This window comes from Chanodichthys erythropterus, chromosome 18 (assembly GCF_024489055.1).
Source record: "Chanodichthys erythropterus isolate Z2021 chromosome 18, ASM2448905v1, whole genome shotgun sequence".
Taxonomy (NCBI): domain Eukaryota; kingdom Metazoa; phylum Chordata; class Actinopteri; order Cypriniformes; family Xenocyprididae; genus Chanodichthys; species Chanodichthys erythropterus.
In genome coordinates, this window is record NC_090238.1 from 38,761,227 (window position 1) to 38,833,315 (window position 72,089).

The 72,089-nt window shown below is 39.2% G+C and overlaps 1 protein-coding gene and 1 long non-coding RNA gene across 2 annotated transcripts in view; one reads left to right on the plus strand and one right to left on the minus strand.

The window, feature by feature from the left end:
• The window catches only part of bmf1 (BCL2 modifying factor 1), a 40,184-nt gene extending 24,110 nt beyond the window's left edge, over positions 1 to 16,074 (plus strand). Inside the window, exon 5 of the mRNA XM_067367561.1 lies at positions 16,009 to 16,074. Within this exon, the coding sequence (XP_067223662.1) occupies positions 16,009 to 16,033 (25 nt within the window). The 3' untranslated portion in view covers positions 16,034 to 16,074. The remainder of the gene's footprint in view (positions 1 to 16,008) is intronic.
• A 35,673-nt stretch (positions 16,075 to 51,747) lies between these two features.
• Positions 51,748 to 53,478, minus strand: LOC137007155 (uncharacterized). Its single transcript, XR_010892568.1, has 3 exons — positions 53,417 to 53,478; positions 53,246 to 53,325; positions 51,748 to 52,422 (listed from the first exon to the last, which is right to left on the minus strand). It is a non-coding gene; the product is annotated as an uncharacterized lncRNA (long non-coding RNA).
• Positions 53,479 to 72,089: the final 18,611 nt, after the last annotated feature.

The following is a 72,089-nucleotide window of genomic DNA, read 5'->3' on the forward strand; positions in this document are numbered from 1 at the left end:
ATGACTTGGACATGTTTGTTATGCATCTTGTGAGCTTCACTCAATCTTTTCATGAAATGAATTCTGCTTCTGAGGGTCTAAAACCTTGTTCAATCTCTCCAATATCCTAAAGATCATTGCGTTCAATCGGAATCCCGTCATAACTGGAGGTCTTGAAGACAGTCGCAGTTTGTGTTCATGAAACTAACCTTGTGAAGTGCTTTATCTCTGTTTCTCTCTTTTTACATGCACTGGAAAGTACTTTGTGTTTGATTGAATCTCAAGAGTTCTCGTATCCCAGTGTTATAGTATCTCTAACATGTCGCTCTTCTCAAGATCTTGAGATGTCAGGAATTTTTTTTTTTTGTCTTCAATGTTTTTGATTCAGACGGTGCCCGTATTAGTCTGAAATCAACAACCCATGATGAAGCCAACAGTGTCTTTAACTGTATTTCACTCCATCTTTGTTTTGTTCTTGTCGTTTTGTAAGTTGATATTGACTGGGGCTCATTGGTTTTGGTTTCTAAAATGGATTTTCTTTCTGAAATTGGTGAAGGCAGATGTTTTTGTCAACTGTGATCGAGCGCTTTTTCAATCTCAAAACATTCCTTGTCATCTGCAGTTCCAGATTTTGCCACACAATCATGGTTGGCATATTCTGCCTGGGCCTTCGTATGTCCAACAGCTGATGATTTACATTGAAATGAACCCATTCAGAAAGCCATTTATTGTAAGTAACGTACGGATCCATCTAGTCTCGAGGCTCACACACTCACTGTACACCGAGAAATGAGACCCAGCGAAGATGTAGCATGTGTGTAAACATTGGGACTGTACTCTGCACTCCTCACGTTGGTTTTGTTTCTGTTTTTGATACAGTATGGAAGTTCTAGTTTTTGTTATATAGTGCAATATGCTGTACATAAGAGCTTTGCTCTACAAAATACTTTTCTGAAGTTTTTTTGGTTGTTTCATTGGTACACTTTTATCAATAAAATCATATTAAAGTCTCAGTTTTTGAATCATTATTATTAACTAACTAAACTAGCAACACTACTACTAACTTGGTCAAGCGCAGCTTCTAAGTATCAATGTATGTAGCGCTTTTTAGTGTATTTAATCTACATTTATTATGTAAAATGTGAGATCCCCCTTGTTTAATCAACAATAACAACAGTGTTTCATCTTCAGTTTGGCAGGAGATTTCATGTGTTTGTGCTTCTGTACGTCTATTATTGTAGTTAAACCAGTGTAATATGTTGTAGTTTGTTGAACTAGAGCGAGTCAAGCACCCTGAGGCTGTTTATTGGCGTCACGTCGTGCAGAAGCGTAATGAACTGTACGGTATTGGAGCTGCTGGAGACGCGAAACTATCCAGGCGTTTGGCAGCGCCGCTGCCCGCTGTTTGTCTCTCCCAGAGCGAGGTCATTAATGCAGCCGCTCTGCCATGCTGCTGCCCACACTAATGAGCGCCTGTCACACACGATCACGTGACCCGAGCCCTGGCGTCACACGGCTGTCATTAAAGTCCGTTCTGAGCCTCGTGCCCATTTATAGTGCAAACAGGAAGGTTCTGACTGAATTAATGTCAGTTTTCAGAAAGGTCACATTACTTTAGTCGATGCACAGCTGCAGGAGGGACTCGTTTGATGTTCATGTCAGTCGATTTGTCCTAGACGATGATTAAGATTAAAACACTGATGACCTTATGAAAGTGGTAGAGGTGATAGAGGTCAAAACCATTGTTTTATCATGCACTGGTCAGTTTTGAGGTTTTACTTTCGTAACATGTCTGAGGTCTATTAGTGAAATCTGTTGACTTTATCAATCTGTGTTTCATTATATGCCAACAGTGACCGTTCAAACATGGTGAAAAGCACTTCTTGTGTTCTTTTCCTCAAGTTTGCATGTCTGTAACTCAAGAAGTGTTAAAGATATCTTAATATCCGTTTAGATTCTGGTTCTGAACAAACTTTTCTTTTGGTATCTTCATTTTAAAGGCCCTCGATGGTTCAATCCCAGAGATATGGAGATCTTAATGCGGCTCCATGAGTAAATTGTACACATTTTTTCAGTGATTAAAAATAAAATGTGGGTCACTTTGTATAAAGATGATATTGAAGGAATATCTGAAGAACAAATAATGTCGAAACTAGTTGCATATAACATACCTCTCTGAGTGCCATAAATAAATTAATTCTAAAAATATTCAAGATATCTTAATATCCTTCTAGATTTTGATTCTTAATAAACTTTTCTTTTGAAATCTCCATTATTAAGGCCCTATATAGTTCAGTCCCAGAGATATTGGGATCTCAATGTGACTCCATGTTCAGATTGTTGAATTTTACCCATTTTCAATGGTCAAGAACCAAATGTAAGTAACTTTTTAATAGTTTTTGTGTTTAAAGATGAACGTCTGAAGAAAAAATAACACTGAAACTAGAATGTATCTTGTTTTCCTCTATCAAAACAATTGAACACAACACCTCTCTGAGTGCCAAAAACAAACCTTTTTCCCAAGTTTACATGTCTTTAATTCAAGAAGTGTTAAATATATCTTTATGTCATTTTAGATTCTTGTTCTCATGAAACTTTTCTTTTGTAATCTTCATTTTATGGTTCAATCTCAGATTTAGGGATGTCATTGTGGTAACGTGTCGTCATGATACTGTGTATTTGAACTCTTGGTAGCTTCAGAATCTTCAGAATAAAATCCCATCGTTCAAATATCCCTAAAACTGATTCAAAGATAGATTCTTATAAAGACAAATTAATGTGCCTCAACTAAACCATTTTCAGTGGATTTTTGGTGCTCAGAGAGTTTTGTTTTATGCAATTCTTCTAGAGGGAAACAAGATATATTTCTAGTTTCAAGATTATTTATTCTTCAGATATTCCTCTTTAAATGCAATCAGTATCTTCTGTGTGCAAAGTGACCCACATTTGGTTTTTGACCACTGAAAATGGGTAAAATTCAACAATCTGAACATGGAGCTGCTTTGAGATCCCCATATCTCTGGGACTGAACTATATAGGGCCTTGAAAATGAAAATTCCTAAAGAAAAGTTTATTAATAATGAGAATCTAGAAGGATATTAAGATATCTTTAATATTTTTAGTTACAGGCATGACAACTTTGGAAAAGGAGTATTTATGGCACTCAGACAGGCATGTTGAAAACACAAGATACATTTCTAGTTTCGACATTATTTGTTCTTCAGATATTCCACATTAAAATAAAATAAGTAAAATATACAAACTGACCCATATTTGTTTTTTGACCACTGAAAATATGCACAATTTACTCATGGAGCCGCATTAAGATCTCCATATCTCTGGGATTGAACCATCGAGGGCCTTTAAAATGAAGATACCAGAAGAAAAGTTTGTTCAGAACCAGAATCTAAACGGATATTAAGATATCTTTAACACTTCTTGAGTTACAGACATGCAAACTTGAGGAAAAGAACACAAGAAGTGCTTTTCACCATGTTTGAACGGTCACTGTTGGCATATAATGAAACACAGATTGATAAAGTCAACAGATTTCACTAATAGATCTTCCAATCTCTGTGTGAAAATAAAATAATGATGCTGCCATCTTTATAAAGTCATTTTACACTCCTCTAATTTGGTGAAAATGGTCATTTTGATCCTCATCTACAAAACAGTGATTACTCAGTAAATATTAATCTGTGATGTTTAATATTTGGGCTTTCATCACTATTTATTTGTCTTTCTACAGAAAAACTATTAACAAAATCAAAAATTTGAGCTGGGGAACTTTCTGAAATTTGTCAGGCTTTACAGGGTTAAGAATAGATATGCATTTTCCAGACATGCACGCATCAGGAGCACCATTGCAGTGAAGCTGGAGCAGATATGAAGTCGTCTGGAGTGCGTTTGTTACAGGAGAGAGACTCGGGCGGGGGGGATTGTGGGATTGAACGCCTCCGGCAGCGGCTCTGCTTGGCTCAGCACTTTTCAGTGAGGATGGAGTCTTGGCAGCGCTGCCTCACAAACAATGGCCTCTGTGTTCTCGAGCTGTTCGCTCAGAAAGAGACACCCATTAGCCCCAGCGTCTATCTCTGAGGTCAGGCACGGGGTCACCGACAAGTGCCGATCTTGTTTACGTCTGAGGAGCCAATCAACACACACGAGCTTGCCTCCACGGTTAACCCTTTACTGCCACCATGATACTTTTCTTTTCCATCTACATGTTCTTTAAACCTTATTTTGTGCTTCAGTTATTTTGAAGCGGAGAGGATTTTCTTTTTCCCATAAATTCTAATTACTGTTGTTGAATCTGAACTAAAACTTACTGGCTTTGCTCACACAGGCTAGAACCCTAACTTCTCTCAAAAAAAAAAAAAAAAGAAAAGAAAAAAAACTTTGGATTTTTCTTTTTTTTGGGACTTTGTTACACTTGTGGTGTTACCTGGTCGAAAAAGACCAGGCTACAAAAAAAAATGCTTTAAAATCTCTGATTATGTTAATATCTGATTTCAATCTTTTTGTCAACTTGTTTTCTTTCAATTAGCACAAGTTTTTCTGGCTTTTTTTAATCTGGCTGATCATAGGGCTCATTTATGAGTTTATGCGTCTTTTTTTCTCTCAAAAACTGAGCTCAGATCAATGAGGCCTATGACCAATCAGATCCACAAAGAAACACAAAACCTGTGATAATTGAAAGAAAACAAGTTGATAATAAGATTAAATCCAGTATTTGATGATAATATAGCATAACGAGTGAAAATAAGACAAGTTATAGCAGTTTATGAAAATGATTTATGAACAGTATTTTATCTAAAATATATATTTTATGAAACATGTTGAACTCTTAAACTGCTATAAAATCAAAGCCAAAAATCTAAATAAGTTGTGTTCCAAATTTGAGGTTGATATCTCAAAAAATGAGCTTTCAGTAAGATTTTGTTACCAAATTTTCCTCATTAGATTCCAGCAAAACTCCATTGGTGCACACGGCACTTGGATTTGTGATTTACAGTAGGGTTTTTCTCTCTCATATATTACACATGCACACACAATATTTTTATTACACACATACAAACCACACTCTGACATCCATACAATTATAGCTGCATAATTTATCTAATTGGCTCTATAATATGCAGAATCAGAAAACAGAAATAAAGTGAGTATTTGCCTTATAGACCAAACCTGAGAAAATGGCACCATCTGGTAAAAGATATTAAAAATTAAAATTTTGAAGCCTTGCCAACAGAATAAAAGTATATTAACCAAGACTGCATCATTTTATAGTTAAATGGCCCTGTGATTAGAAATTGCAGTTTTAATGGTTTTCAATGGGGACATTTTTGGTCCTGAGAGGAACTATTTTGTGTTACTAGTGCAGAATAGATTTATTAAAGGAAATGAGGGTGAAATAATACAATTCTAATAGTAATACACACTTGTGCCAAAATTTATGCAGTTGGCATTAACACAGGCAAAATTAGCACACAAAAAAAAAAAAAAAAAAACTAAAAAAAAGACAAAAATATCTGTAAGGACATAAAACGGTTAAGAGACTGAATGGCAATAATGTTTGTCATGATTGATGTATAATTAATAAATGCTCACCATAATAAAGTATCTGTTGGCAGAGCAAAAGCACTTCAATGCTGACAAACCACAGATCAGACTCACGGCAATAACAGCCAACACACACACACACACACACACACACACACACACTGGGAGGCAATTGCTTATTTATTGTCTTTAAAACATGCACTCGTTTAGTCAGAACCTCAAACAGCAGTTTGTGATTGACTGTAGCAAAATGCTGTTTTATCACATCTTGCATAACTTTTCATCACATGCTTGATCTCACAATGTAGTATCTGAATATTTGATGTGTTTTTGACTGCTAATGTGATATTTGTTCTCTTATTTGGGTGAAGTTTCAGTATAAGAAACTTGTGGAGTGTTATATTGAATTGAATTGAACTAAATTAGAGATGCACTGGTACAAAATTTCTCTACCGATATCCGATTATTCAGAGTGAAATCTGCCGATACTGATAACTATACAGATAGTTTGGGGGTTCTGCCTTTTATACCTTCTTTTAAATTAATGACAATTTCATTAGTAAGCAATAATGTACTCGAGGCTAGTGCTATATATCGTGAATAAGTCACGGCTGAAGGGTGTTGTTAGGCATGACGCGAAGCGGAGTGACCCCTTCAGCAGTGACTTATTCACGATACAGCACTAGCCTTGAGTACATTATTGCTTTTATAAAACGGTTACCACACAATACAAATATTAAAAACAAAAATATGCATCAATGCAACTTTCATAAAGTAAAATCACTAAAAGCATTTCTTCCGCCAGGAAAAATAGTCCCTGACTGTGAACAGCAACAGAAGTTACATTATTACACCATTAGATGGCGCCAAAGACTGTCTTTATGAGTGAGTCAGTCAGTAGCGAAGACTTTTACATTGAAATAGTTGTGAACACGGAACAAGACACAACTGACAAATGCTTTGACTAGCGCTGTCAGTCACGGGAAAACCCCTTAAATGTTAAAAGGACAAGTTATCGCAGTGGACATATTTTTTATAATGAACACAGTACTGACCTGATTACTCAAATTAATAGTAACACAAACTAAACTCTGAAGATTAAATTAATATTTCTTAACTTTCTGTATGTTATTAATTCATATAATTACTATTAATATTGAACATCAAACTGGTTTCTTAGCATTCTCTTTACACAAAGCCCAAATTCAGTGCATTTTCTGCCCTCTTTTGATTGACAGGATATATCAGCCCTGATTATTGGCCGATATCCGATGGTGTGAAAATTTGCTTTGATCAGCCGATACCGATTATTGGCCGATATATCGGTGCATCTCTATATCATGATCATTACTGGGAGTGCCCTTGTCTGCCAACCCGGACTCTTGTTTTCACCCCTTGGACTTCATTTCCCATAACCCACTTCCTGGACTCATTATCCCGTTCATTGCACCCAGCTGTTTTGTGTTTCATCATTAGTGTCTGCCTATTTATACCCGGTTTGTTTTCTGCTTTGGTTATGGTGTTTTCATGTATGATTTTCCTGGTCTCTGTTTTGGTTTTTGGTTTTTGTGTTTCTTGTTTCTACTTTATGGATTTTAACCCTTGCCTGTCTGTGGATTACGTTCTGGATTTCCCCATTAAATGCTGCACATGGATCTGACCAGTTTGTCTCTGTACAATCCGTGACACTCTAGTGACACAAGCTAGTCGGTGCAAGCTAGTGACAGAAATGCACTTATAGCAGATGTCTATGTGGCAAAACACACATGATAAACATTAAAATACGTCATTTGAGTATAACCCCTCTTAAAGAAAACTTTAAATATGTTAATATGAGAGTAATGTGATAGAATCACCACCTTGTCTGAGCAAAGTTTATATCCAATTTTTAACTCCTGCCACTTTTACATACAGACAGAAACCAGAAAGATGAGGACTTTCATTGTAAGAGTCACTGTAAATGCTATTCTCACTTTTATTATTTTCTGTGGAAATCAGCATCATATCACAGATTGTTTTTGTTTTAATAGCACAGCTGATATAGTGCAGAACCGTAGTTTTGTTTTGCCCTGGAGACACATGAGAGAAAAAGACGAAGCATGGCAGAGTAACAGGAAACCTCTTCATTAACTCTAGTCCACTGTGTGTGTGTGTGTGTGTGTGTGTGTGTGTGTGTGTGTGTGTCTCAGAAGCTCTGAGAGAAGATACTCATATAAACAGTCTCTGTGCGTGCTAATGAAGCCGGTAGCATGTGTCTGTTGTGATGGTGTTTGAGGTGTTGTATCCAAAACAAAGCGTTCAGCACAGATTTCTGACTCACTCTGTTTGTTTGTGTGGCTCATTTATTCGAAACGATCTGAAAGTAGCCGAGAGCTCCAGACGTGCTGCCATGAGCCCAAACCCTCCAGATTACAGCGTCTGTATCAGCGACCGGTTCAACTGGTTCTGTGAACGTTCAAAACAGATTAACTGAGAGCGATTGACATTTACAATGATGCATTTATACTGCGTTCAAGGTGTATATCAGTTCATGCATTCTCTGGAAATCAAACCCATGACTTTGGCATTGTTTAAACGATTTGAAAACGGGTCAGAAACATGCTAATGCTATAGTCTACAGACTCGTTCTGCAGTGAGCACTACAGAGGGACGCTTTGAATCAGTGCGTGAATAAACAGGTAAACATGTCGGTTGAACACTAGCGCTGGGTTGAACATACTCGATTCGAACCGATCTTGAACCGAGGTCTGTTTTTAGTTGATGTGTGAACAAAATTTCACTAAACATCATTTAGCTCCTCCCATCAAATAAGATTTGTGCTTTTGAAAATTCAAACAATAATTGTGGTTTTGACGCTCTTCGCGTAAATGAACCCATCATCTCTTCCTCTTGACTACTAGTGACAGCACCAAATAAACGTGAATGAACATCAGAAGGAATGTTGAAAGATACAGAACAACTTACTGAAGTGAATCGTGTCTCATGCAATCAATCAATCAGTGTTTTAACTGCGGAAAGACATCAATAAAACAGCTGGAGAACAATATGTCACAAAACATTTATAGCCATTTAATGACCAAAAATAGTCATAGTTAAAATACTCTAGAGATGAGCATTTTGATAAATATATGCACAATATTACATATTATTTAGTTTTACATAACATAGTGATGTCTTTATTATTTAATGTGTGAATAAATGTGTTGTGAATGTTTTAATGTTTATATTTCACCAACAAATTAGAGCAGAATTATTAAAAATTGCTATAAAAACTGCTTTTTATTATTTTAAGTGTTAAATTTGATTAATTAATTGATTATGAAATAAACTTTATTTTCTGTTTCAGTATTCACCTCATTCATTTCGGTTTTGGTAAATTTCGGTGCATCACAATAGAGGCCCAAACCTGAAGGAATTATAAATAAATAGGAAAATAATAAGTAAAGGAATATATGACTTGATAAAATAAATATAATTTTTTTTAAATGTATTTTAATCATGAATTTATTTTAAAAAATAAATAATGTATAAATCGATGAATATGGAAAAAAAAAAAAATATATATATATATATATATATACATATAAAAACACATAAATGCATAAATAAGTCAATGAAAAAGAAATAAAATAAATAAAGTAAAAAAAAAAGCATAAAAATGCATTTAAAAAAATACAGGAAATAAATAAAGGGCAAAATAATACAAAAATAAATTCATGATTACATTTAATGAAAAAATTAATTATATATGTTTTATCAAGTCATTTATTCCATTTATTAATTTATCTAAGTATTTATTCTTTTATTAATTTTTCATTTTTCCAGGTTTGGGTCTCCATACATCACTGCCCATCAGACTTTATTTGCACATCTGTTTTGTAGCAACACACACACACACACACACACACACACACACACACACACACACACACACACACACACACACACACACACACACACACACACACACACACACACACACACACACACACACACACACACACACACACATACACCAAATCACTGCAGCCTGAGCAACACAATGAAACAGACACAGGAATCAGTGGACAATGCTTTGTTTTGAATATTAGACTGCTTCTTGTGTATGAACACGTGCACGTCTGACACCGATGATCGTGATTATGGGGTTTCATAAGTTAAACAGCTCATAACTCATTTCATAGGTGTAGTATCAGGTCGGTTTGAGTCACGTATGGAGCGCTGCAGCGGTCAGAGGGAGTCGGTGGAGTGTTTACTGAGTCACTCCCTCTCACAGCTGTGACACACACACACACACACACACACACAGAGCCATTATGAACCCACTGACCTCCTCTGCACTGGTACCATTAGAGACGTCTGATTTCACTCTGATGCTCTCAGACGTGATCAGATCTTCTGCATTTCTCCTGTGTGTGTGTGTGTGTGTGTGTGTGTGTGTGTGTGTGTGTGTGTGTGTGTGTGTGTGTGTGTGTGTGTGTGTGTGTGTGTGTGTGTGTGTGAGCTGCAGAAGCGTTTGAATGCTGGAGTTTCTCCAGTGTTGGCAGGAGCGCGAGAGCTGCAGTCAAATGAATCTCTCCAGCAGTAATTAGAGTGAGTTTTGCTGGCGTGTGTCTCAGGATTGGACAGATGAAGGAGACGTGCCCGCAGGCCAGAGCCCGGCTGCTTTAGCCAGTGTGTGTGTGTGTGTGTGTGTGTGTGTGTGTGTGTGTGTGTGTGTGTGTGTGTAAAAGCCCGTGGAGGGAAAATACGTGTGTCTGAGATTTAGTCACCAGTACAACACTGATAAGAGAAAGAGGGAAAAACACAGAGTTAAAGAACTGCATCTCACACGAGAACACTGATAAATTATTTTCTTACTCTGGATTTTACTCTGTGTAAACATTCGTAAAACATTTACTCGAGGAGCAAAATGACTGAAGATATTATCCTGTGTGTGTGTGTGTGTGTGTGTGTGTGTGTGTAACAGCAGCAGAAATGTTCAAGAATATGTTTCAGGATCAGTTGTTTCAAACATGTAGTTTAGCTCCTAATCTATTGCTTTAGACCGTCAGCCCTGTTTCCCAGCTAGTTAACAAATGAAACTTTTTGTTTTCTTTCCTGTCCTCCCCCCATCTCTCTCTCCTTTCGTTTGGCCGTGGTCCAAAGCTCCACAAACAATTGCCTGAGCGGCTGCAGTCCTGATGGCCATAAACAAAACTGTCGAGCCGTTCGTCTCCACCTCCTGCAGGTCATGACAGCTGTGGAGCAACACAACCGCTGGCAGCAGCCGCACCTCCACCTGTGAGTGTGTGTGCGTGTGAGAGAGATTACTGCGATATGACCCACTTCTCATCCACCCATCAGATTCGACTCGCTCCATGAACACAGTATAAACTAGTGCTGCTCGATTATACCAGAAATCATAATCATGATTATTGTGGCCAATATTGAGATCAAGATTATTTTTTACTGAGAACACAATTACTCTTTGACTTTGGAAACGTCATACATTTGATGAACTTTTAAAAGAACTTTTTAAATGTTTTGATTATTGTCAACTTGAAATATAATTCAACTGAAAATAGTATAATATATATATATAGTAATAATAATAATACAATAATAAATTAATTGATTATTAAATAAATCAGTATTCACCTAAATGAAAGCATGGATATCTTTCTTTCTTTCTTTATATATATATTATATATATTTAAGTTTTTTGGTTTATTTTGTTTTGTTTTTTTGGTATATTTCAGTGCATCATGATGGAGGTCTAAACCTGCAGAAATTAAAAATAAATAAATGTAATAATAGAAAAATAATTAAAAGGAATATATGACTTGATGAAATTAATTTTAATCTTGAATTTATTTAAAAAATAAATCAATGTATAAATCGATGAATATAAGAATAAATACTTATAAAAAGTAAATAAATGCATAAATAAATAAATGAAAAAGAAATTAAATAAGTAAAGAATGAATTTAAAAAATACAGAAAATAATAAATAAAGGGTAAAATACAAAAAAAATCAAATTAAGTCATTTACATTCATTAATTCATCTATGCATTTATTCTTTTATTCATTTTTAATTTCTGCAGGGTTGGACCTCCATACACCACTACCCATCAGACTTTATTTGCACATCTGTTTTGTAGCAACACACACACACACACTGAGCAGCCTGAGCTACACAATGAAACAGACATAGAAATCATAACTGAAAATAAATGAATATAAAACAACAGTGAAGATGTAAAAAGTCTGATGCAGTGAGTGAAAACTAGCAGAACTGGCATCACACTGAGATCTTTTATTCCTGTGGTAATTTGAGCAGGTTTATAATGCATCTGTAACTGGAGCAGATGAGAGTTGAAGAGTTCAGCATGAGCTCCTCCGGCTGATTTTGTCACATTCACACAGCAGGCCTTCTCATGTGATAGTCGCTATGGTGACTGTGTGATTGACAGGTTGGCACATCTCTCAACTCACTATTGGATGTTTTTCTGGCTATTTTTGCACATGCATGCTGTGCTGTGCTGTGATGTCATACTGTAATCCAATCAAAATAAGAAGCAAAACATGCAGGATAACATGATTAAACCTCTTCAAAACATTCACCTTGTTTGAGCAACCCAACAAGCCACCAATAGAGTGAGTTTGGGGTGCAGATGAAAGAGTAGGAGTTTGAAAACCTGTTTGGAAACAACCATTAGTTGTGCAGTTCTGTTTTAGTTGTTCTGTGCACATAGATGATAGATCACAGCAGCTGGTCTCTCTGTGTTCAGAGCTGTCGGTGTGAAGCTGATGTAGTGATAAAGAAGATAAAGCTCTGGCTTGTGTTCACCTCACTGAACAGTAGATGTGGTCGCGTTGAACCCTTGGCCTTCCCGCGTGCTGCCGTTGAGGTCGTCTACTGCGAACACTGGTGGCTTTCCTCCGAACTGCTCATCAGGGTTCAGATCGAGGTCTGAAAGACTCGACTGAAGTGAAAACACTTACTGAGAAACACACTAGAAACCGCACATGACCTGCAGAGTTCAACATGACCTCTATATGAAGTATAACAATCAGTTAAGGGTTTTAAATTAAACCCGATTCCAAAAAAGTTGGGATACTGTACAAATTGTGAATAAAAACAGAATGCAATGATGTGGAAGTTTCAAATTTCAATATTTTATTCAGAATACAACATAGATGACATATCAAATGTTTAAACTGAGAAAATGTGTCATTTTAAGGGAAAAATAAGTTGATTTTAAATTTCATGGCATCAACACATCTCAAAAAAGTTGGGACAAGGCCATGTTTACCACTGTGTGGCACTGATGTGGTCTGGCATTGTCATGTTGGAAAATGCAAGGTCTTCCCTGAAAGAGACGACGTCTGGATAGGAGCATATGTTGTTCTAGAACTTGGATATACCTTTCAGCATTGATGGTGCCTTTCCAGATGTGTAAGCTGCCCATGCCACACGCACTCATGCAACCCCATACCATCAGAGATGCAGCTTCTGAACTGAGCGCTGATAACAACTTGGGTTGTCCTTGTCCTCTTTAGGACATGGCGTCCCAGTTTTCCAAAAAGAACTTCAAATTTTGATTCGTCTGACCACAGAACAGTTTTCCTCTTTGCCACAGTCCATTTTAAATGAGCCTTGGCCCAGAGAAAACGCCTGCGCTTCTGGATCATGTTTAGATATGGCTTCTTTTTTGACCTATAGAGTTTTTTATATATGTACACTGATCAGGCATAACATTATGACCTTCCTAATATTGTGTTGGTCCTTCTTTTGCTGCCAAAACAGCCCTGACCTGTTGAGGCATGGACTCCTCTCGTTTGTTGGATCGGACCACACAGGCCAGCCATCAATGAGCCTTGGTCGCCCCTTGACCCTGTCTCCGGTTCACCACTGTTCCTTCCTTGGAGCACTTTTGATAGATACTGACCACTGCAGACCGGGAACACCCCACAAGAGCTGCAGATTTGGAGATGCTCTGACCCAATCATCTAGATATCACAGTTTGGTCTTTGTCAAACTCACTCAAATCCTTACACCCATTTTTCCTGCTTCTAACACATCGACTTTGAGGACAAAATGTTCACTTGCTGCCTAATATATCCACCCACTAACAGGTGCCGTGATGAAGAGATGATCAGTGTTATTCAGTGGTGTTAGTCCAATTTTCAGTTAGGCCTACAGAAATGTAATAAAGTAATCAAATGTAAAATAACACTGCATTGTGTTCACTGTATAAATTAAACATACCCGAATTCCAGAAAAGTTGGGATGTTTTTTGTTTTGTTTTTTTGAATAAAATGAAAACTAAAAGACTTTCAAATCACATGAGCCAATATTTAATTCACAATTGAACATAACAAACGTTTAAAGCAGAACTAAGTAACTTTTTTTACCTTCATAAATAGTTTTCTAAGTCCTTACAATGGTTAATTGACTTGTGGTGTGTTTGAGGCGAGCACTAACCCCCTCTGGCACGTCTACGCCAGAAAACAGCACTTGCAAGTTGAGCTGCGCTGACCCGACACAATCTCGCTTCATGTTCACGTTCACACGAGAGTGACAAAATTCTTTACGGTAATTCAAAAACAATGTATATATTATGACTTTATAAGAGAATTTCGAAAATTACCCACCTCCATTGAGATTTCTTGTACTGTATTTGCAAAACTACTGCGCTGGTGAGCGTTGTAGTCGTTGTAGTCCAGAGCTGTGCTTGGAGTATTTACGACAGTGTGATTCACTGAAGGAACCTGTAGGGGGAGCTTCGCAAATCTTACTGAGTTCCCCTTTAAACAGAGAAATTTTACACTTTTATCCACTAAATGAGCTCATTTCAAATTTGATACCTGCTACCGGTGTCAAAAAAGTTGGCACGGGGGCAACAAATGACTGAAAAAGCAAGACATTTTGATTCAGCTGGGAGAACATCTAGCAACTAATTAAGTTAATTGATATCAGGTCTGTAACATGATTAGCTATAAAAGGAATGTCTTAGAGAGGCAGAGTCTCTCAGAAGTAAAGATGGGCAGAGCTGTGAAAGAGCTCATGGCCGTGTTCTTCGGGCCCTCAGACGACACTGCATCACTCATCGGCATGATTGTGTCAATGACATTACTAAATGGGCCCAGGAAAACTTCCAGAAACCACTGTCGGTAAACACAATCCGCCGTGCCATCTGCAGATGCCAACTAAACCACTGTCAGTAAACACAATCCGCCGTGCCATCTGCAGATGCCAACTAAACCACTGTCAGTAAACACAATCCGCTGTGCCATCTGCAGATGCCAACTAAACCACTGTCGGTAAACACAATCCGCCGTGCCATCTGCAGATGCCAACTAAACCACTGTCAGTAAACACAATCCGCTGTGCCATCTGCAGATGCCAACTAAACCACTGTCAGTAAACACAATCCGCTGTGCCATCTGCAGATGCCAACTAAAGCTCTGTCATGCAGAAAGGAAGCCATATGTGAACAGTTCAGAAGCGCCGTCGCGTCCTGTGGGCCAAGGCTCATTTAAAATGGACTGCTTCAAAGTGGGTCAGACGAATCCAAATTTGACATTCTTGTTGGAAATTACTGATGCCGTGTCCTCCGGGCTAAAGAGGAGGGAGACCTTCCAGCGTGTTATCAGCATTCAGTTCAAAAGCCAGCATCTCTGATGGTATGGGGGTGCATAAGTGCATACGGTATGGGCGGCTTGCATGTTTTGGAAGGCACTATGAATGCTGAAAGGTATATAAAGGTATACAAATGCTCCCCTCCAGACGATTTCAGGGAGGGTCTTGTGTATTTCAGCAGGATGATGCAAAAACACATACTGCAGCTGTTACAACAGCATGGCTTCGTCGTAGAAGAGTCTGGGTGCAGTCCAGATCTTTCACCTATAGAGAAAAATAGGTCAAAGACGACCACAAACTCTTGGAAACCTATATCAGGCAAGAATGGGACCAAATTCCAACACCAAAGCTCCAGAAACTCATAACCTCGATGCCCAGACATCTTCAGACTGTTTTTAAAAGAAGAGGAGATGTTACACCATGGTAAACATGCCCCCGTCCCAACTATTCTGAGACCTGTAGCAGTCGTCACATTTGAAATAAGCTCATTTTGTGCATAAAATTGTAATTTCTCAGTTTAAACATTTGTTATGTTATTTATGTTCTATTTTGAATAAAATATTGGCTCATGTGATTTGAAAGTTTTTTAGTTTTCATTTTATTCAAATGTAAAAAAACGTCCCAACTTTTCCGGAATTCAGGTTGTAGATTAATCCTTATTAAAGTTACACAAGTTATTCAGTCAAGAGCAGTGAGTGATTTTCTCTTTATCATTTGTTGTTTGATTAACATTAATGACACAGACGGCAGCAGGAATATTAGGCTGCTGTCACTTTAAGAGCTAATGCACGGATCTAATATACTGAAATGTATGTGTTTTCTTTCTTTTTTCTTTTTTTAGGGCCGCTACAAGGGGCTTTATATAGAAGACATTCATGTAAACCGATCCCTCCTATGGTGAGTTTTCTCTTTCAATTCAAGTCATGGTGGAGCAACAGTTTGAACAGCATCTTGCTGAGAAAGTTAGTTAAACACTTTATAGTAACTTGAATAACTTGAACTCATTTAATGACTCAGACGTCTCAAATACTGATGTGTTTCCACCAACACAAGAACATGTTCAGTATGTAACCAGGCTGTATATTTGCAATGTAATGGCCAAGAATCAACATTTTCATTTAAGTATGCTAGGCCTAAAGTATAACTGTTACCGAGCAAGGTCAAATGTGACAGAGTTTGGTCTGATTACTCGCTGCTACAACTGTAAAAGTGTATTTATAGTTGATTGTAGGTTTGTATTTCACCATAATATCCCATTGTTAAGCTGTATAGTGACAGAAGTGCAATGCACATGTTCAGTAGAGCCTTTATTTTCATGCATTGTGTTGTTCGGCACTCTCTGCAATTGAATGAGCGCCCAATATTTTTACCTTTTACCTTTTTTTAACTTATTAAACTCAAATGAAGTATTTATTTTAATGCACAAAAGCCAAAACACACATTTCTTTTTAGCTGAGCTGTCATATTTTTCTCTTAAAAACATTAGCGTCTTGTTGTGAGCGAAGAGCTGGAGTTGCAAGCACTGCAAACGCTTATCCAAAACAAGAGATAAGACTCGTTGTAAATAATCGTATTTCGCCGGCAGGAAAGCCAGACGTAAGGCTATTGTTTTGGCAACCGCTGACCTGTCATAATTCTCAGGCTTTGACGGGATTAGCAGAGCTGCGATAAGCTCGTCCATGCCGTCGCTGTTTCAAACAATAACTTATATTATCTGTCCTGCAGCGCTGGCATCTTCTCTCCAGGCCTGGACGAGTCAGATGGCAGAGATTAGCTCTCGTTGACCTGTGGAACAAAGACTTTGGCTCTTAGTTCATGATTTAAGAGATGACGTACATCAGTGTTTCTTCTGATGATCAGCCCATCGTCATGCATGGAAAGTTAAGAAGTGAAATACTAATAACTGTTTTCTATGTGAATATATAGTAAAATGTAATTTATATCCTGTGATCAAAGCTGAATTTTCAGCATCATTACTCCAGTCTTCAGTGTCACATGATCCTTCAGAAATCATTCTAATATGATGATTTGATGCTCAAGAAACATTTATGTTTATTATCAGTGTTGTGCTGCTTCATAATTTTGAGGAAATCATCATTCATTTTATTTTTCAGGATTTTTTGATTAATAGAAAGTTCAAAAGAAAAGAATTTATTTGAAATAGAATCTTTTGTAACATTATAAATGTTGTTACTGTCCCTTTTGATCAATTTAATGTCCTTGCTAAATAAAAATATTGATTTCTTACTTTAAAAGAAATCTTACTGGCGCATTTACACCTTAATAGGATTTATTGATTATAGTGTTAATTATTATTATCTATTGAAATGTATTAATTATAATATTAATTATTATTACTGTAAAAAAAGATGCATTTACACCTTAATAAGGTTTATCAATTATTAAAATTCATTAATTATAATATTAATTATTATTACCATGAAGAAGGTACATTTACACCTTAATAAGGTTTAATAATTATTATTACAATTTATTAATGATATTATTAATTTTTATTACCATGAAAAAGATGCATTCACACCTTAATAAGGTTTAATAATTATTATTACAATTTATTAATTATAATATTAATTATTATTACCATGAAAAAGTTTAATTTACACCTTAATAAGGTTTATTAAATATTATTATAATGTATTAATATTATTATTAATATTTTAACAGATGCTTTTATCCAAAACGACTTACAAATGAAGACGAATCACGAGCAATTAAAGTCTGCAATATTCATAGTAAACGAGATGTGCGCTGATTGTTAAAGTTTAGACCATAATTTTTAAGCACAAAACACAAAACTTTATAAATAATGACAAAGGCACTTTTTGTAGTGGGTTTTATTCTAGTTTTAAACAACGATTAGTTAGAGAAAGTGTGTGTTCTCTTCATACTCTATAAATGGATGTTAGAAATGCATTGAAAGTAGTGTCAGTGAAACCTGCCCAAAGATTGCAATCAAATTATCTGTCAATATAAATCAAAGAACTTGGAGTGAATAATGTCTCTGGATGCACACAGCAAATCTCTCCTGTCTTCAAGCTGTTTTTGACTTTCACTCAGACTAGCTGCTAATGTGCCTTTTTTTTTAGTGAAATAGAAAAACCAACAATCTAAACAAACTCTGTGGTGGTGGAACAGAGCGTCAGTGTTCTCTGAGCCTCGAGAACAAAAGCGAGTGATGGTGATGTTCCTGACGCCGGGGGGTAAAATCAGCATGAATGCAGTTGGCTGGTGTCCAGAGGTTTGGGTTAATCATTAGTGTCCACGAACACTAAACGTCTCTCATGTGTGACTGACACGGTCCCACAGCCTCTGCTGACTTTCTCTTTACGGGACGGCTTTCATTTAGCTTGCGTTAGGCTGCTTAGACTTTATTTTGTAGTTTTTTCTTCGGACGAGGCTAATTACTCCAGCGCAGATCACAAACAGCAGTGGAGAAACGTGATCTGGTTGGACGCCACATGGGACAAATTTATTTGTTTGTCCAGCAGTTCTCTCAGCGATACTCGCCTGAGGGATTGTGTAAATCGAGATGTTTCGTCAAGCGTGTGGACGTGTGTATTTGTTAATAATTCCACACGGGTACGGCACTTTGCGTAGCGTGATGCCAAATCAATCATTTTAACTGTTACTGAGTAAATAATCTGTGTATATGATAAAAACAAGATGGAGATGTTGTGCTGATCGTCACTGCAGAAGAAATCCAGGTCAGTTAGTTTAAAAAACACATTATCCCTGTGGAAACGTGACATTTCTCCTCATAAATCTCAGCAGACTCTCGGTTATGCTTCAAGAATCAACTTTGTCTCTTAAAATAAACAAACAAACCCAAATGTGTCACATCCAGTGACGTGAAATGAATGTGGAGCGGCTCTTATCATCCATTTGATCTCATTTAATTTACCTGCAGTTCTCAACTTTGTCTCCTAAAATTCCAGAAGAGAAATAAAGAGTATATAAAATCATGCTCTCTGCACCAAAAAACTCAGAATTGCATCACTTGAACCATGTGATGTAAATGCGGCCTTTAAGATCTCTTCTGAAACTCTAGTGAAAACATCTGAGAAGCAGGTCAAATCAACATTTGATCTCAGAGAAGGCTATTAAAGAGAGATATTACTGATGTGAGATATTAAAAAGATAAAATTGATGATCTTTCCTTCCTATGGGAAGTGTTTTTGCTCAGAAAATGACAGTTTAGCATCAGACACTGTGATTGTGGTCTCTGTGCTTGAGGAAGAAGTCATTTCTCAAGGGTTTGGACTTGTCCAAGGACCGGCTCAGGTTCTCGCGGCGTGTTTGGCCGTAAGTGTGAGAGTGCGGGCCGTGACCTCGCGCTGAACCGCCTGCAGTCTGGGGTTTTACGATCTACACATCATAGTCGTTCACCCCAAACCAAACTAGGTTGGCAGAGTGGCGTCAGGTGGTTAACAGCACAGGATGAACTGCACAGATCCGCCCGTGAACTCTTGAACTCAGAAAAACACACGCCGCTCACTTTCTCTCTGTCTTCAGCATGTCAGAGCATCTGGGGTTTGTGTCAACCTATACAAGTACAAGATTATGAGCGTCTAATGAATTTTCATTAAGTCTGGAAATAAAGTAAACTAACTGAAAATATATATATAGAATGTGTGTGTGAAGTTTCAGCTCAAAATCCCCCACAGATCATTTATTATAGCTTGTTAAATTTGCCCCTATTTGGATGTGAGCAAAAACACGGCGTTTTTGTGTGTGTCCCTTTAAATGCAAATGAGCTCCACTTTCCAGAAGAGGGCGGAGCTTTAACAGCTCAACAACAACAAAGCTGGAGAATCTCACGCAGCCAAAATGAGGAAAGTGTTCAGCCTTACATTGTTCAAACCGGAGTCGACACTGATGGAGAGACTCAGGAAGAAGTTACAACTTTTAGACGTTTCTGAATGGTTAGTGGATAAATTGATGTAGTTGCTGTGGAGTTGATTCAACTCATCCACTAGCATGTGCCGTCATGTTCATCTTTTGTGTTGAATTGACCCTCGTTTGTGAAGCAGTCCGGCGTAAAATGACGGCATGACAACAACACTCGACTACAACAACTCTTCCTCTTCTCTAAAGCAGCACAACATGGCCCCGCCCCCTTTGTTGAGTGTTCTCGGGGGCGGGGTTTATGTACGTTTTAATTAACGTTTGTGATGTCACCAACCCAGGAAGAAGCTTGTTGTAGTCCCTACCAGCCATTTGTTGTAGTCCTTAAACAACGAATTCTGTAAAAGAAAATCTCTCTCTTTGCATTGAACTTTGAGTGTCGTAACTTTGCAGATGTTGTTTATGATCAAACAGCAACATTACACACTAACTAAAGTTAAAAAAAATCATAATCAAGGACCCCTTTAATGTTGTTTAGACACATGCATGCAGAGGTCAAAGGTCATCTAGTGGTGTACACAGTATTTTTTAAATAATAAAACTCTGTGTTGTCAAAGTTGATACTGTGGCTTTATATATGATCAGAAACTTGCATGTGTCATTATATTATTTACATTTTACCAAAATCAAGCTCAAATACAGTTTTTGACCAGCAAATTTTGGAGAATTTTGGACATAGGCTATGTTTTTGTCAGTCCTTAGAATGGCTGCTTCTGAGTCAGTAATATATATATAGTGTGTCTTGAATAAAGAAAACACTGTACTTATTCAAACACCAGTTCTTTATTTACCATTGCATTGCAAACAAGCAGAAACGTTCTTCATTCACTTCAGTAGAGGCGGGTGGAGTTACAAGGTTTGACTGACAGTTTGAGGAGCCAATGGATTTGCAAGGTTTAGTCACAAACTCTTTTTAATACTTTTCATTGGTTAAATATTGCAAAATCTAAAATCAGATGTAAAGGGTGACCAATTGTAATGATTTATGAAAAAAAAAAAAAATATGGAGAAATATGAAATATGGAGATGCAAAGTTTCTGCCTGGAAGTGATGATATATATAAACGTATATTATGTTTTAAACATAAACAAATGTGAAACAATAACACTCTTACAGTGATTATTGATTCTGTCATAGATTCGGCCTGTTTCATTGCTCAAACACAAAGGTACAACAGCGAATCTAAAACCCCAGAATTAAGGCCAGATAGACTCCCTGAACCCACACATATAAAAGGAGCAATAATAGCTTGGAATAAATGAAAACAGAAAAAAATCAGTCCACGGTTCAGAGGTGGCAGCTGTGTGTCTCTCTCAGCACGAATCTTTTCCAGAGTCGAGCCTGAAACACATGCAAGAGCCAGAGAGAGAAAACACTAGAAAAACAATCAAAGGCTGAACAGTGAAAGCCTGAATTCGGCTGTCAGCCAAGAGAAACATCTCCACCGCGGAGAGACGGAGAGAGAGAGAGACAGTCAGTGCTGTTTGGAAGGTCAATCATCACTAGTACTAGTGCTCGTAGTGTTTAGTGTTTGAACAAACCCCTGACATTAGGGTTCAATCCTACATACAAAATGTGGTCAAGTGCAGCATCACATGCGAACCTGACATGCATTGATGAGTCACTGTGATGGTAACGCAGGACTCAAGGGGGCGCTGGAGTTTCCTTCTAATGTCTGTGAGCTGGATGAGTTTCAGGTAATACTGATAATACAATAACACGTGCTTTATATATTGTATGCTCCGTCTCTGCTCTCAGCTGTAAAACTTTTCTTCTTGTGTTTGGATATTGCAAGTCACTACCTTTCAAACTCTTATGTATCCTATTGAAACTTCATATGACATAATTGTTCATGAAATATAACAAACGAAACAAAACATTTGGATAACTCAAACTGTCCCGCCATCCATCTTTAAAATGAATCGCGAGGATTCGCCACCCTGGGTCACGTGACCATAAATAATAAAATAGCTTCTTTGAAGTGACTAACGGACGTGTGGAAGAGCATCTTCGTGAAGGGATTGAGGTGTTCACTTTCGTTTCGATTGCCCCAACAAATGGCGTCCCCTTCAGGTTTGCCCAAAGTTAAATGGGGATAACAGGAGGAAGAGGAATTCATGGAACAGATGATGCATTCTGGGTAATTAAGTGTATATATTCTGCTTCATTACATTCAAATTTGAATTGAAATTCTGCACCCTGGCTGCTAATTTAAATCAAATACAGGAAGTGAGTTTAAAAGGCATATCCTGTTTTTCAATGACGTGGCCATTTCTAAACATAAAACGAGCAGGTTGTAGTTTTGCTGAAACGTCCCTCTGACCCGGCCGCGGGTCACAGATGCACAGATGAAATGTGCTGAGTTTGATCTGCTGCAGTATGTGAGCGTCGTGAGGCGTGTGAGATGTTTTGGGAGTCATGAATGTCAGAGATGAACATGAGCAGATGGACGGAGTATATAAATACACACGCACTCGTTTGTAGGTCTTCAGCAGAATTAGGAAGTTGTTTTTGTGGTCGTGATGATGTACAATAACACCTACCACATGTGCTGTTCTGTCTAAAGAGAAATGCAATGGATTATTCTGGATCTAAAATCTGATTGGATGAGACATTTGAAGTCAACAACTGAAATCACTAGTTTCAAGCTAAACATCAGTGTCTCAGTTGTAGTGTTGCCTTGGTGGAAACAATGTTTATGTTTATTGAGCACAACAGTACCCGCCCACTTTTTCAGCAGCCTTGCTTTCGGAGTAATTTCCCATTCATTTTTCCCTCAGGGATTTAAAAAAAAAAAAAGTCTGTTAAAGCTACAAGGAGAATCACAACATTAGTACAAAATTAGATTTGAAAAAAGGATTTAAAAATTGGACAAAAATACAAGACTGTGAACTTAATGGATTCAATAAGGAAAATAACTACACTGCAAATGACATCAAATAATAACACAACTACTGAATTAAAGAAAATTAGGCATGTCTACTGTATCAGGTGGGTAGTTTGGGGCGTGGCTACTGTAGCAGGCGAAGAGTTTGGGGTGGGGCTACTGTAGCAGGCGGAGAGTTTGGGGTTTGGCTACTGTAGCAGGCGAAGAGTTTGGGGTGTGGCTACTGTAGCAGGCGGAGAGTTTGGGGTGTGGCTACTGTAGCAGGCGAAGAGTTTGGGGTGTGGCTACTGTAGCAGGCGGAGAGTTTGGGGTGTGGCTACTGTAGCAGGCGAAGAGTTTGGGGTGTGGCTACTGTAGAAGGTGGAGAGTTTGGGGCGTGGCTACTGTAGAAGGTGGAGAGTTTGGGGCGTGGCTACTGTAGCAGGCGAAGAGTTTGGGGTTTGGCTACTGTAGCAGGCGGAGAGTTTGGGGTGGGGCTACTGTAGCAGGCGAAGAGTTTGGGGTGGGGCTACTGTAGCAGGCGAAGAGTTTGGGGTGGGGCTACTGTAGCAGGCGAAGAGTTTGGGGTGTGGCTACTGTAGCAGGCGGAGAGTTTGGGGTGGGGCTACTGTAGCAGGCGAAGAGTTTGGGGTGGGGCTACTGTAGCAGGCGAAGAGTTTGGGGTGGGGCTACTGTAGCAGGCGAAGAGTTTGGGGTGTGGCTACTGTAGCAGGCGGAGAGTTTGGGGTGGGGCTACTGTAGCAGGCGAAGAGTTTGGGGTGTGGCTACTGTAGCAGGCGGAGAGTTTGGGGTGGGGCTACTGTAGCAGGCGAAGAGTTTGGGGTGGGGCTACTGTAGCAGGCGAAGAGTTTGGGGTTTGGCTACTGTAGCAGGCGGAGAGTTTGGGGTGTGGCTACTGTAGCAGGCTGAGAGTTTGGGGTGTGGCTACTGTAGCAGGCGTAGAGTTTGGGGTGTGGCTACTGTAGCAGGCGTAGAGTTTGGGGTGGGGCTACTGTAGCAGGCGAAGAGTTTGGGGTGGGGCTACTGTAGCAGGCGAAGAGTTTGGGGTGGGGCTACTGTAGCAGGCGAAGAGTTTGGGGTGGGGCTACTGTAGCAGGCGGAGAGTTTGGGGTGGGGCTACTGTAGCAGGCGAAGAGTTTGGGGTGGGGCTACTGTAGCAGGCGGAGAGTTTGGGGTGGGGCTACTGTAGCAGGCGGAGAGTTTGGGGTGGGGCTACTGTAGCAGGCGAAGAGTTTGGGGTGGGGCTACTGTAGCAGGCGGAGAGTTTGGGGTGGGGCTACTGTAGCAGGCGAAGAGTTTGGGGTGGGGCTACTGTAGCAGGCGAAGAGTTTGGGGTGGGGCTACTGTAGCAGGCGAAGAGTTTGGGGTGGGGCTACTGTAGCAGGCGGAGAGTTTGGGGTGGGGCTACTGTAGCAGGCGAAGAGTTTGGGGTGGGGCTACTGTAGCAGGCGAAGAGTTTGGGGTGGGGCTACTGTAGCAGGCGGAGAGTTTGGGGTGGGGCTACTGTAGCAGGCGAAGAGTTTGGGGTGGGGCTACTGTAGCAGGCGAAGAGTTTGGGGTGGGGCTACTGTAGCAGGCGGAGAGTTTGGGGTGGGGCTACTGTAGCAGGCGAAGAGTTTGGGGTGGGGCTACTGTAGCAGGCGAAGAGTTTGGGGTGTGGCTACTGTAGCAGGCGAAGAGTTTGGGGTGGGGCTACTGTAGCAGGCGGAGAGTTTGGGGTGGGGCTACTGTAGCAGGCGGAGAGTTTGGGGTGTGGCTAAATAATAATACAAGACTGTGAACAAAAATACAAGACTGTGAACTTAATGGATTCAATAAGGAAAATAACTACACTGCAAATGACATCAAATAATAACACAACTATTGAATTAAAGAAAATTAGGCATGTCTACTGTATCAGGTGGGTAGTTTGGGGCGTGGCTACTGTAGCAGGCGAAGAGTTTGGGGTGGGGCTACTGTAGCAGGCGAAGAGTTTGGGGTGTGGCTACTGTAGCAGGCGGAGAGTTTGGGGTGTGGCTACTGTAGAAGGTGGAGAGTTTGGGGTGTGGCTTCTGTAGAAGGTGGATAGTTTGGGGCGTGGCTACTGTAGCAGGTGAAGAGTTCAGGGTGTGGCTTCTAGCAGGTAGGCTTGCTGTGATAGTCGTTGTTAACAGTGTCACCAGTGTTCAGCCACCCCTTACTGACATTTTGATTATTTTATAGTACTAAAAATCATTTAGTTCATTTAGAGAACAGACACTGCAGTTAAAATCTAAACTTGTCTGCTCAATTCAGCGTGAGCCGAAAATGAGTTGCAGAACAGATCAGCAGCACGAGTCGGATTTCACCTCACTTCGCCTATATCGCCTCACTCCTGACTGACAAGATGATGGTGGAAGATTTGGTTTCACCCCAAGTGAAATGTAAAAGCGCCCAGCATCATTGTACTGTTTCATTGTTGTGTTTTTCATGAAGAATAATAATGAACCCACTATTCAAGCAATTGCTGCCAGAGAAAAATGAAGTGTGGAACGTTGGACACTTCATGCTCACAGCTTTCTTTATGTAGCCAGAGAGGAAGGGCTATCAGTCTTCACTGTTGAATGACAAAATAACCTTATAAAATGTATACACTAGACAGTAGAGTACATAGAGTCCAAAGTGTTTAGTGTGTCATTTGGGACACAACTTGTGTGTTTTCTTAGTGTTCTAATAAAAGCTAGAGTGCATTATTCACTGGATCTCAGGCAGCTGTGAGCGTCTATTGTCCTGCCGTCTCACTGACAGATCCACTCAACAGCTCACAGACAGATGAGACGCTCTCTGACCCCACAGCACTTTCCTTCAGCCCAGGTGCTGCTGGGAAACTCTTACATACAACATCAGCCGTACAAATGCCACTAATATCATGTTTTTCCCATGAACATTTCCTCCTGTTCATCTGATATCAGTGGTGTGAAACTTACTATAATCTTTAATGCTGATATTCATCTGTGATCAGTGTGTCTGAGACTGAGGTTCAGTCTGTCACCTCTAGAACAGATGCTGCTAAAGACGTTCTTGAACGGGGCATTTACATCCGTTTTCTCACAAGGTGAAAGATGTATATTTATTTCTACCCATAAATAACACTGGAACATTATTAAAGCTGCAGTTACAGAGTAAGTGTTGTTTTAGTATCATAGTTTTTTGCATTTTAGCTATTTAGTATTATACTTTTCTTTTTTTGCACACATTTACAATAATGCTTCATAACATCTTATATACAAAAATGTGTGATAGTTGACATATAAATCAGGCTAGTCTAATATTAACATGTTTAATCTTAAAGGGGACCTATTATTCCCCATTTCACAAGATGTAATATCAGTCTCTGGTGTCTCCAGAATGTGTGTGTGAAGTTTCAGCTCAAAATCCCCCACAGATCATTTATTATAGCTTGTCAAATTTGCCTCTATTCTGGTGTGAGCAAAAACACGCCGTTTTTGTGTTTATCCCTTTAAATGCAAATGAGCTGCTGCTCCCGCCCCCTTTCCAGAAGAGGGCGGAGCTTTAACAGCTCAACAACAACAAAACTGGAGAATCTCACGCAGCCAAAATGTTCTGAGAACGTTCCCTAACTGTGTGTGCTTTCTTTAGAATTAGAAATAAGCGTTACATAAGAAAATTGTACAAACAAAGAGAATGCATTAACTGATAACATACTGTCGCTTTAGATAAAAACATCTGCCAAATGCATGGACTTCCATAGTAAGTGCATTACTTTATACATGATTTATGCATTTGTAAAAACTGAGGGAAGAATTGAAATGATTTTCTGTGGTAAGTAACATCATGTCACAGATTCTGTTCACTTGTTTTGAACCCAGAACCTTTCACCAGTCCCACATTATATAAACAACATTAATTATATTTGTGTTTTTTAATTGACTGCACTGTTACAGTCTTTCAGTTTCATACATTAATTGAAGTGTTTACTTCAAACCTCAATCCGTGTAACGCGATAAAGAGAGTTTTAGATACGAGAGGTCACGACACGAGCAAGAGTTTCCAGTTAAATCTCTCCGTGCCTCTCTCTCGGATTTTACTCCACAGTTGTTGAGTGACAGGTTTGACCTGCCGTGACCTCAGAGGCGTGTAAGTGCTGATGTCAGCAGATTTAGTAAGCGCACAAACCCAACCCCACCCTCAGACCACTCGCTCTCTCTGGTTTAATCAAGAAACCATCAGTATCGACTTCACAGACAAACAACACAACTCACCGCTTACCAGCTCACTCGCCTCAACCTCATTCTGAGGCGCAGACAATCCCAGAATGCACTGCGGAAACTAAGTGAGAAGCAAGATTATAAATAGACTTACATTGTATTCAACATAAATGATGCTCATTTCTGGCATCTTCTTTCTGACTATTGAAGAGAGAATGAATATATTATATGAGAATTATATATTATATTATACAATAAGTTATATATTTTCCTTTGTAAGACTTATAACCACCATGTAATAGGTTATTTTTGTCAGTTAACTGGACATTTCTATGCCTTTTCAAAGGTGTTCTGAGCTATTTTCAACACACTACTAAAGTTTATGCTTCTTTAGTTTACACAACATAAGTTTATGCGTATGGGTTTGTCACTAATACTAAAATACTAAATGTGCTTTCTTTTTAAAGCCGTATGAATATACCCATAAATAAAGGCCTGCATCTAATGCCTGTCTGGCACTCTGACTAAAAGCGTTAATGTGTGTGTGTGTGAAGAGATGAGAAGTAGTGAAGCTGTCTGTCTGTGGTCACGTCACATCTGTGGTGAAGTCTCATGGGAAAGAGAGTACCGGACCACAGGGTGGGACATACATGTGAGATCTGAAAACAACTGAACAATTAATGTTGAGAACAACACATGAGAAGAGTTTCATAGTGGTAAAAATGTTGCAAAACTCAAGAGCTTTGTAGATTTGAATCTGAGATCTTGTACAATAGACCGTAATCAGGTTAGACAGCGTATTGAACTTAACATGCATGAAGATGAGGATGTGAGGGACAGAGGTACAGTCTTTACAATTTCACGCACTGTATAAAGCTCCTAGATCATATCATTTCCACAACTTTCAAAACATTTCAGAAAGTTTTTGTCAACTGAAACTTTTTTTTTCATCAGCTGAACAATCGGTGCAAACAACAGTACAATCCATTGAACGCACAGTACTTCTGTCCCTCACAGCCTCATTTTCATTCCTGTCAAAAATGAAAAATGCCCCTATCCTGACTAATGTCTATAAACATTTGTACTTGTATGTTGAAATTCACTTTCACAGTCCAAATGTAAAAACTTCATCCAATAGTTTACTCCCCAAAAAATAAATACAAAGTGGAGTAGATGGAGCAGATGATGATAGCTGATAGCTCCTTAACTAAATCTGCTTGCAACCATATTCTCTATCGGGCACAGCTGATTGGTTCCTGCTGAATCAGTATCCAATGAGCTTGCTGCTCAACCTTCAAATACTGGTCAGCATTTACTGTAGCAGTTGTAGCGCGCTTTCAGAAACCCTCCACATTCCCCAGCTCCACCTGTATAGATATGCTATGGGTAATTCATATATGCTATATTGTACAGCAGCAGCATGTCATTTATGTATTGGCAGTAGCAAGTCCCATACTTGCTTTGCAGCAGAAATAATGGCAGAAGCAGCAATAAGCAACAGCAGCAATAACTAACAGCATCAACATTAACAGCAGCAGCAATAACTAACAGCAGCAGCAATAACTAACAGCAGCAGCAGCCATAAGAGCAGCAACAATAACAGCATCAGCAGCAGCAACAATAACAGCAGCAGCAGCAGCAACAATAACAGCAGCAGCAATAACAGCAGCAGCAATAACAGCAGCAGCAACAATAACAGCAGCAGCAGCAATAACCGCCAGCAGCAGCAAAAACGGCAGCAGCAATAAGAGCAGCAACAATAACAGCAGCAATAACTGCCAGCAGCAACAACAATAACAGCATTAGCAGCAATAACAAAAGCAGCAATAACTAACAGCAACAATAACAGCAGCAGCAGCAATAACCGCCAGCAGCAACAAAAACGGCAGCAGCAATAACTAACAGCAGCAGCAATAACTAACAGCAGCAACAATAACAGCAGCAATAACTGCCAGCAGCAACAACAATAACAGCATTACTAGCAATAACAAAAGCAGCAATAACTAACAGCAACAATAACAGCAGCAGTAGCAATAACCGCCAGCAGCAACAAAAACGGCAGCAGCAATAACTAACAGCAGCAGCAACAATAACAGCAGCAGCAATAACTAACAGCAGCAGCAATAACTAACAGCAGCAATAACTAACAGCAGCAGCAATAACTAACAGCAGCAGCAGCAATAACCGCCAGCAGCAGCAAAAATGGCAGCAGCAATAAGAGCAGCAACAATAACAGCAGCAATAACTGCCAGCAGCAACAACAATAACAGCATTAGCAGCAATAACAAAAGCAGCAATAACTAACAGCAACAATAACAGCAGCAGCAGCAATAACCGCCAGCAGCAACAAAAACGGCAGCAGCAATAACTAACAGCAGCAGCAATAAGAGCAGCAACAATAACAGCAGCAATAACTGCCAGCAGCAACAACAATAACAGCATTACTAGCAATAACAAAAGCAGCAATAACTAACAGCAACAATAACAGCAGCAGTAGCAATAACCGCCAGCAGCAACAAAAACGGCAGCAGCAATAACTAACAGCAGCAGCAACAATAACAGCAGCAGCAATAACTAACAGCAGCAGCAATAACTAACAGCAGCAATAACTAACAGCAGCAGCAATAACTAACAGCAGCAGCAACAATAACAGCAGCAGCAATAACTAACAGCAGCAATAACTAACAGCAGCAGCAATAACAGCAGCAGCAACAACTAACAGCAGCAAAAACAATAACAGCAGCAGCAATAACTAACAGCAGCAACAACAATAACAGCAGCAGCAATAACTAACAGCAGCAGCAATAACTAACAGCAGCAGCAATAACTAACAGCAGCAATAACTAACAGCAGCAGCAATAACTAACAGCAGCAATAACTAACAGCCGCAGCAATAACTAACAGCAGCAGCAACAATAACAGCAGCAGCAATAACTAACAGCAGCAGCAGCAATAACTAACAGCAGCAATAACTAACAGCAGCAGCAATAACAGCAGCAGCAACAACTAACAGCAGCAAAAACAATAACAGCAGCAGCAATAACTAACAGCAGCAACAACAATAACAGCAGCAGCAATAACTAACAGCAGCAGCAGCAACAATAACAGCAGCAGCAATAACTAACAGCAGCAGCAATAACTAACAGCAGCAGCAATAACTAACAGCAGCAATAACTAACAGCAGCAGCAACAACTAACAGCAGCAAAAACAATAACAGCAGCAGCAATAACTGCCAGCAGCAACAACAATAACAGCATTAGCAGCAATAACAAAAGCAGCAATAACTAACAGCAACAATAACAGCAGCAGTAGCAATAACCGCCAGCAGCAACAAAAACGGCAGCAGCAATAACTAACAGCAGCAACAACAATAACAGCAGCAGCAATAACTAACAGCAGCAGCAATAACTAACAGCAGCAGCAGCAACAATAACAGCAGCAGCAATAACTAACAGCAGCAGCAATAACTAACAGCAGCAATAACTAACAGCAGCAGCAATAACAGCAGCAGCAACAACTAACAGCAGCAAAAACAATAACAGCAGCAGCAATAACTAACAGCAGCAACAACAATAACAGCAGCAGCAATAACTAACAGCAGCAGCAATAACTAACAGCAGCAATAACTAACAGCAGCAGCAGCAACAATAACAGCAGCAGCAATAACTAACAGCAGCAATAACTAACAGCAGCAGCAGCAACAATAACAGCAGCAGCAATAACTAACAGCAGCAGCAATAACTAACAGCAGCAGCAACAACTAACAGCAGCAAAAACAATAACAGCATTTAAACATTTGTACTTGTATGTTGAAATTCACTTTCACAGTCCAAATGTAAAAACTTCATCCAATAGTTTACTCCCCAAAAAATAAATACAAAGTGGAGTAGATGGAGCAGATGATGATAGCTGATAGCTCCTTAACTAAATCTGCTTACAATCATATTCTCTATCGGGCACAGCTGATTGGTTCCTGCTGAATCAGTATCCAATGAGCTTGCTGCTCAACCTTCAAATACTGGTCAGCATTTACTGTAGCAGTTGTAGCGCGCTTTCAGAAACCCTCCACATTCCCCAGCTCCACCTGTATAGATATGCTATGGGTAATTCATATATGCTATATTGTACAGCAGCAGCATGTCATTTATGTATTGGCAGTAGCAAGTCCCATACTTGCTTTGCAGCAGAAATAATGGCAGAAGCAGCAATAAGCAACAGCAGCAATAACTAACAGCATCAACAATAACAGCAGCAGCAATAACCAACAGCAGCAGCAATAACGCCAGCAGCAACAAAAACGGCAGCAGCAACAATAACAGCAGCAGCAATAACAGCAGCAGCAGCAGCAGCAATAACCGTCAACAGCAACAAAAACGGCAGCAGCAATAACTAACAGCAGCAGCAATAACTAACAGCAGCAGCAATAACAGCAGCAACAATAACAGCAGCAGCAGCAGCAATAATAACAGCAGCAGCAATAATAACAGCAGCAGCAATAATCAACAGCAGCAGCAGCAATAACCGCCAGCAGCAGCAATAACTAACAGCAGCAGCAATAACTAACAGCAGCAGCAGCCATAAGAGCAGCAACAATAACAGCAGCAGCAATAACAGCAGCAGCAGCCATAAGAGCAGCAACAATAACAGCAGCAGCAATAACAGCAGCAGCAGCAACAATAACAGCAGCAGCAGCAACAATAACAGCAGCAGCAGCAAAAACGGCAGCAGCAATAAGAGCAGCAACAATAACAGCAGCAATAACTGCCAGCAGCAACAACAATAACAGCATTAGCAGCAATAACTAACAGCAACAACAACAGCAGCAGCAGCAGCAATAACCGCCAGCAGCAACAAAAACGGCAGCAGCAATAACTAACAGCAGCAGCAATAAGAGCAGCAACAATAACAGCAGCAATAACTGCCAGCAGCAACAACAATAACAGCATTAGCAGCAATAACAAAAGCAGCAATAACTAACAGCAACAACAACAGCAGCAGCAGCAATAACCGCCAGCAGCAACAAAAACGGCAGCAGCAATAACTAACAGCAGCAGCAATAACTAACAGCAGCAGCAATAACTAACAGCAGCAGCAATAACAGCAGCAACAATAACAGCAGCAGCAGCAATAATAACAGCAGCAGCAATAATAACAGCAGCAGCAATAATCAACAGCAGCAGCAGCAATAACCGCCAGCAGCAGCAATAACTAACAGCAGCAGCAATAACTAACAGCAGCAGCAGCAACAATAACAGCAGCAGCAGCAACAAAAACGGCAGCAGCAATAACCAACAGCAGCAGCAATAAGAGCAGCAACAATAACAGCAGCAGCAGCAAAAACGGCAGCAGCAATAACTAACAGCAGCAGCAATAAGAGCAGCAACAATAACAGCAGCAGCAGCAGCAGCAGCAACAATAACAGCAGCAGCAGCAATAACTAACAGCAGCAGCAGCAAAAACGGCAGCAGCAATAAGAGCAGCAACAATAACAGCAGCAATAACTGCCAGCAGCAACAACAATAACAGCATTAGCAGCAATAACAAAAGCAGCAATAACTAACAGCAACAACAACAGCAGCAGCAGCAATAACCGCCAGCAGCAACAAAAACGGCAGCAGCAATAACTAACAGCAGCAGCAATAAGAGCAGCAACAATAACAGAAGCAATAACTGCCAGCAGCAACAACAATAACAGCATTAGCAGCAATAACAAAAGCAGCAATAACTAACAGCAACAACAACAGCAGCAGCAGCAATAACCGCCAGCAGCAACAAAAACGGCAGCAGCAATAACTAACAGCAGCAACAACAATAACAGCAGCAGCAGCAATAACTAACAGCAGCAGCAATAACTAACAGCAGCAATAACTAACAGCAGCAGCAATAACTAACAGCAGCAATAACTAACAGCAGCAGCAGCAATAACTAACAGCAGCAACAATAACTAACAGCAGCAGCAATAACTAACAGCAGCAATAACTAACAGCAGCAGCAATAACTAACAGCAGCAATAACTAACAGCAGCAGCAGCAATAACTAACAGCAGCAGCAATAACTAACAGCAGCAACAATAACTAACAGCAGCAGCAATAACTAACAGCAGCAGCAATAACTAACAGCAGCAATAACTAACAGCAGCAGCAACAATAACAGCAGCAGCAATAACTAACAGCAGCAGCAATAACTAACAGCAGCAGCAACAAGTAACAGCAGCAAAAACAATAACAGCAGCAGCAATAACTAACAGCACCAATAACTAACAGCAGCAGCAGCAACAATAACAGCAGCAGCAATAACTAACAGCAGCAGCAGCAGCAATAACCAACAGCAGCAGCAATAACTAACAGCAGCAATAACTAACAGCAGCAGCAATAACTAACAGCAGCAGCAATAACTAACAGCAGCAGCAATAACTAACAGCAGCAACAATAACTAACAGCAGCAGCAATAACTAACAGCAGCAGCAATAACTAACAGCAGCAGCAACAAAAACGGCAGCAGCAATAACTAACAGCAGCAACAACAATAACAGCAGCAGCAATAACTAACAGCAGCAGCAATAACTAACAGCAGCAAAAACAATAACAGCAGCAGCAATAACTAACAGCAGCAATAACTAACAGCAGCAGCAGCAACAATAACAGCAGCAGCAATAACTAACAGCAGCAGCAGCAATAATCAACAGCAGCAGCAGCAATAACTAACAACAGCAGCAGCAAAAATAACAGCAGCAGCAACAATAACTAACAGCAGCAGCAGCAGCAGCAATAACAGCAGCAGCAATAACTAACAGCAGCAGCAGCAATAACAGCAGCAGCAATAACTAACAGCAGCAGCAGCAATAACAGCAGCAGCAATAACTAACAGCAGCAGCAGCAATAACGGCAGCAGCAATAACTAACAGCAGCAGCAGCAAAAATAACAGCAGCAGCAGCAATAACTAACAACAGCAGCAGCAAAAATAACAGCAGCAGCAGCAATAACTAACAGCAGCAGCAGCAAAAATAACAGCAGCAGCAGCAATAACAGCAGCAGCAATAACTAACAGCAGCAGCAGCAAAAATAACAGCAGCAGCAACAATAACTAACAGCAGCAGCAGCAGCAATAACGGCAGCAGCAATAACTAACAGCAGCAGCAGCAAAAATAACAGCAGCAGCAGCAATAACTAACAACAGCAGCAGCAAAAATAACAGCAGCAGCAACAATAACTAACAGCAGCAGCAGCAATAACCGACAACAACTTCAATAACGGCAGCAGCAAGTTAGCAGATCTATTCTGCCAAGACTAAACATATCAACATTGTCATATCCATGCCAAACACTCTAAGAGTTGTCATGACAGAAATTTAATTGTTTATTCATCATCATTTAACTATATGTATATCACTATATTTATAAGTTAAATATGGATTAATTTTTATTAAAGCTACAAAAGTTATTCAGTCAAAGGCAGTGAGTGATTTCTCTTTGTTCTTTGATTAACATTAATGACAGAGAGACAGCAGCAGGTTTATTAGACACTGATCTGACAACTCTTTAAGTTCATTTAAGCCTTTGTTTAACTCATCTAAGACTTTGCTTACGAGGATGCTCAACAAAACGGGCATTTTGCCATAATTCTGTGTTTTCTCAATGCGGCATACATGTACATTTGAGGTTCTTCTTTTACTTTTAATGGCAAACAAATAAATAAATACATAAATAGTATAATACAGAAAGAAAGTATATTGCATCATTTGTGTCAAGTTTAAGACAGAAAATCTTTGAAGCGAGGTGATGTATTTCATTTGTTGCTTCCAGATGAGTCAGATGTGTGTGTGTGTGTGTGTGTGTGTGTGTGTGCTTTTGTTTATATTACATTGTGGGGACCAAATGTCCCCATGATGTAATATAAACCTGAGTTCACCTACATCGTGGGGACCAGCCAGCGGTCCCCACAATGTAAATGGGTTTATAAATCATATAGAATGAGTTTTTGTGAAAAAGTAAAAGTTTGCACAGTTTCCTGTGAGGGTTAGGTTTAGGGGTAGGGGCAGGGTAGGGGGATAGAATGTACAGTTTGTTCAGTGTAAAATGCATTGAAGTCTATGGAAAGTCCCCACAATTCACAAAAACAAACATGTGTGTGTGTGTGTGTGTGTGTGTGTGTGTGTGTGTGTGTGTGTGTGTGTGTGTAGGTGTGTGTGTGTGTGTGGGTGTGTGCATTTCAGATGGTTAAAACACCAGTAATGCTCATATAGTGTTTGTTTGAGTGTCTCTTCCTATGAAACGCATCAGTCTGTTTTACTATGTTTATGTGTGAGCTGCACCTTTACAAGGGAAAAACAATGTAACTAAAGCATTCAGAGTGTGTGTGTGTGTGTGTGTGTGTGTGTGTGTGTGTGTGTGTGTGTGTGTGTGTGTGTGTGTGTGTGTGTGTGTGTGTGTGTGTGTGTGTGTGTGTGTGTGTGTGTGTGTGTGTGTGTTCATGAGCTGGCTCTCGTCCAGTCTGTCTTTAATCATTAGTCTGTCAGACCTGAATAGACTTTAACCTGATCATAATGAGCTCCGTATGAAAGCAGAAAGCCGTGCGTGAAAGCAGCACACTGCCTGAACTCAACCAAAACACACTTAGGAAAAACAGACACGAAATGAGAAGTTCATTTGTGAGGTTTCATTATCGGCTGCCTTTTAAAGAGTTGGGAAAACATGGTGACAATATGCTTGTCTTTTCCTCTGGAAGTGCTTTAAATGTCTGTCATTTCTGCAGCGTCGATATGAAGCATTAAACGGGAGTGAAGAGCGAGAGGGGAAAGCGGGGCTGGACGGGTGTTTCTCTTGGCAGAGATTCGGGAAATCTGATCCAAGATCTGGGATGGGTTTAAACAATAACACAAACCCTGCGAGGTCATTTCAGGACATACCCACACAATATGTCTGCCTCTTGTCCGCTTTCTCTTTGTCTTCTGCATCGGGAGCGTTGCACTGCAAACAATGATGTTCTTCCTCAGTGTTTCTGTCTCGTTTTCCAGCACAAATATCTAAACATTCTTAAATCAAGATACATTTACTGGAGAAGCAAAATGACTGAAAATATTAAGTCTTGTTTTCTGAGAAATTGGTCAAAATAAGTGAGTTTATGAGATATTTGTTCTCGTTTGTGGCCAAAAATTTGATTCAATCTTTTTATCAATTTGTTTTCTTTCAATTATCACAGGTTTTGTGTTTCTTTTTTGGATCTGATTGATTGTAGGCCTCATTGATCTGAGATTTGTTGATGTGAATAAGCTTGACTGAACTTTTTTCACTCAAAAACTGAGGTGCATGAGCTCAAATCAATGAGGCCTACAACCAGTCAGATCCAAAAAGAAACACAAAACGTGATAATTGAAAGAAAACAAGTTGATAAAAAGATTGAATCAAATATTTGGCAATAATATAGCATAATGAGAGATTTACAAACAATTTAATAGACGGGTCATTTTTGACCCGGAACGGCAAATTAGATAAAGGATTTTCAACAGCAGACATGACTTAATATCTTATACCAGATTGCATCTTGATTTAATAATGTTTATATATTTTTACAGGAAAACAACAGAAAAAAATACTGGGGGAGAAAATCATTTCTTTGCCATATGACCGTGTCTGTACAGTTTCTTCAGCTTTATGGCTCTGCGTAATCATCTTTCCATTTCCATCGGCCTCCTCCTGGGACGCCACAGTTTGACTTATTCGAGACAATCACTGGTTAAATATGCGGGGAAGAGAGATATTATGGATATGAGTCATTAATGATTACACAAATGACTGTACTGTTATGGCAAAACACAATGTGTCAGTCGCTACATACATCATGATTTCACAAGAGGTGACAAATTAATGGAGCGTGTGTCTATTAGAAATTAACTATTTCAGCTGCTGCTTGTTCCCAGTAATCTCCTCTAGAGTTTCAGAAGAGATCTTGACTAGTCAGAGATCTCAATATGAACTCAGACATTTCTCATGAATTGATTTGAGCTGCTCCACATTCTACACTCTTACTGGATGACAAACATTTTACTGCAAAAAGTTACAGTTGTCTTGTTTTCCTGTACAAATATCTAAACGTTGTTTTCTGGAAAAATGTGTTAAAATGAAGTGAGTTTATGCTTACAACAAGAACAAATATCTGCCAATGGGTACAAAAATCTCAACTTAATTCAAAGCGAAACAAGTTATTTTTCTGACCCCATTGGGAGATAGTTGTTCTCGTTTAAAGAATAAACTCACTTCATTTTGATACTTTCAGAAAAACGAGAAGACTGAAAACAAAGTCATTTTGCTTCTCCATTGAATGTATCTTGGTTTAAGAAAGATATTTGTGCTGGAAAACGAGACAGAAACACTGAGGAAGAACAGAAGAATAAGAAGAACAGCACTTTTTTGATAATTGGATCTGTTTTTTTAGAGGAAAATATAACTATAATTCTATATGTGTTTAATGTGCCGTCAATACACACACTCACACACACACACAGTTTTATTTACTGGAAATGAAGCTGACATTCAGTTACAATAATAAACTCAGATGCTCAGAGTCGTTAATAAGCTTCAGCACTTGAAACCACATAGTGAGTCAGCAAGTGAAAGAGAGAGAGTACACACTCTCTCTCTCTCTCTCTCGCTCACACACACACACATACTGGTTTCCATGTTTTATTTGGGCTTTCCACAGATGTAATGTTTTTTCTACTGTACAAACTGTATATTCTATCCCCTTACACTAAACCTACCATCACAGAAAATGTTCTGCATTTTTACATTTAAAAAAAAAAAAACTCATTCTGTATGATTTATAAGTTGTTTTCCTCATGGGGACCAAAAATATCCCCACAAGGACAAGGATTTCTGGTATTACTATATTTGTGATAAACATTTACAGTTCTAATGTTGTAAAATCAATCAGTTAGAAAACAAACTCAATTTCTGTTGCAAAGCAGCTCAGTTGATCAATTCAGTTCAAGTTTAATAACTGTCAATCTTGCAGTTACATATTATCATAACACATTTAACTCTAATCAGCATAATGAATCAAACTGTGACACTAATGTACATAAATACATTTGACAAGTACAAATAGATTTTAAGTGCCTGTGCAAAAGTCACTACCATGATCCTGAGGGTGTTCTGGATGGTTTCCAGGGTGATTGTGATTGTAGCACATCGTTATGGTGTTGCTAGAGTGTTCTGGGTGGTTTCCAGGGTGATTGTATCACGTCGTTATGGCATCGCTACGGTTTTCTGGGTGGTTTCCAGGGTGATTGTGATTGTAGCACATCGTTATGGTGTTGCTGGGGTGTTCTGGGTGGTTTCCAGGGTGATTGTATCACGTCATTATGGCATTGCTAGGGTTTTCTGGGTGGTTTCCAAGGTGATTGTAATTGAAGCAAGTCATTATGGTGTTGCTGGGGTGTTCTGGGTGGCTTCCAGGTTGATTGTAGGACATTGCTATGGCACAGATAGGGTGTTTTGGGTGATTGTGATTGTAGCACGTCGTTATGGTGTTGCTAGGGTTTTCTGGGTGGTTTCCAGGGTGATTGTGATTGTAGCACATCGTTATGGTGTTGCTGGGTTGTTCTGGGTGGTTTCCAGGGTGATTGTAGCACGTTGCTATGGCACAGATAGGGTGTTTTTGGGTGGTATCCAGGATGATTGTGATTGTAGCACATTGTTATGGTGTTGCTAGAGTGTTCTGGGTGGTTTCCAGGGTGGTTGTGATTGTAGCACGTTGTTATGGTGTTGCTAGAGTGTTCTGGGTGGTTTCCAGGGTGATTGTATCACGTCTTTATGGCGTCGCTACGGTTTTCTGGGTGGTTTCCAGGGTGATTGTAATTGAAGCAGGTCATTATGGTGTTGCTTGGGTGTTCTGGGTGGTTTCCAGGTTGATTGTAGGACGTTGCTATGGCACAGATAAGGTGTTTTGGGTGGTTTCCAGGGTGATTGTAATTGTAGCACGTTGTTATGGTGTTGCTAGGGTGTTCTGGGTGGTTTCCAGGGTGATTGTATCACGTCGTTATGGCATTGCTAGGGTTTCTGGGTGGTTTCCAGGGTGATTGTAGCACGTTGCTATGGCACAGATAGGGTGTTTTTGGGTGGTATCCAGGGTGATTGTGATTGTAGCACATCGTAATGGTGTTGCTAGAGTGTTCTGGGTGGTTTCCAGGGGGATTGTATCACGTCTTTATGGCGTCGCTACGGTTTTCTGGGTGGTTTCCAGGGTGATTGTAGCACGTTGCTATGGCACAGATAGGGTGTTTTTGGGTGGTATCCAGGGTGATTGTGATTGTAGCACATCGTAATGGTGTTGCTAGAGTGTTCTGGGTGGTTTCCAGGGTGATTGTATCACGTCTTTATGGCGTCGCTACGGTTTTCTGGGTGGTTTCCAGGGTGATTGTAATTGAAGCAGGTCATTATGGTGTTGCTTGGGTGTTCTGGGAGGTTTCCAGGTTGATTGTAGGACGTTGCTATGGCACAGATAAGGTGTTTTGGGTGGTATCCAGGGTGATTGTGATTGTAGCACATCGTAATGGTGTTGCTAGAGTGTTCTGGGTGGTTTCCAGGGTGATTGTATCACGTCGTTATGGCGTTGCTAGGGTTTCTGGGTGGTTTCCAGGGTGATTGTAGCACGTTGCTATGGCACAGATAGGGTGTTTATGGGTGGTATCCAGGGTGATTGTGATTGTAGCACATCGTAATGGTGTTGCTAGAGTGTTCTGGGTGGTTTCCAGGTGATTGTGATTGAAGCACGTTGCAGTTACTGGCACTACAAAAGAATAAAAAAAAGAAAGAAAGAAAGAAAAACATTGAGAACACTTTTAACACTTGGTGCTAGAGGATTGATCACATCACTATGTGTGTTTCATTTCTGGAAAAAAGCAAATTAATCTCTTTATTAATCCTATAATTAAAAGACAACAGTTGAACGTCTGTTTAGCTTTATTCATACACACAGATGCAGATTTTGTTTCTGCATTATATTCACTGCAGCTACTGACTAACACACAGGACGGCCACTTCAGAGAAGTCACATGCCTTAAAGAGTGCAACTCCTTTCCTGAGGTTTGACAAAGACTTCCTGTCTGCACAGGAAAGCGTCTGAGGCTGACACACCTGTGAAACCACATCACCTCAGAGTGACACTCTGGGAAATTATTTGACATATGAATTTATCAAGATGCACCAATGCAAAACTTTAAATGAAAGCATTACCTTCTGATGGCAGTCATAAAAACCCTCTCGCAGTAAAGCACTGAATCACGTGACGACCTCAAACTGAGCTCTGAGCTCTGATTGGTTGAGATCATCACAGAGCTTCAAAGACTCCTGTGATTGGTTGACCTGTGTGTGCCACCGTCTGCTGCAGATCATAAATGTCTTCAAACACACAAACTGCCTGCGGCGGCTCTGAAGTGTGTGGCAGTAGATAAAGACAGCAGGAGTGAGAGGAGACTAATCCATCCTCCCGTCGCACGCTCAAACCTGTAAGCCAGATCAGAACACCTCCATCAGGATGCAACACCTCTTTCTGCCAACAAATCCATGTGAAAATAAGAAAATAGTGTCTTGCTGCAACGTTTGCCCTTGAATTATGATAGGAAACATTTGAATGAAATCAGAGCAGGACAATGGCAGTGTTCTGAATACTAGCACACTACCCAGTATGGTAACACTTTACTTGAAGGGGTGTGCATAAGACTGACATGACACCTTCATAATCTTGACATGACACGTGTCATGAATGTGAAGGAGGTTTTATGCATGTTTATGACAACTGTCATTAAACGTCATTCGCTCAGTTATGTCATTTTTAATGCAAAGATGACATTGTTTGAGATGTCTGTGTTACGACAACTTGACATAAACCAATACATCATAACCTGTCAGTGTCTTTGTCATGACAACTTGACATTAGCAAAACATCATAACCTGTCATAAACATGACATAGCAGATTAATTATCAAACTTAAAAAACTACTTAGCTTTATGGGTTAACATTATTTCGGTAACACTTCAGTATAGGGAACACATATATAAATGATTAACTATGACTTTTCCCTCAATAAACTCTTAATTTACTGCTTATTATAGTTAATTGTTAGGTTTAGGTATTGGATTAAGAATGTAGAATAAGATCATGTAGAATAAGGCATTAATATGTGCTTTATAAGTACTAATAAATAGCCAATATTTTAGCCATATGAATGCTAATAGTAATAAGCAACTAGTTAAAAGACCCTAAAATAAAGTGTTACCATTATTAGTATAACAGTGTCATCTTTTTTACGAAATTTGAAATTGTCTATTATCTGATCTTCTGTTGGAGGAAACTTTAAAAAAAACATGAAATGAAAAATAGTCATGACGCTGTTATAAAATTATTTGTCAGAGTATTGTCACTTAATGACATTTTAATGACAAGTTCAATTTGTACCACTACTTGAGCTCAAGATATATATTCATGACACTATTATAATGGCCTCATGACAGCCAATGTCAAAACCAACCACATGACAGTTTAATGTAATGTTAACCCATAAAGCTAAATGATGTCAAGTTGTCACGACAAAGACACTGACAGGTTATGATGTGCTGGTTTATGTCAAGTTGTCATAACTCGGACAACTGAATGAGTTTAATGGTGTCAAGTCGTTGTGGTGTTGTTCACTTAGAGCCTACGTTTCACTTCTGCTGTTGTGTTCTTTTGTGAAAATTGTCATGATGGACAAAACGTGTCAGAATCGCAAACTTGTGCCGATCACAGAGCTTATTTTCTGCAATAGTCCAAAAGCCTAATAGGTTGGCTTCATTCTTTTGAAGAATTTTTACGTTAATGAGACCATTGACTGGAATAATTATCTCATATAAAGATGATTTTCAGTGAATGTGTCTCATTCTCACAGTCAGTTGCATCGTCACACTTTCTGCTCATAAGTGATGGTGATAATGATAAGATTCATGTGCTTTTCACATAATGAACAACTGCCATATGTGAGAAAATGACACGTTTTCTTGAGGGGTGAAAGGTGAGAAGAGGAAGAGGCTGAATAAAGCAGACAGAGAGAGGATGAAAGGCGATCGCTGGAACTGCAGTGTTACAGGTGGAGAAGAACAACAGACAAAGCGAGACAGACAGAGAAAGGAGCACAGGTGAGCGTGTGGAGAAGAACACAATATGTGTTTCACCCGTCACGAGATTAATACATCAAACCGAGCGACGGGTCCTCAGAGAGATCTGCTCTCCAAACAAATTGCTCGTCCTCTTCACTAAAGCACGGCTCGAGTCGTCTTCGGTATTTCTTGGCCTCGGGCCGGGTGAGATCTTCTTTATTCTGCTTCCCTCTGAAATGACAGATTCTTTCATCCGCCGCCTGAGGCTACATGGTGTTGAGCTTCACTTGCGCTTCACAACAAGTGCATGTGCACAAATAGATAGTGTTTTCAACCTCAAAACTACCGTTGAGACATTAAAAGCAATTCAGTGACACTTTATAAGGGTTAAAAGTAAACAACGTGATGTTCAACAGCAGTTCAAGCTCACAAAAGCTTCAAAGTTTGACTAGAAAAACATTTACAATTTAAATCTCCCAATGTTCTCAATCAAAATCTTTTAAATTATGTAATTGACTTGTAACTTTTTTTTTTAGAATGAAATGCAACATTACCAAAAAAGCATGCATAAATATGAGACAATGTTACTTAAGTACCCTAATACAATTATTACTCTATTGTAATTGTTAAAATTCTCCCCTAAAAGTGATCGGGCAGACCAAAATGTAAATCGTAGAGGCTTGAAACTTTGAGAGCTGGTAGTACTCACACCATCTACAACGTCACCAATGCTCACCCCGATCGGCCTGACGGGGGCGCTACAGCGGTCAAAAGTACAAAATGGACCATAACTCCTGAACCATTAGGCGTAGGCTCGTAGGATTTTTTTAAAAACGTAATTTTGCGAACTAGTCCTAGGTTTTTGGCCCGATTGGAACCAAATCAGTGCAGTGAGATTCTCTGATTGTCAATAATTATCAAAAAAAGTAGAAATTTTGATTCACAATCCCTAAGGGCTGCCAAAACGTTCAAAGTGTGCGGAGCCACTTTTGGCTATAACTCGTGAACAGAATGAGATTTTTGCTCCAAATTTGGCACACATATGTAAGAGTTAATTCTGAGTTGCATGAAAAAGGATGCGGCAATGGCCACTTGGTGGCGCTATAACAGGAAAAAAAGCATGAAACTGGCTTTAACTACTTCACTGTTAATCTGATTGACTTGACAGTTGGCATGCAGTGTCTTTGTATGAGGTGCCATGATTATCTATGAGGACATTGATGCATCTCAAAAAACATGTCCACCATCTGCCAATGAAGTTTAAGCAGCTATCAGACAAGGTTAACGGAGGCCGAACGGAACAAAACTCACTGGGTCTCACTGGGTCAAGCCCTAGAGGCCTGTGAGAAATTCAAAAGAAATTGGTGCCTTTGTGTTTTTTATGTGCGTAAAAGAATCATGTATTGTGCCTCCAGGACCGCCGCTGTCCATAGAATCATTCAATAAATATTGGAGATTGTTTCAAAAAACAACTTTGGCGAACTAGTCCTAGGTTTTTGGATCAACCTCCATAACTGTTAAAAAGCTTTAAAAACTTTATATTTCCTATGGTAAATTGCCTGTAATTTGCTGTAAATGGTCTTTTCCATCTATGATCGAGATGGTTACAGGTTTGCTAATTACAGTTTTTTCCAATTGCTAACACACTAAAATGACATGCACAGTACAATTATTGAAACTGACACACAGAGAGCAAAACTTCTTCTCAAGTCTCCAAAAGTCTAAACACCTTTTCTGTTTTACACACATTTTGCATTTCAAAATAGCACTTTTTAAATTCACTAAATACAGTTCTCTGCATAAGACACAACAATCTGACATAAAGTCACATGTTTGCCATTTCAAAACACTGCCATTCAAAATGACACTACATGAGCTAATTGGCCAATTACATGTGCCACCTGGCCAAACACCTCAGTGGTTAATTGTTAACACTTCAATCAGGATGTAAGCACTATGAAAAGACCACAGGTGAGAACCTTTTTTTTACAACAACAATGGAAGACATTGCAGAGAGAGGAAGAGGAAGAGGAAGAGGGAGGTTGAGAATAAGAGGGGGAGGAAGAGTGAGAGGTAGGGGTAGAGCAGGTAGAGGAGTTCATGGCCAAAGAAGACAAACACTTTCAAATGAAATCAGAGCAACCTTAGTAGATCATGTCATCAACCATGGGTTGACAATGCGTGAGGCTGGACAGAGAGTGCAGCCAAACTTGAGCCGTTTTACTGTCGCCTCTGTCATCCAGACCTTTAGACTGGAGAACAGGTATGTAACCAAAATTTCATGTAGTACACATGTAGTATACCCCATGTCATAGTGTATCAGTTGGGTGACACCTGTTTACTTAGTGTATGACATCAGCCATTCATGAACTGTACAAGTTTCCTGTACAATGTACTCTACTGTGGGGGAAAATATTTAGGCTGCATTGTCCAAGCCCTATATATATATATTTTTTTTATTTTTTCTAAAGGACTGAGAGACGACACCATGGTGGAGGAAGGGGCCAAATGTTCACGGGGTACAGGAAGCTGCCATTGTAAACTTGGTTTTGGAAAATAATGAAATCAGATTACGAGAAATTCAAAGCCACATCATCCAAGACAACACCTTATTCAACAACATTCAACGAGTTAGTCTGTCCACATTGGCTCGCATTCTCAAGCGAAACCAAATCAGAATGAAACAACTTTATAAGGTGCCGTTTGAGAGAAACTCTCAAAGAAACAAAGAGTTCAGACGAGCATATGTGGATGTAAGTACTATATTGACTGCAGTACACTACACACAACATTGTTTCCCAGTGTACTGGATAACACCATATTGAGTGATTTTTGTTCTTTGTTTTCAGGGAGTAGTGGAAATGGATGCTCATGCAATCCCACATGAGTTCATCTTTATAGATGAGGCTGGGTTCAACCTAGCAAAGACCAGAAGAAGAGGGAGAAACCTCATTGGCCACAGAGCCATTATTGATGTTCCTGGCCAACGTGGTGGGAACATCACAATGTGCGCTGCCATCTCCAATATGCATGGTGTCCTCCACCGTCATGCCAAACTTGGACCATACAACACAGCCCATATTCTCACATTTCTGGACAGACTTCACAACATTCTCATACCACCAGAGCGTATGAATGATGCAGACCATCAAAGAAACCGGTACGTTGTAGTATGGGACAACGTGAGCTTTCATCGTGCAGCCCCAGTCCAAAACTGGTTTGCTGACCACCCAACATTTCTCGTGCAATACCTCCCACCATACTCACCATTTCTGAACCCCATAGAAGAATTCTTTTCGGCATGGCGGTGGAAGGTATACGACCGGCAGCCCTTTGTGCGCATGCCTCTTGTGCAGGCCATGGAAGAGGCATGTGATGAGATTGATGTGGGTGCAATTCAGGGATGGATAAGGCACTCAAGGCGCTTCTTCCCTCGATGTCTGGCAAGGGAAGATATTGCCTGTGATGTTGACGAGGCGTTGTGGCCAGACACAAGATGCTGCCTAATTATTTTTCTTGCCTTTTTTTTTTTTTTGTTTTTTTTTACTGTAATATATTTTTTTTTTCAGAAATTTTCTTTTTCAGTTTACTTTTTTTGTAAGAATATTTTTGTTCAGTCCCATGTAAATATATCTGCTGTGCTTATGTTGTACTGACTTGTTTACTGTAGTGAAGGAAAAAAAATAAAAATGTTGCAACAGCATGTGTGTGTATCTGCAAATATTTCTGTGCATGTGAACAATCTGATACATATTTTAGTATTATGGCAAAGCATACTAAAGATGGGGGTGCTTTTCATTATGCCCAACAGTGTGTAGGTGGTTAGGCAAAAATCTGGTAATATGAATGAAGTGTGTGCCATTTCATGCAAAAGTTTGATTTTGATTAATGCTCTGTGTAGTTTCGGTTGCAGTGCTTCATTTTGCAGGATATATGAGGTATTTTGCAGTTTGGGTGTGTGGTTTTGTGAATTGTGTTAAGTGTTTTGATAAAACCAGACTAGTTTGAAAAATTGTGTGTTAGCAATTGGAAAAAACTGTAAAACATAATACTTTTTTACGCATGTGCTTAAAGGCCTTAAAGTGCTTGAACCCCGATATTTGCTGCTCGCAGCTATATTTCGTTGTTGCATTTGTTAACATGAACTTACACTGAGCAATTTATATTTTTAAACATCAAAACATGCATTTTCCGTGAAGCTGCTTTTAAAAACAATATGTATTGTGGAAAAACGCATTAGTATTAGTTTGCTATTAAAGGATTAGTTCACTTTCAAATTAAAATTTTCCCATGTCATCCAAGTTGTTCATGTCTGTCTTTCTTCAGTGGAAAAGAAATGAAGGTTTTTGAGGAATACATTCCAGGATTATTCTCCATATAGTGGACTTCACTGGGGTTCAACGGGTTGAAGGTCCAAATGTCAGTTTCAGTGCAGCTTCAAAGAGCTCTACATGATCCCAGACGAGGAAAAAGAGTCTCATCTAGAGAAACCATCGGACATTTTCTAAAAAATAAAATAAAATTATGTAAGTTTTAACAATAAATGCTCATCTTGAACTAGCTCTCTTCTTCTTCTTCTCTATTAGATTTTTAAGTGTATTACTGCCCTCCACAGGTCAAAGTTTGAACTAACTGTTATATACTTGCACTAGCATATTGAATATGACAATTTAGTTCAAACTTTGACCTGAGGAGGGCAGTAATACACTTAGCAGTGTCTACACTGCTGGAAATCCAATAGAGAAGAAGAAGAAGAAGAGAGCTAGTTCAAGCTGAGCATTTATGGTTAAAATGTATAAAATGTTTAATTTTTCTAGAAAATGATCGATGGTTTCTCTAGATAAGACCCTTATTTCTCATCTGGGATCGCTGTAAACTGTAATTTTGACCTTCAACCATTGGGCTCCATTGAAGTGGAGAAATTTCTTTTCAACTGAAGAAAGAAAGACATGAACATCTTGCATGACATGGGGGTGAACAAATTATCAAGAAATTTTAATCTGAAAGTGAACTAATCCTTTAATGTTAGTTGATATACAACTGTTCACTGCTTTGTTCAGGTTGAATTTTCATTTAAATTTAAATTTTCACAGTGCAACTTTTCCTTTAAAAATGTACAGTATTGGTAAATGTTAACTCTTTCACTGCCAGCATTTTTAGATATTTTTCACAATTTTTTTTTTTGTATGAACATGCAATATATATACTTTATCATCACATGAATGTGCGTAATTTCACAAAAAAGCAACATTTTGAAAAAAAGCCCCCCAAAAAACATGTAGTCTTTTAGTGCTTGTTTCTGCTTCTTCTTCTTTTGGCCCGTGTTTTGATCGGGAGATTCTGTATATTTTCAGAAGATGCATAATAGCGCCCCCTACCATATAACAGTGAAAACACATATTGCCAGAAAACTCTGTCAATGGTGGAGAAGATCAACATTCAAGTTTAATAAATGATCTAGAAGCATTCTATGTTAACTAATGTAGTTCACTAAAGGCTGTGATTTCAAGCTGACGTCAAAGAACTAGTGTCGACAAAGCCGACTGTGTTTTCGCTTCATGTCGTCTGCTTCTCGGACAAAAAACTGTGCTTGAACTCACTGCAAAAAAGACTATAGACGAAACTGAAACTAGGACTGCAGATCAATAACAAAGCAGAGCTTGATTACCATTTTGATTATCAATCAAGCTGATCACTTTCTTCATTCCAGGCGGCAGCCTTCTTGACTTCTTTGCTCGCTTTCATCGCTTTAAATTTTATTCTCGTGCCCAGACTCCTTCATTAAACTGAACAGCCAATCAGAGTGACCCATTCAACATGCTGAATCGCCAACATGTGGATCACACCCCAAAAACTAGTATGGTCAGCTTTGTGGGTCATGGCCCTGATGTTAACAGTGTTTCTAAATGTTTTTCTAAATGTTGCAGAGATGATTTAACTGTTAAAAATTCATCCTCACTACAGTGTGAAACCTGAAGCCAGATCTACGGAGGGTTCCGGTCTGTTATGTTCATCATCGTCAGTACTCGCACATCATGTACACTGCAGGGACATGAATGATCTGTGACCTAGATTAGCCTCGGCTGAGGAACCAGAGCTCAGGCTGTAATTATGATGAGCTCTGGAAGATTTTACCCCTCACAGGCCTGCGGTGCAGTTCATCATCCACAGACCCTGTGACGGCCGCTGACAGGCTCTCATTACTCCTGACCCGACGCTGAAGCTCGCGCAGAGAATACTGACCAGTGCGTAAAACAGTTGAGCTTCGTTCGAGATTGAAGAGGTCATCTGATGCTGTTTTCAAAGGTCATTTATTGGGTGTTTTTTCTCGTCAGACTCTATGTCTGATGAGAAACAAAACAAAGGAAATTAGACATTTGCCTTTAATTACAGTCGAAGCGTCTCTGACAGACTAATTGCTTCCACGGTCGCTTCTCATTGTCGTTCGACCGCATCAAAGCGCCAGAGAAGGATGTTTTCCTTTTCTTCAGAGGACTTCAAAACCTCAGAGACAGTAGATAGTTTTTTACATTTGACCCCTAATGTTTGTGTTTAATAAGCTGTGACTCTCGCTCATGACTCAGTCGCGGTGTCAGATTTCCACTGCTGAGAATCAAACAGCGGCTCGTTTCCGTCAAGCTTCAGATGAACGATTGTGGACGACTGTAATTGTTTGCTGGAGTGTGAAACCCCAAACCTGCCACATTTACACACACTCACACACGTTTGTTTTTGTGAATTGTGGGGTCATTTCATTGGCGTAATGGTTTTTATACTGTACAAACTGTATTTTCTCTCCCCCTACACTACCCCTAAACCTAACCATCACAGGAAACTGTGCACACTTTTACTTTCTCACAAAAACTCATTCTGTGTGATTTATAAGCCTTTTGAAAAGCGGAGACATGGAGTAATGTCCTCATAAGTCACCTCTTCTTGTAATACTTATGTCATACCCATGTCATTATACACATTTGTGTCCTGATATCACAAAAACATGCACACACACACACACACACACACATGTTTGGTTTTGTGAATTGTTGGGACTTTCCATAGGCCGCAATGCATTTTATACTGTACAAACCATACTTTTTATCCCCCTACCCTACCCCTAACCCTAAACCTAACCATCACAGGAAACTGTGCACACCTTTATTTCCTCACAAAAACATCATTTAGTATTTTTATTAATTAATTTACATTGTGGGGACCGGTGGCTGGTCCCCAAGATGTAGGTGAACTTAGGTTTATATTACATCGTGGGGACATTTGGTCCCCACAATATAATATAAACAAACTCACACACACACACACACACACACTCACTCTCTCTCACACACTCTCTCAAACACTCACACACGCACACAAACACATCTATATTAGTACTGTCCCTCTACAGTGGCCAAGAGGAGAAACAAAAATGACATACAAAATTTTCTTTGAACGTCGTGTTACAGTATTTCACAATTGCTAAAACACATTTCTTGAAACCATCACTCATTTTACATTAAACACAAATCACAAGTAATGTGAATTTAAAGTATACTGTATGTACTGCAAGTACAGTATTATATTCAATATTATATAGTATTGAATGTCTGTATATACAGTACTTACATACTGCAAACATACAGCAGTCTAAATGCAAATGACTGAAAGTCTGGTATAGTATAGTATAGTATAGTATAGTATAGTATAGTATAGTATAGTATAGTATAGTATAGTCTAGCATAGCATAGTATAGTATAGTATAGTTTAATATAGTATAGTATAGTATAGTATAGTATAGTCTAGTCTAGCATAGCATAGCATAGTATAGTATAGTATAGTATAGTATAGTATAGTCTAGTCTAGTCTAGTATAGTATAGTATAGTATAGTATAGTATAGTATAGTCTAGCATAGCATAGCATAGCATAGCATAGCATAGTCTAGTATAGTTTAATATAGTATAGTATAGTATAGTATAGTATAGTATAGTATAGTATAGTCTAGTCTAGTCTAGTCTAGTCTAGTATAGTATAGTATAGTATAGTCTAGTCTAGTCTAGTATAGTATAGTATAGTCTAGCATAGCATAGTATAGTATAGTATAGTATAGTATAATATAGTATAGTATAGTTTAATATAGTATAGTATAGTATAGTATAGTATAGTATAGTCTAGCATAGCATAGCATAGCATAGTATAGTATAGTATAGTATAGTCTAGTCTAGCATAGCATAGCATAGCATAGCATAGAATAGTCTAGTCTAGTCTAGTCTAGTATAGTATAGTCTAGTCTAGTCTAGTCTAGTCTAGTCTAGTCTAGCATAGTATAGTATAGTATAGTATAGTTTAATATAGTATAGTATAGTATAGTATAGTATAGTCTAGCATAGCATAGTATAGTATAGTATAGTTTAATATAGTATAGTATGTCATCATCTAGGCTAGCTTAGTTCAGTTCTCATCCTATAATGTCAGTACTGTCAGATCAATAATATTGTTGAATATTATTGAATATTGTTGAGGACATTTTCCACATCACAGGCAATGTCGTCTCTCGCCAGGCAAAGGGAAAAACCTGAGCCGGATCCAGCCTCGACAGCCTTGTCTCCACACCCCTTGCTCTTTCTCCTCATCATCCTCTTACACATACTCTTCCTCCTCTTTTCAGATTGTTTCCCTCTATTGTTGGTATCATCATTCAGCACTGTCACCTGTGCACTCTGAACTGACCTATATTTATACAGTTGATTTGATCACTTCATTAGAAATAAGTGTGAATAATTTTGAGTCATTGTGTTTAAAGGATGACAACTGTGTTGTAGTTGTGTTTAACTTTTGCCACATGTATTTACCATTTTGCAACACAGTGCAGAATGTGTTTTAGTGAGTAAGAATGTGTTCAAAATGAGTGGATGAGATTTGCAAACAGTGTCTGAACTACCTGAACTTGTTTAAGGTTTTGCCTACAAAGTGACTGATTCGACAAATGGGTTTAGGCCACTGAGCACTGGGTTCAGAGAATGGGGTTTAGTGTTTTAGCAATTGTGAAATACTGTAATGGGCCATTACAGTTCCTGCTCCAGCCTACAGGGGTGCTGCTGCACTGTTAGACATTTCAAGGGGTTTTTACAGTAACTTACTGGCAACACTGTTGCCAGTAAGTTACTGTAATTAAGATTTACAGTACTATAACCGTATTTCAGTTTTACAGTAACTACTTGATACTGTAATTATGTAATGCGGTGCAATTACTGTAAAATACCCAGGTAATCAGTACACTACTGTAATAATTTGTCCTAAATATAGATTTCATAATTTTTATATAGAATTATAGAATTAATTTAATTAAGTAATACTGAGATACAATTCACACAAAATTATTCCAAAATATCATTTTATTTTTTATTTAGAACATTGCATATGTCACAAAATAAACAGTCTGCCAATGCTGGAAAGGATGTGTTAAAAATGATTTTTTTTTTACACATTAATGGGAGAGTTTAGGGACAACATTTTTTGTGTTAATTTTAACTCATTAAGCTGTTATTGTTTGTAACAAAATAAATGTTTCAAAAAGGTTAGCACAAAGATGTGTAAATGTGTTAAATTAACACATGTGTTGTCCTTCACTACATGCATTATGTTAAAAAACATAAAATGATGTAAAGTCAATGGTTGTTTAGCTTATTGTCAAAAAAATATTATAATTAAATATCAAAAATTACATTCATGAAACTGCAAAATATAAATACATTTTTAAGCAGTCAAAAATGAAATGTCCAACACAGGACAAAACAGTTCTTTTCTCAATCTCATTAGGTAACATGACACATAACCCCACTTTCAAAATCATTTCACTATTTCCAAAATTTGATTAATGTACACTGTTGGCCAAAAGTATTTAAGTGTCTTAATGTTTTTGAAAGAAGACTGTTATCTTCTTATTATCAATGTTCTCCTCTAAATTGAAAAAAAAAGACAACACACTGTTTTTGTCCACCTTTGGAAATAAACGAACTTCTCCAAAGATTGGTTCCAGTTCAGAACTTGACTGACAACATCAGAATGTTTCCTGGTCTGTCCACGAAAACAAATGTACTCAGTTCCTCAAAGGAGATCCAGGCTCTAACACTATATAAAAACATGAGAGAGAGAGAAAGGAGAGAATTCCATATTAGTGTCTAATTATTTTTAACCTCCGTTTTTAAATCTTTTTTTTTTTACTATAACTTAAAGGGTTAGTTCACCCAAAAATGAAAATTCTGTCATTTATTACTTACCCTCATGCCGTTCCACACGTGTAAGACCTTCGTTCATCTTCAGAACACAAATTAAGATATTTTTGATGAAATCCGATGGCTCAGTGAGGCCTGAGCAATGACATTTCCTCTCTCAAGATCCATTAATGTACTAAAACCATATTTAAATCAGTTCATGTGAGTACAGTGGTTCAATATTAATATTATAAAGTGACGAGAATATTTTTGGTGCGCCAAAAAAACAAAATAAAGACTTATATAGTGATGGCCGATTTCAAAACACTGCTTCAGGAAGCTTCGGTGCGTTATGAATCTTTTGTGTCGAATCAGCGGTTCGAAGCACCAAAGTCACAAGATTTCAGCCGGTTGAAATCGGCCATCACTATATAAGTCGCACCAAAAATATTCTTGTGGCTTTATAATATTAATATTGAGCTACTGTACTCACATGAACTGATTTAAATATGTTTTTAGTACATTAATGGATCTTGAGAGAGGAAATGTTCGAACGAAGGTCTTACGGGTATGGAACGACATGAGGATGAGTAATTAATGACATTATTTTCATTTTTGGGTGAACTAACCCTTTAAGAATATTTATATATATATTTAAGTAACATATTTTTGTCAATAGCATATTCAAAAATTTTAGCTGAACTGTAAATTAAATTATGCCAGATTAAATTAATACTTACATATCCTAAATTCTGTCCAAAAATACTGAGATCCGTAGAGAGAAAGATTATAATCGATGATTTAGCCAATTTCAGCCTGTCTGGAGGGAAGGGGGAGATAAATACACAGTAAGACGCATGCAAGAAATCATTATGTGATGATTTTTCTCCTCCCTACAGTAGTTAACCCACCTGTGCGTTGATATTAGGACCTTCCTGGTCAGTTGGGACTGCAATGGTAGAGTCTTCGGCCTAATAAAAGATCAAATAATTCAAAAGTATAAACTAAAGTTGTTTATAATGCTAAATTTGATTTAGTGAGAGTTTTAATGCAGTGCTTACCTGGATAAATGTAATCTGGTGAGACTGAACATAGAAAATGGTGATTGGTTCATTTGCTATATAATAAATAAAATGTTTGAAATTATGTAAGTCACTTGTTTGATAAAAAAGTTAGCAGATTTATAATGCTACCTATCTGCACCAGTGAATCCACTGCTTGCTTCACATATTGCTAATTCAACAATGCTAGTGACTGATGCATTAGCTGTGCTTCAGCTATACACTACTGACGATGACAATGAACTTTATGGCCCGTAAAATGTCGCTGTGGCGCGCTTTTAAACCAGTATTACAATAATATAGGCAGAAAACATTGCTTTTGTTAAGTCATTTAACTTAAGTAACAATATGATTTCAAGTACAGCTTACCTCAGAAATCTTAGCAGTCACCGGCGCTTTGTTGCAGTTGAGACCTTTAAAACACGCATACATAAATTGTAGTAAATATTAAATTCCTTAATCTAGCAAAATCTTTTGTCAAATGAAACGTTAACGCAGTTTACCGTGGTAAAGATTTTTTTTTTTTTACCTTGTTTGCTGGTCTCTCTCTCTCTCGGGGATAAGTCTTCACAGGGTGCATCAGTACACCGGCCGCAGACTGTGGCGCTGCCGCGCTGGTTCCGTCTCTACCCGGACGCAAACGACGCGATTCAACAAAAGACAGAACCCATTACAATCACTGTTGTTTGCACTGAATGCTCCGGCGCGACACGATAAATCCCAGACAGTATAACGTTACTGATGCCCCGTTATATGTACTGTACTCCGGGTTCGAGTCCAAGCGCTCGCGCTATTTCTGACACAAGGGACAAACAGGTTTGCATTTTGTAAAGGTCCGGTAGCTTCAGTGTGTCCAATAAAGACAGCCACGGGCTATTATCGTTGTAGACACGTGGTGTAAGGCAAATAATGTCAAACCAAATGTACAGAAAGAGGAAAATAAAAAAATGGAGCCAGAGGATCCGTTACAGCAAATACAGTAGTATACTGCGAATTTAAAAAATACAGTAAATCGCTGTATGTAGTGTGTAACGTCACAGAAAATTCCCATGATGCAAAGGGAATCACAGTTATTTACTGTAAAGAGAATTAGCAGTATAATACTGGGTGATATATGGTAAATAACTGTAGAAATTACAGAAATGTCTAACAGTGTGAGTATGGGCTTAAACACACACACACACACCTGTAGGTCCCCACTTGGCCAAATGTTTTTTTTTTTTAATTTACTTGATTTTAACATGATTTAAAGCATGACCAACAGGTGAATGTCCCCTGTCGGTGAATGTGTTACGGCACCATGGTCGCCTGTGAGATAGGTAGACAAGACCAGATAGGTACACTCTCACTCACACACACACACACTCTCTCTCTCAAAGACTCACACACACACACTGCAAACTTCATTTATCGAACAGTGTCCATCACAGATGTTTTGAGTTCATCTACACTCTCATGACATTATTTTGTAATAATTGCTTCTAATCTCAAACATTTGGACTTGCTCAACAGCCAAAGAAAAGACAGAAATGAGTGTTTACCTCAGCGGACGCCAAGAGGCAGAAGCGAGATTGATGCTTTACAGACTCTTATTTTAAAAAGCAAGAAACTCTGTAACCCGCGCTCCACTAAACACACCCGAGGTGTTCCGGAGCCGCTTGTGTTAATGAAGTCTTTCTGCAGAAGGTTCAGGACGACGCTCGCCCCGAGACGTTTCAAATGGCCAAGTGTGATCCTTCCCCGTCCGGCGCGATAAGGTTTAATTACAGATAGGCCGTGAAACCCTCGGGCTGCTGGGATATTAGCTGCTTCAGCGCTGCAGTAATTGATCTGTCCACAGAATCACTTGATAATACGTGTTGACATACGAGCCTCTGGCCGTGAGTTACGGCTCTAAAGCTGTTGGAGATCATGCGGGTTCCTCAGGAGCTCACCCGTGATACGTGACACGTTCAGAACACATAAAGAGATACATCAGAGCTCTAACGTGGGAGGAAGAGTCTGACGTTCTGAAACATTACAAATGTTTCAGCTGGATGTTCGTCCAGTTGGATTTTTTAAATGTTACAACTTGTTTCGGAATGTTCAGAGAACATTCAAAAGTAACATTCTCATAATGTTTAAAATGGAATGTTCCCTTAACATTCATATAATCAAGAAAACATTTAAAAAACTGGATGATTTAATAACTTAAACTGTTCTTAGAATATATTTTTTTGATAGTTATATTGGAGTTCGAGGTGCTTGTTTTAAGCATATGAAATCAAAATGTTGTGTTGCATAGTTTATTTGCACTTACTTTCCAGTAATGCATTACTAGTAATTACTGTAATTGAATACATCTCCCTTGAAAAATTACTCTTAATGTTTCTGTAATTATTACACTCTACTATTATAGACTTTAGAACAATTCTATATAAAACAGTCTATTTAACATCAAAATGTAACGTCTGGTGTTTAAATGTAAGCTTTTAATGTAACCTTCTCCCTTTGGTCAGTTCAAAAAATAATTTATGTCATTTTTTACTATTTATTTGAAAGAATAATAAGAGCAGATTCATGTCTATGATATGAGATTTAGAAAGTAATAAGTAATGTAATACTCCTTAGAGAGAGAATTTAGCACAGTAACCTAATTACACTGTTGAAGATGTAATTAGTAGCAAGTAATTAAGGTCACACTTTAGTTTAGAGTACAAATCTCACTATTAACTTGCATATTACTAGTATATTGGCTGTTTATTAGTATTTATAAAGCACAAATTAATGCTTTATTCTGCATGACACTCTAAAAAATGCAGAGTTAAAAACAACCCAAGTTGGGTTGAAAATGCACAAACACAGTGATTGGGTTGTTTTAATCCAGCGGTTGGGTTAAATGTTTGTTCAACGTGTTGGGTAGTTTTATTTAACTCAACTATTGTTTAAAAATGACTATATGGCTTAAAAATAATTCCAAAATATGTTGTTAATTAAAAATCAGACATAATTACTGGCAACAATAATAATCAAAAGGTGAACATTTATTAATAAGCAATATTGTTTGATTATTGTTTATTAAACATTAATTTCCAACATATTTTAGGTTAATTTCAAGCAAGAAATACAGTATTTTTTAAACAATAGTTGAGGTAAATAAAACTACCCAGCCAGTTTGGCAAACATTTAACCCAACTGCTGGGTTTGTCCATTTTCAACCCAACTTGGGTTGTTTTTAACCCAGCATTTTTTAAAGTGTACATCCTTTAATCCTACCCAATACCTAAACTTCACCTCTACTTTACTATAAGTAAGCAGTAATTAGGAGTTTTTTGAGGCAAAAGTCCCTAAACTAAAGTGTGACCGTAATGAATTACTTACCCAACACTGCTGTTTTCCCACAAACATTTGCCATCTGTTGATCACAATCATCTCATAAAGCTGAAGCATGTTTATCTAATCAATATCAGAGATCTTTCAGGAAACCTGCTTGTAAAAACACTTTACTTGAAGACTTTATGTATAATGCATTATGAAAGTATTTGAATGCATTATTTTGGCCTTGTAATGCACATGCTGTTCAAAAAATATAATGCATTCAAATACTTTCATAATGCATTACACATAAAGACTTCAAGTAAAGTGTTATCATGAGTTTTAATGCATTATATTTGAATGCATTATTTTGGCCTTGTAATGCACATGCTGTTCAAAAAATATAATGCATTCAAATACTTTCATAATGCATTACACATAAAGACTTCAAGTAAAGTGTTATCATGAGTTTTAATGCATTATATTTGAATGCATTATTTTGGCCTTGTAATGCACATGCTGTTCAAAAAATAACATCTGAAATTGGTTGTTTGTCATTTGTTTTAATGCATTCACATGACAAACAACCAATTTGAGATGTAACAAGGAATCTGTGAATATTATAATGCATGTTAACTTTGGTTACATTTGAAAATATACTGTATATAATGCATTGCAACATGCAATATGAATGCCTTCTTTACAAAACACATGAATACACTAGAACAATACAAAACTTAAAAAGCTGCAGGATAGATTCAATTCCAGAAATGTGTGAACAAAAGCTGATCTCAGAGCATCTGAGTTATGGACTGAACAGCGTACTTCTGCAGTTGTGTGGAAGCTTGCAGGTGTTTGATCAGAGAAGGATGATGCGTCTCTGACACCCACAGGTGTTTGTCCTCGCGCTGTCCTGCGGTTTGAGCAGCTGTTTTCCTGCGACACACACACACACACACACACACACGTGTACAACAGTCAAGAGCTTTTCTTTGAACTCTTCACCTGTTTGAGTTTCACAGTAACCAGCTTCACCTTGAGGTTTCAAATAAACACAATTCAAAGGGCACAAGAGGAGAATTGTGGGTTATGAAATTAGGCTGATGTTCTTGTCAACAGAAAACTTGTCATTTCTGACCTTTGACCCCTGGTGATGTTTGAAATGGATTATTAGAGAACTGCTTTCTGCATACTACACACTAGATGTGCTGCATACTGCCTACCTTCTGAAACAATACACACTTCAAACAGAAGTATGCTACATTGTCAGCAGGGTTATGATTATATTAACTAAAAATAAAAATAATAATAAAATATTACAAAAACTTACATTTTATTTTAGCTAATTGCCAAGGCACCATTTCTTATTTTTGTATTTCTTGTTTTAATTAATAATAAAAATATATTAATAAAATATATTAATAAAAATGACAAAAACTCACAACAAAATTGCTAAATTTTTAACTGAAATTAAAATAAAAACAAAATTATAAAAATAAAATCTAATTCAAAATATTTAAAAATAACATATACTAAAATAACACTAAACATTAGCATTAAACATTAAATAACATAAAATAAAAATTTGCATTTTAATTCCATTTTCTAAAAATAATTTGAGGTTTAATGAGTTTTAACGAACAAATAATCAAGATGAGCACATTGCATTGTGGGATACAGTACTTCTACAACCAGTGTTGATCTTAACTAAAACTAATACTGTTTTAGTAAATTAAAATATAGATTAACTAAAATAAAATATAAATATTAAATGAAAAACAAACAAAAAACGGAAATTAGAAAATAAAGTTGAAGTACTAAAATTACTAAAACTAAAACTGAAAAAAAAAAAATGAAATATAAAAATGAATATTTTTTTAAAAAAGTAAATAAAAAGCCATAAAAAAATGAAAGCTAATTGAAAATTTGAATAAATATAATAGCATATAAATAATACTAAACATATGCACTGCATGCTGCAGAAATGTACGAGTAGCCACTGTGACATTTTTATCAATGCGCTTTAATTGCTTTTGTCTTTAAACAATCACAAATGCAAATAGAGCAGGCTGCTTGACCTTTGACCCTCATGGCCACCCGGGGTCAGAGGCTTGATCCTGTCCCATCTGCAGTGATTAATCAGCTGTCAATCAAGTGCAAGGCCACGCCCCCGAGGTTATCTGAATAAAGACACATTCAGTCTTCAGTGAGAGACAGAGGTAGATGCTGATCTGAACCAGGAGGAACAGGAGCAAACACCAATCACAACACACTGCTCCAGCCAACCAATCAGAGCACATTGTGCTTTTCAGAAGGCGGGGCTTCATAGAGACAGGAACTAAACAGAGCGTTACTGACAGACTGTGAAGAGAGGAGCTGCAACAATGGAGAATATGAGGAAAATAATCAACATTCAAGCAGGAAAACCTGCTCTAGTAGAGCACAAAAACAAAACAAAAAGAGTATGTGTGTTTTCACTTTTACAATTAAATATGCTCCGGTCGGTGTGAATGCCAAGGGTTGTGCAGACGGACAATGAAGCACTTCATCCAATCATGCGGAGCACAGCAATCGTCTCCCAGCATGCCGAGCAGGTCACATGATGACCGGCTTTAAGCGCTGGACAATGAGGAACCGCTCTCAATTGATTTTGTGACAAAAGCCAGCTGTGCTGAAGGCTTGTCAGATGAATGTGCTCTTGAGGTGCACGTATGTCTCATGATGAGCCGAGTCACAAGCTGCATACTTCTACAAAACATAAACAGACATGATGCTTTATTGGCAAAACTCATCTTTATAAAATCCAGAGAGATTTGCCTCACACAACCTAAATTGTCATTTTGCAGGATAGTTAAAGGGATTGTTCACTCAAAAAAATCACTAAAACTGAAAAACTAAGAATGTTGAAGTGGACCTATAACGCCTCTTTTTCAAGATGTAATATCAGTCTCTGGTGTCTCCAGAATGTGAAGTTTCAGCTCAAAATCCCCCACAGATCATTTATTATAGCTTGTCAAATTTGAACAAAAACACGCCGTTTTTGTGTGTGTCCCTTTAAATGCAAATGAGCTGCTGCTCCAGAAGAGGGCGGAGCTTTAACAGCTCAACAACAACAAAGCTGGAGAATCTCACGCAGCCAAAATGAGGAAAGTGTTCAGCCTTACATTGTTCAAACCGGAGTCGACACTGATGGAGAGACTCAGGAAGAAGTTACAACTTTTAGACGTTTCTGAATGGTTAGTGGATAAATTGATGTAGTTGCTGTGGAGTTGATTCAACTCATCCACTAGCATGTGCCGTCATGTTCATCTTTTGTGTTGAATTGACCCTCGTTTGTGAAGCAGTCCGGCGTAAAATGACGGCATGACAACAACACTCGACTACAACAACTCTTCCTCTTCTCTAAAGCAGCCCAACATGGCCCCGCCCCCTTTGTTGTGTGTTCTCGGGGGCGGGGTTTATGTAAATTTTAGGGTTAGTGATGTCACTTACTCGGGAAGAAGCTCGTTGTAGTCCCTACCAGCCGTTTAAAAAGCGATAAAAGAAAATATCTCTCTTTGCATTGAACTTTGAGCGTCGTAACTTTGCAGATGTTGTTTATGATCAAACAGCAACATTACACACTCACTAAAGTTAAAAACGTCATAATCAACCACCCCTTTAAAGTGTGTGTGTGTGTGTGTGTGTGTGTGTGTGTGTGTGTGTGTGTGTGTGTGTGTGTGTGTGTGTGTGTGTGTGTGTGTGTGCAGCTCTCATGCAGTTGTGTGTCTGTAACTCTAGATGTGGATGTGAGGCGTTGAGCGATCGGCTCTGTGTAATATATGAATCTGGATTAAACCGTAATGTGAGTTTGAGCCAAAGCAGCATGTTCAGATTACCAATTAATAAGCGTTTTATTTCACTCCTCTGGCTATGGCACGGGTGCAACGAGGCTTCGGTTTTACTCTCCTCCTCCTTCGTCTTCATTCAAAACTTTCTGTCTCTGTTCTGCCAATCTGATGACCTGCAGGGGAAAACATGTGAGAGAAAAAAGAGACTTTGAGCACAGGGGAACTTGAATAAATGAAGCTGCTTTCATTGTCAAGAGTTCTCTGAAGATCTTTAGCAAAGGAGGACATTCTGTCACTATTTATTCTTTCTTCCATGAGCAAAAAAGTCAATTTAATTTGTTTGCTGTATTCAGTCTTCTGATGATTATTTGAAGGACGCACAGTAGATATTTCACATTAATTGACTAGTAAAGTTACACTTTTGTATGTAATTTATGCAAGTCAAAGATTAAAAACACTGTCTGCGTCGAAGTCTTCAAGCGCATACAGGTGAATAATAGCCTTTTTAAATTGATTAAATGTCATGCTTTATTGCTCTCTATATCAAATGTCTATTTCTGATTTTACGATGACCTGTCATAGTTTAATCTGCCACAGTTTTATAATGAACCTAAAAGATCACTAACTTTGTGTTTTGCATCATTGCTTAGGCAAAGCATTCTGTCAATCGAAAAGAAAACAATATAGATTAGTGCGCTTACGGCAAAGGCTGTGATCTAATTAAATAGGTTGTGGAGGGTTTCAGAGCGAAGCACGTCATATCACTGTCTCGGTTAACTATAGATCTGATATAGTCTGGCTATGAGTAATCCACTTCTAGCCAAAATAACCTTGAATTTGGTTACATGTCGTTTTTGCCAAAATAAATGATCATGTAAGCAAAGTCAACAGTGATTAAGGTGTTTGTTTCCTTTCTTTGACTAGTCTATTCTTGGGCAATGGTTAGACAACTATTACATTTTCACTGACAGCCCAGATTTTGCCTTTTTTTTTAGTCTAGACATCAGGGCTGTGTTTGGACGGCTATTAGACATCTTTTGAATGTAAAACTGCTTACTGGGTAGCTATGTTTTTGATAGTAACTTTTGATAATAGTGTAGCTAACTACTTTTTCAGAAGGGTAGATTGACTGCGTCTTTACTACTTTAACTTACGAGTAGCTTGTCAAACTACAGCTTCAGAGTAGCTTCCCCAACACTGAGAACATTGAAAGTCATACAGGTTTGAAACATCATGAGAGTGAGTAAATGATGATAGAATGATTTTTGGCTGAACTCCTGATGCAGCAGTTTGCATGTTTGAGGTAGGTGTAGATATACTCACACACACACACACACACAGATAAAGCTCAATGCCCACAGTGTAGAATCACTTAAGGAGGCCCCAGGCAGCAGGAGAGCCTGTTTAAGGACCCTTAATCCGACTCCCAGTGGAGGTTATGGATAGCTGTGGCCCCGAGAGTGAGAGAAAGCGTATGAAAGCTTCTCTGGAGACATGGCAACAGCTGAACGAGGGTGTGTGTGTGTGTGTGTGTGTGTGTGGATTTACACTCAAGCGTGTTGTTTTCATGCTTGGAAATATATACAACTAAACGTGGTACGTCTATAAACATCAGCACTCATGTTTGCGTGAAAATTATTTGATATGATAATATACTTACAGCTCGTAACAGTGCAAATTTATGAACTACAAATAATTCCTGAAGAGCGTTTGGCTCTAATTTTACAGTGGAGCTGATCCAGATCCAGTTGGAGACGGGTTGAACAAACATTAGTACAGACAAGAACAAAATCAAAGAGAGAATATAGTCACAGTTACTTTAAAAACTGCCATGAAATCACTGCAATGCATGGTTATTTATTGATTTTATAAATCTATGACAGCAGCAAAAGTGATTCTAACAATATGCCTAAAGAAACTAATGTTTAACAAACAGTTACATTCATAAATAGAAATATAGCTGCAAGCAGCCATTAAGAGGCAGAGCACAAAGAAGCAATGAAGAAGTAAAATATAGCATTTTATTTCATATACTTTATTGTAGTCAGTGGCAATTTAATATTTTGTTCAGTTATAGCGCCCCCAACAGGCGCAATCCCACCACTTTTTGCGTGTCCTCAGAGTGTACCCATAAATAAGTGTCAAATTTGTTGAAAAATATCTCATTTCGTTTAGGAGTTATAGACATATATATGGATGATTACATTAAAAATGATCCAAGCATTTTTTTTTTTTTTGCCACTTACTATCAAAATTTTGGTCTAAAAGTTTCAAAGATATTCACGAATGTTGTTTTAACGCTGATCGCAACGTTGCACAAACCATAAGGCAAAACCTATCATGTTAGGAATCTCAGGAGATGACTCCCATGAAAATAAGTGGACCACATCAAAAGTTATGAGCATATGAATATTGATTATTTAATTTTACCACTAGGTGGCGCTGTCTCAAAACTTCTCAGGCTCCTTCAGGGCATCTCGCTGATGACCCATACCGACCCTTACCGTAATAATATGCTAATGCGTTAAAAAAATACAGCATTTTGTTACAAAATGCAAAAAAGCTGATGTCCAAAATGGTAAAATTGGATATCATTCGACTTAATCTAACAAGGCCAGTTTTATCATTTTTGTAGCAAAATACTGTATTTTTTAAACGCATTAGCATATCATTACGAAACTCTGTACTTCGAGACAGCGCCAACTAGTGGTGAAATCAAATATTCATATGCTCATAACTTTTGATGTGGTCAACTTATTTCATGGGAGTCATCTCCTGAGATTCCTGAATTCTTGCAGAGTTGGAAGTTATAAGCAAAAATAGCCATTTTTGCTATCTCTAGACCAGTAGGAAGTGCTGTACACAGCATGTAGCCTCAGGTCATACTTCTGATGACATGTACCAACTTTGGTCAGAATACTCTAAAGCGTTGAGGAGATATAGCCTCGTGTCCAATTTGGCATGCTCTTCTTCGAATTTGTTTGCACGTTATTCAAGAACATCAAAAAGCTTTTGATAGATGATTAAGATGATTTGACTTGATCTGATTTGAAGATCTGATTTGATTTTCATGAAAACTGAAGAAAGCGTCTAGGTGGAGTTTGAAAAAGTAGTTTTTTTGGCGGGAAATTTTGGCGGGAAAAGTTTCATGACGGAAAATGACGTCATAGGGTGCAATCAAATCGTTCTGTGCCAAGGACTTGGCTCAATAGGGTTTCTAACCCTTATGGTTCAAAAGTTATTATAAGTGAAACTTTGGACAAGTGGTGGCGCTAGAGAGTTTGATCTAGAGACACCAAATTTGCTGTAGTTAATGTTGGGAGTGTTCTCTATCAGTGTGCCAAATTTCATTACTTTCCCGCATGCGGTTCGCCAACGAATACAATGGGAGCCATCGCACCTTCAATGCTAGGCCCTTATTAACTTCTGAAGGATGATGTGACACTGAATGATGCTGAAAATTCAGCCTTGATCACTGGAATAAATTACATTTCACAATATATTCACATAGAAAACAGCTGTTTTAAATTGTAATAATATTTCACTATTTTTACTGTATTTTTGATCAAATAAATGCATCCTCGGTGAGCAGAAGAGGCTTCTTTTCTTAAACAAATCCTAATTATTCCAAACTTTTGACTGGTAGTGTATATTTATTTATTTTTACATCAGAAGTGCATCTTGATGCCTTTAAGTGCTGTCTATGTAGATGTCTAACTGTGTTTTGGAACGAAGCCGCAGCGCTGAAAGCCTGAGAGAAGCACACAGCTGCTGGAATGATGACTTCCAGATGCACAGCGCTGTCAGTATGAGTGTTTTAATGTGTGTGTGTGTGTGTGTGTGTGTGTATCTGCTATCATATAAATGCTGAAGCAGAGAAAGACAACGGCAAAGCCAAGAAACAAGCACTAGTGATAAGATCATCCTCACAGCTCATGCTGTTTTACGCGGCTCCCTTGAGCTTCACTTCACTCTCGTACTGACAAAAACTTCTGTAACTCAATCAGCCCGGCCCTGTTGGTCAACCGCATGTGTGTGTGTGTGTGTGTGTGTGTGTGTGTGTGTGTGTGTGTGTGTGTGAGAGATTGCACTTTGGCACTGGACTAATGAGAAACACACTCTTTCTCTGTTTCCATCAGGACATGCAATGGAAAAAGAGCTGGTGCCCGGAGCAGCGGTGATTCATGGATGGGGACGGTAAAAATACGGTAAAATATATATTGGTAACACACCAAGCCTGTGATTTATGAGGGTCCAAAGAAGATCAACTGACAAGATCCAGAACAATGGAAATGCATGAATAAAAGAGTCATATTCCTGATGAAGAGGTTTTATTAGCATTAGAAAACACATGCTTGCAGAAAAGGCAGAGATGTGGTTGGTATTTTCAGCGCCACCTATGGGTGGAATCAGACAAATGGCTTATGATGAGTTTATATAAATTACCAGCTTATTCAGAAGATTCAACATGGCAGACAATTTTTCTAGGTGCAAATGTAAATGACAGCCAAATTATTTTAGGGTAGAAAAATAAGATGGAAGCTTCATGTAGAGACAGATGTTTATATAAAGTCATACTAATCAAAATGAAAAATCAAAATCAACATGAGTCCATATATTTCAGCGTGTTCAGTCTTAGAGTTGGTTTGTGTGTGTGTGTGTGTGTGTGGACCCTCGTATGTTTGGTGCAGATGTGCAGGAGTCGTGCAGGGACTGGATCCAGCTGTGTCTTGGCATCAGAACACACTGTATTTAATCAGAGTAATGACACCGAAATGAAGAAAGTTAAAAACACAGACTGGATGACAGCTGGAAATCACATTTAAACTCCAGCTGAGCGTCAGGTCGCAATTCAGCAGGTGCAGAACGATTACTGTGACATGGAAAACATTAAATATAACAGAAGAACACTGAAGGACTTTAATGGGAAGAGTACGCCACAAAAACAATATGACCATCTCGTCTTCATGAGAGCCGAACGGGGCGTTTCTGGTCAAACCCAACAATAGATCGGTCAAAAACAGGTGGAAAACAATTTAACTTCAGCTAACGTTCTGGCAAGGTTCTCTCAAAGTTATCAGCAAACGTTCTTCCAGTGATTTTAATAAAATGTTTTATGGTCTTTAATAATGTTAGCACAAAAATAATGCGACACAATACTAGTTTATGAATCCCTAATTATGGTGAAATTTTACAGCAGTAGAAACAAAAAACACACACACAAACTAAGACAAAATACAATAAAAAAAATCTACGAACATACCAAATCTAAATGCTTAGATTACAATAATGCCACATATGTACTACTATTCATATTATTAAACCATGCCTAAAATCCTAGTATGTTAATTAATATATATATTAAGGCCTATGCAATGCTTTTTCTGAAATGTTTTAGTTGGTTCATGTGACATTTTTTAAATGTTGCTACTTGTTTCAGAACATTCCGAGAACATTCAAAAGTAACATTCACATCATTTGCAAAGTTACAAAATGGAATGTTCCATTAACATTCAAATAACCCCCAAAAAAAGAAAAAGTTTTTAAACATTTAAAATTATGGACATTTTTAACATTTAGAAATAATGTTTTCATAACTTAATGTGAACCATAGCAAAACTTTCTTAGTATATATTTTTGTTAGCTGGGTTATGAGAGATTGAGGTTTAAGCATGAATAAGTTTGGGTTTTATCCATTGTGTGTTTTCAAGGGTGGCTGATTGAACATCTAATTCACACACACACACACACACACATACACACACACACACACACACACGTAAACACAAGCAGCATCGGCTCGAGGGAGTTGAGTCTCACGCGAGCCGCCTCACTGTGTGCAGCGGGACCAACGCCAGCGACCGCAAGAGCTTCTCTCCAGAGAGAGAGAGAGAGAGACGGGTTTCAGCTGCAGGTGTTGAGGGGAGGGAAAAATAAAGCAACACCACAACAGACAGACAGACAGACAGACAGCACACTAAAACTGCTACAACAGCCACTGCCAGCCTTAATGAGTCCCAGAATACACTTTTACACACGTAAACACACACATGATACGAGCAGCAGGACACCAGAGACTGACTGCATTTGTTCATGTGTGACTGTGACGTGTGTGTGTTGCTTTAAATAACGGGACGTTTACACAACAACAATGCACTAAAAACTCAATGCATTTTTTGCACACAAATGACAGCGTTTTCAAAACCATTCCCGTTCACACAGATCCGCAGAAATGAATAAATTCGCTGTATTCTGCTGTCAGGACAGTAGATGGCGATGTCACTTTGTAAAGAAACACTACATGCCTATAGATTGAAAACGTAACATTCCTGACAAGCACCGTTTCCACAAATTCCAAATTTTTGTAGTTTACAAAAAAACTTGCGCTTTGTAAAAAGGTTTCAAAAGTTTGTGTTTTCAGGCCCAAAACGCTGTCGTCGTGTAAATGAACGACCTAAGCGCATAACAAGTTTTCAGTTTTTAGTTAGAATGGAAAATACAAAAATAATACAAATTAATTAAAAAAATTATAATTTATTTCAATTATGTGCGTGCGTGTGTGTGTGTGTGGGGGGGGGGCACTTTGCAGGGCAATATAATACGGACACACACACACACACCTGTGCACACACTCACACACACTATCGTTAGTGAATTGGTGTTGTATCAGGCAGGGTTTAGGCTGGTTGCGTTTGTTCAGCAGAGGTTCATCTGAAGCTCTATAGACACATCCATCTTACAACCATGACACAGAGGCCTTGTGTGACATGAGAAAGAACTGAGTCACCGCTGCCGTGTGTGTGTGTGTGTGTGTGTGTGTGTGTGTTTGAGAGAGAAAAGAGACTGTGGAGGAGGGAGTTATTTATACCTTTAACCCTTAATGTCACCAGACGTCTCAGACGCTGTTCTGTTCATGATGTGTTTTCTGGCTGTTATCATCCCCTTTCACATCCATTACGCTTCAGGCCACAGCATGAATCCAGATGTACTGACAAAAAATGGGTATAGAAGTGATTTTCACTCAGAAATACTCACTAGTACATTTTGCAAATGATTACAAAGAAATGGCAAGTAACACATTAAAACAGTATTTTCTTGTTAACCGTTTAACTGCACTGACATCAGATGAGAACAAAACTTTAACTGAATTGATGTGAATAATGACTCTATTGTCTTCATGAGAGCTGATGATTGATTAATTTTGCAAAATTAACACTGTTTATTACTGTGAAGCTGCTTTGAAACAGTATTATAGAAATAATGCTGACTCGACTGTCAAAAGCAACTTTTTGTTCATCACAAACAGCATACACTTTTAGTGCATGTGTTTTATAGGACTTTAAAAAAAAAAAATTTTGTTGCCTATTTGGAGCTTGACAGTATGAATCATAATTTCACTAAAACCTTCAGCTGTTGTCCAGAGAAGAAATCAAAGTCCTACAGGTCAAATAATGACACAATGATCTTTATAGGGTGAACTATCCCTTTAAATGAGCTTTTTATCTGCTCTGGCAGGTTTACATGATTGTTGTGATTCGCGTAACTATTAAAATGAGACTAACAAGAGATTTATGACTTAATAAGGCATCTTGAGAGCGTAGTCATGTGTGTGAGTACTGATTTGAGCAGTTCCACATGGATATAATGGCAGGATGATTTGTAAAGCCCACGGGGGAAGTTGCTGCTTACCTCATTTCCTCCCTAATGAGGGTAATGAGCAGTGCTACACACACACACACACACACACACACACAACCCCAGGAGACAGTGTGCCATCAGGATGGGTGTGTTATGTATTAGTCAGTGAAGTTAAACTCATTTCTGTAGATTCACAGCTGAAAGATGCCATCATGAACACTGAAGAACTGCTTTGGAACTGCTTTTATTCTGATTGTAAGTGATAATCCATAGCTAGCTGTGCATTTAATGATTTTATACTACAGGGCTGTTGAATGCTTGAATCTGATTGGTTGACGAATGTTCTAAGGAGTGTAAATATTTTCAGGGAAACACATGGCTAAAGTAGTTCCAGGCAGGTCTTGACCGCATCACATGCACACAGGCATCATCTTGCCCCTGTCCAGTAGAGAACTTGAATCCCAAGTCTACGCAGTAGAGAACTTGAGGCCCGAGTCTGCGCAGTAGAGAACTTGAAGCCCGAGTCTGCACAGTAGACAACTTGGAGCCCGAGTCTGCGCAGTAGAGAACTTGAAGCCCGAGTCTGCGCAGTAGAGAACTTGAAGCCCGAGTCTGCGCAGTAGAGAACTTGAAGCCCGAGTCTGCGCAGTAGAGAACTTGAAGCCCGAGTCTGCGCAGTAGAGAACTTGGAGCCCGAGTCTGCGCAGTAGAGAACTTGGAGCCCGAGTCTGCGCAGTAGAGAACTTGAAGCCCGAGTCTGCGCAGTAGAGAACTTGAAGCCCGAGTCTGCGCAGTAGAGAACTTGGAGCCCGAGTCTGCGCAGTAGAGAACTTGGAGCCCGAGTCTGCGCAGTAGAGAACTTGAAGCCCGAGTCTGCGCAGTAGAGAACTTGGAGCCCGAGTCTGCGCAGTAGTGAACTTGAAGCCCGAGTCTGCGCAGTAGAGAACTTGGAGCCCGAGTCTGCGCAGTAGAGAACTTGAAGCCCGAGTCTGCGCAGTAGAGAACTTGAAGCCCGAGTCTGCGCAGTAGAGAACTTGGAGCCCGAGTCTGCACAGTAGAGAACTTGGAGCCCGAGTCTGCACAGTAGACAACTTGGAGCCCGAGTCTGCGCAGTAGACAACTTGGAGTCCAAGTCTGCAAAGTAGACAACTTGGAGCCCGAGTCTGCACAGTAGACAACTTGGAGCCCGAGTCTGCACAGTAGACAACTTGGAGCCCGAGTCTGCACAGTAGACAACTTGGAGCCCGAGTCTGCGCAGTAGAGAACTTGGAGCCCGAGTCTGCGCAGTAGAGAACTTGGAGTCCAAGTCTGCACAGTAGACAACTTGGAGCCCGAGTCTGCGCAGTAGACAACTTGGAGCCCGAGTCTGCGCAGTAGAGAACTTGGAGTCCAAGTCTGCAAAGTAGACAACTTGGAGCCCGAGTCTGCACAGTAGACAACTTGGAGCCCGAGTCTGCGCAGTAGAGAACTTGAAGCCCGAGTCTGCGCAGTAGAGAACTTGGAGCCCGAGTCTGCACAGTAGACAACTTGGAGCCCGAGTCTGCACAGTAGACAACTTGGAGCCCGAGTCTGCGCAGTAGACAACTTGGAGTCCAAGTCTGCAAAGTAGACAACTTGGAGCCCGAGTCTGCACAGTAGACAACTTGGAGCCCGAGTCTGCACAGTAGACAACTTGGAGCCCGAGTCTGCACAGTAGACAACTTGGAGCCCGAGTCTGCACAGTAGACAACTTGGAGCCCGAGTCTGCACAGTAGACAACTTGGAGCCCGAGTCTGCAAAGTAGACAACTTGGAGCCCGAGTCTGCACAGTAGACAACTTGGAGCCCGAGTCTGCGCAGTAGACAACTTGGAGCCCGAGTCTGCACAGTAGACAACTTGGAGCCCGAGTCTGCGCAGTAGAGAACTTGGAGTCCAAGTCTGCGCAGTAGAGAACTTGAGGCCCGAGTCTGCGCAGTAGAGAACTTGGAGTCCAAGTCTGCACAGTAGACAACTTGGAGCCCGAGTCTGCGCAGTAGAGAACTTGGAGTCCAAGTCTGCGCAGTAGACAACTTGGAGCCCGAGTCTGCACAGTAGACAACTTGGAGCCCGAGTCTGCACAGTAGACAACTTGGAGCCCGAGTCTGCACAGTAGACAACTTGGAGCCCGAGTCTGCACAGTAGACAACTTGGAGCCCGAGTCTGCGCAGTAGAGAACTTGGAGTCCAAGTCTGCGCAGTAGAGAACTTGGAGTCCAAGTCTGCACAGTAGAGAACTTGGAGCCCGAGTCTGCACAGTAGAGAACTTGGAGCCCGAGTCTGCAAAGTAGACAACTTGGAGCCCGAGTCTGCGCAGTAGAGAACTTGGAGCCCGAGTCTGCACAGTAGACAACTTGGAGCCCGAGTCTGCGCAGTAGAGAACTTGGAGTCCAAGTCTGCAAAGTAGACAACTTGGAGCCCGAGTCTGCACAGTAGAGAACTTGGAGCCCGAGTCTGCACAGTAGACAACTTGGAGCCCGAGTCTGCGCAGTAGAGAACTTGGAGTCCAAGTCTGCAAAGTAGACAACTTGGAGCCCGAGTCTGCACAGTAGAGAACTTGGAGCCCGAGTCTGCACAGTAGACAACTTGGAGCCCGAGTCTGCAAAGTAGACAACTTGGAGCCCGAGTCTGCGCAGTAGAGAACTTGAGGCCCGAGTCTGCACAGTAGAGAACTTGGAGTCCAAGTCTGCACAGTAGAGAACTTGAGGCCAGAGTCTGCACAGTAGAGAACTTGAAGCCCGAGTCTGCACAGTAGAGAACTTGAAGCCCGAGTCTGCGCAGTAGAGAACTTGAAGCCCGAGTCTGCACAGTAGAGAACTTGAGGCCCGAGTCTGCGCAGTCGATAGCAAGAAGTGGAGCCACGATATCAAGGCCCCATCCACACTCCCGCAGAATTGGATAATACAGTTTAATGCAGAAAAACTCATTATGGCGGCGTCAAATAAACAGTTCTGAAAATATGGAAATCGTGGAAAAGTTAAACCTCCAATCTTTTCTCTAAGATCCAGAAGATCCTGCTTCAGTGACTACTTCTCTCAGAGAAGCTGTCAATCACAGCTGTCAATCATGACGTCAAAACCAGCATTTTTATAGCATCAAATAACTAACTAAAACCAAACTTGTTTAAAGAATGAACACTTTAACTAACATCAGCTTGAAAAAAGCCTAAAATAACAGAAACCATCTTTGTAAAAAATATTTGAAGTATAATTTAATTGTTTAGCTTGTCTCACATCCCATTAAATAACATGGAGAGGGCGGGGTTTATGAGCTATGCTGCATCCAGCCACCTGGGGGCGATCGAGATGCTTTGGCTTCACTTTTCAGGACTCGTGTGGCACACTTAATCCAAAAACGCATACTCACTGTCATTCACGAATCCTCTCCCATGGCCTCATGGGATAGTAAAGTGTCCATCGTATGCACACTTCAGAATCTCAGAGGAAGAAGTAGGTCACTATTTCCCTACTCTTTATTGAGAACTGTGAATTCAGACACACTTCTTTAGTCACATACTGTTTTTCACCTACTATATAGTAGGGAAGTTCGTGATTTCAGACGCAGCCGAAATCAAGTCAAATTTTCAATGACTGATGGACAGTGACTCACAGCAGCTTTAAAATAGGAAATGTTTTCATTGTATACAGTTGAGCATGTGTGAGGTCAGAGGTCAAAGGTCAGGGCGGGGTCAGCTGTATTTGACCCCTGTGCAGGTGCCAACAGAACCAGAGAAGCTGAGCGCAGTGA